General features: G+C 35.0%; 1 protein-coding gene and 1 long non-coding RNA gene across 2 annotated transcripts; one reads left to right on the forward strand and one right to left on the reverse strand.

The window, feature by feature from the left end:
• The first annotated feature begins 23,391 nt into the window (after positions 1–23,391).
• On the forward strand, positions 23,392–55,650 carry LOC128205151 (uncharacterized). Its single transcript, XM_052906603.1, has 5 exons — positions 23,392–23,600; positions 27,061–27,723; positions 38,165–38,329; positions 49,324–49,486; positions 50,719–55,650. The coding sequence occupies exons 1-5, from the start codon at positions 23,481–23,483 to the stop codon at positions 51,363–51,365; spliced, it is 1,758 nt and encodes a 585-aa protein (XP_052762563.1). The 5' UTR covers positions 23,392–23,480; the 3' UTR covers positions 51,366–55,650.
• A 457-nt stretch (positions 55,651–56,107) lies between these two features.
• On the reverse strand, positions 56,108–56,883 carry LOC128205152 (uncharacterized). The gene is made up of 3 exons (XR_008256182.1): positions 56,559–56,883; positions 56,242–56,433; positions 56,108–56,145 (listed from the first exon to the last, which is right to left on the reverse strand). It is a non-coding gene; the product is annotated as an uncharacterized LOC128205152 (long non-coding RNA).
• Positions 56,884–72,089: the final 15,206 nt, after the last annotated feature.

The following is a 72,089-nucleotide window of genomic DNA, read 5'->3' on the forward strand; positions in this document are numbered from 1 at the left end:
TTACGGAGTGAGATTGCTTTATGTGTAACGAAGTGATGATGCTTTGAATCTAAGGATTGTTATAATATCTGAATAAAATTAACAGAATAGGAATGAATAACGTGAAACGAAATAAAATAAAAATGAGTTTAACAGAATGAGTGAAGTATAACGGAATAGAGGATGTACGAATGGCAACAATATGTTGTTAAATAGAATGTTACGAAATAGGTCACACATACTACAAACACTATACATGAAACTGGTTTAAGGGTATTCGAACCTTTTTCTGCCACTACAGGATCGTCCTTTAGAGCATTCGTAACTGAAAGAGAAATAATAGCATTTATATGTTTTAGCATACATCATCGCGAATACTGTGGAAAATGGAACTGTTTTAATCAGTGAATTTAGGGACATTAGTGTTATTCTAACATTATCTTAAAGGTGCACTCTCACAGATTTACCGTTTTGACAACTTTTTTATTTTTTGTCTTGAAATTTTTTAGCCAATTTTGGTTAAGTGTCTGCAAAACAATGATATAAGATTGCTTACAAAAGATCAGATCGCAAATTTTCATATTTTCAGTCGAAAATAAATGTTTTATGGCATAAAGCGTTACTAACGGTTTAAGAAAAATGCATACAACATAAAAAAATACTTTAATATGAAAATCTGCGATCTGACTTTTGCCAGCAATCTTATATCACTGGTTTCTATGCATTTTGCATTTTTGCATAAATTGGTTCGTTCAATAACAAAAAATAAAAATTGTGTCGTCAATTTGTTAGAGTGCAGCTTTAAAATCTTATTTGAAACAAAAAATAATGTAAGAATTACATTGTAGTCCATAAATGGTCAGCTGAAAATCCAAATATTTGTAAATCTACTATCTTCGCGGTGCTCAATTCTAGTTTGCTCAGAATTGATCAACTGCGCTGCGACGAACATTGCATATTACTCAAAATGCGTTACATAAACAATACTGTAACCTAAATATGGAAGAGCTGTAAAAATAGAAGAATTGAAATACCAGAGAAGTAGACGAGAACAGCAACTAGAGCCAGTCCCAACAAGACGGCAATGGAGATGTAGATGCATTCCCGGCGGCGGGGGCGCTTCTGGTACGGCTGTAAGTCCTCGCTTGATCCTTCCGACGGCGTTTCTGATTTCACCTCCTTCAGGTTGGCTGTACATGTAAGGAACATATGAACATTATAAACTAAACACATAATTATATTACACATCAAACACATATAAAATGATACAGGTAAGATCCCATAGTATATACCGCACGTGTTATACGCCACCAACTTGACCTTTGATCCACTGAACTCAAAATTAATATGGTTTATCTGCGGTTTAAGACCAATCATACAGATATGCATTTCTGGAAAATATTAATAACTGATAACAAGATTGTAACCATGTGTTTAATAGCAGAAAGCGCAAAAATGTTAAATGATTGGTGAACGCTAAAAGTTTTACTGCGGTCTACTATAGACGCATAAGGTAGAAATACCATGTTTTATGCTCATTTCTTTTAAATTAAACTCGGTATCCATTGTTTTCAACATTTTGTTTTCGACATTTATTCATCTTTTTGGAATATTAAAACAATATTATTAAATGTGATAAATCTTATCTGGGAGTAAGATTGCATCTTGAATGTTTTAGCTATAAATTAAGTGTGACACAAATTTTTGATGAATAATGGAAATTCTAAACGCTTCCAGTTCATAATGGGAATGATAAGAAAAAAAAATAAGAAAAAGAAGTATTTAAAAATGAAATTATATGAATAAAATAAAATTAGTAAAAAAAGTATTTTAGAAAAATAAAGTTATTATATCATTGACCAGTGATATACTAAAGCTAAGGAAATAATAAGTAAGAAAATGGCTTAAGATGTTTTATGAATACCAGTCAAGGGCAAATATGAGAAAATAATTTTTAAGTAACAAGTTAAAAAGTATTTATGATTAAAAATGAGCATAAATGCTATTTGAAATAAAAGTTATGTGATTGTTAATTCAACAATTATCAAGAATACAAGGAATAAACCAACTTTACTGTATTGAGGACATTGTTAAAATGTTAGAAGTACAATAGGACCCCATTAGCACCTTTAGTAAATCTTTAATATTTTTAATTAATTATAAAAAAAAATATGTTTCCAAAATCGTATTAAAATTTCAAGATGGTTTAACTGCTAGCTAACAAATGATAGTAATATTCATATATTTATTAAATTCAATCACAAATTATCCTTAGTGCATGTTTAAAAGCCAAATCCAGGTATATTTTAGAAATGTAAACTTATCGAAATAAATGTCTATCAAAATGAATTCTATAAACCATTTTGACATTTTAACATCCAGTTTGATAAATAAAAAAATCAATTAACGCAAAAAACATGCAATTGAACCAACAGCATAGTCTAAAATTATGATCATGATATAGTTTGTATAACTCGTTAATTACTTAGTATATTGATTATTTCAATTGTCAATATATATACATTTTATATCATACTTGTAATATTTGTTCATGTACGTTTGTGTCTTGATGCCGATTTGCCAATAAAAACTTATAAACTTGTTGTTTTCAAATGTGAGTATGTATTAATCTTAGTATATCGTCAACTTACAAGGAAAATCCTCTATGATATTCTTCTTGGTTTACATTTAACATGGCCACAATATCATAAAAAAAACTTCTGACATTAGCATTTATAATGATCTTGGTTCCTCGCTTTTAAATTCATATTAACGTTGCAATCTTATGAACGTATTTAAATACAGTGGTATTTTAAGTTGCACTATCTTTAACCGCATAACACTATACGTCCTTTTTTGTAACCAAGGCGCATTAATTCCTTTAACAAGTTATATCCAAAAGTACACCTGTTTTCGATTAACAGAACTAAAGTCTGTAGTCCCGTGGTCTGCTACCTAAAATGACATATATTAAATGCATGTATGAGATCATGTCAACTTAATATTGATGCACGTTTGCCATATTATATATTTTGCAAATTGTACCACATGGGTCTATGACCTTCTGGGAAAAGATAAATAAACTTGTAAACTTGTAAACTTGTATATTAACTCTTTCTAAGAGTGCATTATTTTATGTAATACGTTCAACACATCATTGCTGACTATTCTTGAGAAATTTATTCTAAAAAAGATGTACTTTTGAAATGTTATTCCATGCTGTCTAGTCTTGCGAAATTTATTCTAAAAAAGATGTACTTTTGAAATATAATAAATTATACTCAATTAATAAATTATTCTCTAGATTGTTTTTTGTTGTTGAAATATTGATGAACGTTGTTTTTTTAACATAGTCTATGAGAAAATGCACTTTTAAAACGAGTAAAAAGATATACGATTTTGAGTCATTGTATGCTGTTATGTGTAAATAGGAGTTGAGATTGAGAATGGGTATGACTATTTTTATGAAAGAAGGGCCCGAGCCATGTTTCAATGAGATATCTTAGTCGTAAACATTTCGCTGCTTAAGCGTGCCCGGGAACTCCCCTAGAGTGACGGGCATAATCTATACAGTAAATGTTCTAACCATTGTTATATAGAAAAACAGTATTAAACTAGCATCAAAAAAGTGCATCATACGACCTTTTCAAAACGGGTCCAAGGGACTGTATATCTAATTCCAATACTAACATATTTACCAGGGGCGGTTCCAGGAACTGACGTTAGAGGGGGCGTAACTTAGGGGGTTTTGCATTGGGATTTGGGGTTACTCAGTTAAGAAAATTTTAACAATTTGTAGTCGGAAAAGATGCATTATGGGCGTATTCATTTTTTTCTCTCCTATAGTGACATAAAAAGGGAATTTGGGCGATTTTAGAGGGGGCGCGCGCCTGTGCGACCCCCTCTTAATCCGCTGGTGTACAAGATATACAATTACATATATTAAACATTAATCTAATCTGTGAACGCATTATATATGTGATTTATGAATATATGAATTTTAGCATTGATTTCTCGGAAATTCTGTTGCCACGATTTCACAGAATACAATTGAGCTGACAAACACGTTTTTTTGCCACCTATAGGATGATACATTTGCAAAAGAGGGATTGTTGTGAAATCACAACTTCTCTGCTGAATAGCAAACAATCCTTTAGTGTTTGCAGTACAATTTTAGCCAATCAGGGGCGCTAGATTTGTAAAGTGTTTAGTTTCTTATTTGTGAAGAATCTTTACTTATTGCTGAAGACTGTTGTTATGAAAAAGTCAATTGCTGTATCTGCGCATGCGCCTAGTGTTTGCATATGAAAAGGCGCAATGTCAGTGTAAACGCTGATTTAAATGACGTCACAATACCTTAGGGGGGGTGCAGTGATTGACGTCTTTTTGACGAGCGCACAGCATAATTTTGAAACTGATGCAATTTGGCAGAGGATAACAGTTTCTAAGTCGGTTAGAATGTATTAAGTAATGTCTTCCGGAATTAGAAACCACGGTCGCTTCGTTGCGCTCCGCTCCCTAAGGCTACTTTTCACGAAGAAATTATTTAATAAACTCTAATCTATACTAAGTTCCTCAGGACAATATGCTGGAAATACATAATATTCTTACACAACACATGTGGCGGACAAATTGAAAGAATGTGACTCTGCACTTTTTACAATTGAGCAGGCTAAGAACAGTGTGTGTTTACCACGTGATATATGAAGTCACAAATGCTACGTCGGAAGGTAACATCTTGCTTCGAATGAAGACTTAAAACAAAGATAAGTTTACTTTAGGAGCCACACCTTCGGTCTCATGCCAGAGTTTAATTTTTATAACACTTTCACAATCCTTTCACAAAACCGCCGCCTGATTGAGCACTGTCATAATACTATTTTGAAAACAGGTTTGTCGAAGTGTTTGAGAAAACAAATCACCTAATCAAACTTCGGTAATGAAACGAAGGCTGAGCTCTTTAAGGGGCATAAAATACTTTTGTTTCATTTATAAACGGTTCAGAATATTAAGTTATCTTTGTTTTAAGTATTCATTGAAGCAAAATGTTACCTTCCGACGTAGCATTTATGGCGTAATTTATCTCGTGCTATACTCACACTGTATTAAAGCACATACCTTCCGTTTTATCCATGCAACTTCACAACGGTGTACTGTTATAACTGTTGCAAGGAAGACTAACTCATATGTCACAGTCAATTGAAATTTCACCATGGTCTCAGTTTCAAATCTTCGAGTCAAAATATCAGCTTACTTGTTAACAAGGACAGAGGGTAAAAAATAATTGGCTTAAATAAGACGGAACAGCAGCACACAACGGCGCGATTGATTAAATATACATAAAACGAATTTATGACTGTAGAAATTATGGATTAATGGTCGGCGGAACCTGGTAACCCTTAGCTCCGCCCCTGAATTACTCAGGGTATTCTCTAATGTAACACATTACACTTCACAATAGGCTTTAAAGTTTAAAGACAGAGTTCATTTTTGTACCAACTCACGCGGCTTTCCCCCCTAGTTCATAATAAGTTAATAACCGTATTTAAGCAATTATGCGAATACATCAAAAGTGTTTTCAACAATTCCTTGTAGACATATATCGTATTTGAATTAACTACGTGTGATATTTTTCTAGTTGAAACCAAAGTTCATTTGAAATAATCACACTTAACTCGTTAAAGGTATATTTGGCCACGGACATATCTGTGATTTGGCTAATAACTTCCTTAAACAAAAAAATAATTACTTATAAAACAATATGAAATGATGGTAAGGGGAAACCGAGTCTTTGAAATATATAAATTCCATTCGAAACCAAATTATGTTTTCTTCTACAAATTAGCTAGTGACATTGTATGCCAATTATCATCGCGTTTGTTGTAAATTTTCTTTCAGCGTCTCATACGCGCGGTGTATTGTATTAAATACACTCATTATATCTTGTTTACGGCAAAACACATCATGGCGAAGACGGTTGCCATGGAACTTTCCGCGTCTCAGAACAAAAGTCTGGATTGGGCACTTCTGCTTATTCTTGCTTCGTTAAAGGAAATTATTTTTTTAATAGTTGAATTGGAGAAATAAAACGATATCGTTACATTTTAAAAGTAATTTCATTGTATATTAAGGTAATATGAAGAATTAAATAGCCGTCATGTGTTAGGAATGAAATAACTGGTTTCTATACATATAGTGTCATGTTTGAAATACTTTTAGGTTTAGTATCATCATCATCATCATCATCGTCGTCGTCGTCGTCGTCGTCGTCGTCGTCATCATGATCTTCATGATCATCATCATCATCATCATCATCATCATCATCATCATCATCATCATCTTAATCATCATCATCATCATCATCATCATCATCATCATCATCATCATCATCATCATCATCATCATCATCATCTTAATCATCATCATCATCATCATCATCATCATCATCATCATCTCCTAAACACCATTTACTTCAACAGACACATCATTAACGGAATGAAATCATCATCATCATCATCATCATCATCATCATCATCATCATCATCATCATCATCATCATCATCATCTTCAACAGCAAAAAAGCATCAAAATCATCGTCAACAAAAACAAATTCTACATAAACAACACAACCCAAAACACTGCGACTCACCTGTTCCGTTGGCTTCCGCCTCCTTTAGCTCTGCAGATGTCATATTCATCGTTGTTTGCTGCAAGAACACAGAATTATTAAATTAAGTTTTAATAATTGGTGGTGGTGTTGTTGTTATTGTTGTTGTAAGAATATGTTTTATTGTTTTTGTATAAGGCGAAGTTTTAAGAATATGTGTTGTTGTTGTTCTTTTTCTTTTTATTTTTATTTTTCTTCTTCTTCTTCTTCTTCTTCTTCTTCTTCTTCTTCTTCTTCTTCTTCTTCTTATTTTATTATGATATTTTTTTTTTATTTAGTTACTTTTATTATTACATTTTTAATATCAAGTTTATCACGTACTGAAAACGAATAAACTGTATGAAGCCATGGGTCTACGGTTTTTATGTGCGTGATTAAGAAAAAGAAGAACGAAAGTATATTTCGACTTATTCAACAAAGCATCTTGTCAAAAAATATACACAAGTAAACAAAATTTTCATGCAAGTGATCATCGTTACAAGGTAGCCAATATCAATAACAATTCAAGAAAAGCTTAAGAAATATGAAGGATGTTCATGTATAGCAATATTGTAAATAATAATAGATATAAAAGGTTTTATAGTTAGTTAATTTGATACATTATGGAAATGCAGATGGTTAGTGGTTACAACAGTGAATAAGCCTAGCAGACAGTTCAGTTTGTGAGTGAAATAAGCACATTCTGGACGCTATTTTAACAGTTTGTGTATACCACGTGATAAATTGCGTCATAAATGCTACGTCGGAAGGCAATATTTTGCTTCGAATGAAGACTTTAAACAAAGATAACTTCACTATTTATTCACCATTTTAAATGCAACTTAGCGCAGTCTACGCCGCTTACGGAGCCTCGCCTTCGGTCTTTTACCAGAGTTTGATTGAGAGTTTCGTTTCTTGAAACAATTCGACAAACCTTTTCGGCGGTCTGACGGAGCACTGTCAAAACATTTTGGACACAGGTTTGTCAAAGTGCTTGATAAAACTAATCACCATATCAAACTTCGGTAATAAAACGAATGCGGGGCTCTTAAAGCGGCATAGACTGCCCTTTGTTTCATTTTAAATGGTGTTGTAAAAGTTATCTTTGATTTAAGTCTTAGTTTTAAGCAAATGTTCCGACGTAGCATATATGACGCAATTTATCACGTGGTATACACACTTAAATGTATCACTGTACATCCAAAGAAACAAGTCTTGCGGTGGAACAAAAACTGGTCCTTGCTATAAATTCAAGTTAACAAATAATGAAGATTTAGTTATTTTATCCTTTAAATCATATATTTCTCGAATTTCGCGAGGAAGGGCGAACATGCAAAAATTCGCCACATGGCTGGGCGAAAATGCGCCAAGTTGATGGGCGAAAATGTTCCAAGTGAGGGGGGGGGGGGGCAATATAATGCCAAAATGCGCCAAGTTGCACGATCATGCGTCCCGCTCCTTGGTACATTTTCGCCCAACAATGTACGAGAAAACGAAACACGAAATGGAAAAAAGGTCAACCACCAAAGAAAGGGCATATTTTCCATACACAATTAAAGAATATAATATTAAACATTGTTCAGGTATCATGGCCGTTTACGGCTGTAAAAGGCTCAGAACTATGATTGGACTCCATTCATAAGCACAACAGTTATAGACATAACAGGCGACAAAACGAGTCAGAATAATATTGAAAAAAATATTAGTCATTATAAATGGTAACAAAGAGCGAAAACGGAAATAATAGTCAGCAGGGGTCCAAATTGACAGTACTGGGTGTTTCTATTATCATGGTGCGCAATAATGTGATATTTTCCTGACAAGTCTGTTAGCTTGACATATAATATTATATCTAAAACTAATGCTTTATTCGCACATTGGTGAAAAATCTGAGAGCACATATCGCATTTAGGTGTTAAATTAATACTGACACTTCTGTGGTCATTTGAATCAGATGTGTATCGAATAGTTTCATTAAAGATCTGAGCTGTCTGCTTTAATTCGCGTAGTAGCCAGGTTTAAATTTCAAAACAAAGTTGAAGCAATACAAAAAACATTGTGTATCCATCTGTAAAATTCCCACATTTAAAACAAAATCCACTACAATTCTTCAATGAAACAAGCCGCAAAATTGAAAAGTTGTGAATTAAAGTTGTTTACGTATTATTATTAAAGGAGCCTCTAGACCAACGTTTTTCGAAAATTTGCAAGTTCTTACTCAACTCAGTATGCTATTTAAATGACTTGTAAATTGTAAATATGTTGTTTTATTACTTAAAGTGAAACACTTATTCAAAATCAATACATGCACATGTAAATTAACATAAATATTGAGTGATACACCCTCAACTACTTACTAGATAATGCATCTATGGAAAATATTAACTACTATTAACAATAATATCACCGTGTATTTAATAGCTGAAAACGCAAAAATGTTAAATGATTGGTGAGTGCTAAAAGATTGGTCTCATTAGGTAGGAATACCGTGTTTTCAGCACATTTCTTTTAAATTAAACCCGGTATCATTCATAAGCATCATTGTTTACGACATTTGTTCATCCTTTTTGGTATATTAAAACAATTGTAATTTTTTTTTATATCTTACTTGGAAGTAATAGTGCATCTTAAAAGGGACTAGACACTAGATGATACAATTGAAAGAAAAAATAAAATTGTCAAAAACTAACATATCGTTCTGTAAAACGCAGTAAATCTTAATAAATTATTTATTTTAAAAATTGAATTTTTCAAATTCGAAAATTTACTGAGTCTGTCTAACACGTGAATCCCAGTTTATTTTTATTTTAAAAACAGCGTCGGTACAAGGGGACTCACTCACAACTTTTATGTCGGCAACTATTTTTTTTTATTATTATTTTAATTACGTTTATGAACAAACTTAACAGCAACTGACAGATGCTTATTTGAACAGAACAATGTTAATCAATGCCTAAAATTATTCAAAAAAAGTTCAATATCATAAGTAACACTTTCCGACAAATAAAGCATTAATATAATCATTAAATTAAAATCTTTAATTTGAATTAGTGATGAAATTTTATCATTGAAACAATCAATTTGTAAAATTTCTATACGGAATTATTTTTCTCATGCTAGGCAATATTAAATGAGTCCGTATAATTAAACTAAAAAACGGGGACAGTTCATAACGATTTAAATATATTATTGATAAAACCAAAAAATAATAAATTACCTGTGTTCGCTCCCTGAGCTCAAATGTCTGTTTGGACTTCTTCTCCTCTTCTGCTGCAATAAAAGTGACACCCGTATTTAAAATCAATTCATACACATACAGTTTGAGTGATATCCTTTAACTACTTGCTAAATAATAAGTTAACGGAAAATATCTGTTACTGATAACAATATTGTTACCGCGTATTAATAGCTGGAAACGCACAAAATACAAATGACTGGTGGGCTTATATAGAAGTTAGAAATACCGTGTTTTATGCACCCTTTTTTTAAATTAAACACAGTATGTTTTATAAGAACCACTGTTTTCGATAATAATTCACCCTTTTGGATAAATTTAAAAAAATGTATTAATTGTAGTACATGTAATTTGGGAGTAAGAGTGCATCTTTAAAACAAACTAATCTTTACAAACACATCCCGTGTTTCAAACAAAAAGCATTAAAAAAACGAAAAATTATTACAACTTTTTCGTTTGCTTCGAATTAAGTATTTAAATCCATCGGAGTAAACAAAATATGTAAGTCGTTTGAATTCTTAATTTCGTGTGCGCAAAACTATATACAGTTTGTTAATATATCGATATGAACAACAACAAAACAATTCAAGATATTCAACAATTCTATTTTTCCTGAAAGTAACAATGCACATATAATGAAAAAAATATTTACTACGCAGATAAGCAAATAAAAGAAATGAAAACTCACCAATATATAAATATCTCAAGAACAGCTGCTAACGAGTAATGAAACAAAATGCCACGCCCGCTCTTTTATATATCGACGGCGCGGACACTTCTGATTAAAAAATGGCGCTTATTGCTGTTGGCATCGAACGTGGTGTGAAATCATTCGATAACCTGGCAATGACGGGGAATTGTTTTCCCATCACCTGGTCAAGTTCTGTGACAATAGGAAACCAGTTTGGCTACTTCTCAATTCTGTGATGGTTATACATTAATGTTATACTTCATTAAAAAAAAATGACAGAAATGTGCCACGCTTTTGTTGAGAAGTCACTGAAAGCTGCTCCGGGTGTAACATGACGGGCAATGTACAGTACATCGTGAACCGTAGCTATAACCATGTTCACTTACGTAAACATTTAGTGACAATTAATTGGAAAATTATGAAAGTACTAAAAGTACTACAATGGGAGGTTGGAATATGCCACCGATTCTGTTGCATAGAAAGAAATATTAAAGTATGTTCATGGTACGGAGAATATTTACAGACCTTATAAAATGTTCCATTAGATATACCAATGAATTATTTTTTTACAAATAATAAATATCCCAGTTGCTAGAGATCTCCCTAAATGAATACCCAAATGTAAATGAAATGTTAAAAAGTCTGGTATGACTATTACAAAACGACCACAGATAGTTTATGGTACGAAACGTCCAAGTTTCGCATACGAATACATTCATCTGGCATTTGGTTATGCTATTAATCAAAATCAGTTGACAAAAATGTATATAACTATTGACCTGTAACATTCACTGCTATGAGTGACGGATCCATGGTCTAGTGCATGGCCATTAAACGCCAGCTCCACTTAACGGCGGTGCAAAAAAAATGAGCTGTCGACATATCCGTGGTGGAGCTGTGCCCCACCTCTAGTGCAACAGCGATTTGTGTATATTTCTTTTTTTAAGAAGTGTTTATTAGTGTTGTTGTGATCCGGCATAAGTACTATATATAACAGTTATATCACCAGAATGTTCTTACGGTCTGTGTAAGCCACAAAGTGTACTTGAATGCAAGCATATCTCAAATATGCACAAGTCCGATTCGGGAGAAACGCTCCTGGCACAACAGTTCGCACAATATTGAAACGAAATGCAGCCTGTAGAAGACGTGTTCTTACATGGTACCAATTCTACGATTTTCTAAATATGCCCGTTAAATAAAATTATGAAATAAAATATAAACCATACTCATGTGTGTTCATGTAAACATAGGGCACAGCTCCACTACGGAAGTGTCGACAGTTCATTCGCTTTGCACTACCACCGTTAAGTGGTGGAGCTGGCGTTTAGAGGCCGTGTAGCGGTTATATACTTGGCTGTCAATCTAGAGTCGATCCCAAAACATGTATTTTATAAAGGCTCTCGGTCGTCGTAAACCAGAGGGATAATTAGTGTCCGAATGGGTTGACATGTTAAAATGATTGTTTTAGGTTTAATTGTTGCTGGGAAACTCCAGCTCCAGTACAGCATTTTGAAAGGAATATCATTAAAGAGCCAAAAGTCTTAAGGGAATGGTGTTTCAGAAACGCGACTATCCGCCTGCCGCGTCAAATAAACATTCAAATATTAATACACCACCACCTGCGTATCAACGAACTACTTTCGTCAATGTTGGGGTCAAGTGCATGCACATGCGTATTTCAAACGCTACTTCAAGTATTTTTATGACAAAACATGGGGTGTTTTTTGTAGAATAGTTGTACTTGTAATTTTATGCGTTTAATTTAGGAACATAACTATAAACGTAAATATCGCATTTCATACGAAAACATTTTACTTCCCATGCAAAAGGCAGCTACGCATTAGTTTTGCAAAAATATATAATTTCCATGGTGTACATATCTCGGCATTCAACGCTGTCCGCCATTGTGGTAAGCAAAGAACTTTGAATGAATGAAAGTTATCTAAAACTTATTCATGAGCTGTGCGTTTACAACATAGTCCAAAATAAAATGTGATTTAGTGGGTACACACTTGACTGTCAATTAAGGGGTCGCAGGTTCGATAAAAAATACATATCGTCTTCCGAGAGGGGTGTTAAATGGGACAGTTCTATACAGTAGTGCACGTTAAAGAACCAGGGTAGCTCTAATCAAGGTTACATTCTGTCTGTGCACTATGCTCCAGAAACCTAAAATGACAAACAATCTTATCAGAGCACTTGCCGAAATAAGCTTTAGTTACACACCTGTAATATTTTGTAAGTCATTTTGTTTTCCTATGATGTTTTTCAATCGAAATATTTTCAACCTATCATTAATTATTTCGGAGCACTTATTCGAAAGTATATGATTTTATTTAAAAGTGTTTTTTTCTTTGAGATAATCATTCATACTAATAAATAGATATGATTTAAATTGGTAAACCGTTATGCGCTATTTTAATTGGGTGAAACACAGATGAGACAGCAACATGATTGTTGTGTTTATTATTTTAACTATGTAAATGCATGTATCATTGGCATCATTCTAGCTCGCATTGACAATTCTAGGCTTGTTTCGAGGAAATACTATATTTGCAGATTTTGGGACCATCTGGTGTCTATCCGCTTAAAAGATTAATAGACTGCATTGATAAGAATCAGCCGCCCGGTTAGCTCAGTTGGTTAGAGCGCCACTGAGTGTTGCGGTAGTCGGGTGTTCGCGCCCAAAATCGGTCACACTGTTCCCCTCAGAGTTTCTTTAGAACCCATGACACAGGGATTGACAGCCATCCAAATGTTGTACCAAATATTACCGGACATGTCCGTTTGTTAACTTTCAGATTGGGAAGTGCTTAAATGTACAAAACTGTTGGTATTGTTTACATCATTAGATACGATCAAAGATGGAATGGCTGCCTGAACCGACTAAGAAATTCAACGGTAAATACATCGTCAGTAGAAGACAGGATGGGGATAGACAAAATAACAAAGCTATGCCTAGTCAGTGCAATTTGCACAGGTGTATTTTTTCTATGGAGATTAAGAAATAGTTCCCAGAAATGAGGAACCAATTCCTGATCTGATATTGTGAGGCCGATAGGCAATAACTGTGTGGCAAATAGGAAAAACCTGAAGTCAGCACTGTGCTTCAGATAAAAAAGTGACATTTAATAAACTTGAAGGTTGTACTAATATTTCTTTCATGTAACATTAATTCAATGCGCAGTGTAAAAATGCTTATTTTCTCATGATTATATTAATTTAAAAGTGAATTTGGAAGGAGGAAATATTAGACTGTAATTTTCAAGTGATATTTAATAAACTTGAAGTTTGTATTAATATTTCTTTCATGTGACATTGATTTTTACGAAAATGCATGGAAAGAGTTTATATAAGACTGCTGACAAAAACTTAAAATGCAGATTTTTAAATTAAAGTTCAAAAATTGATTTTTTATCCATTTTTCTTAAACCGTTAGTAACAAAAAATAAAAGAGTTGTAAAAACGGTATATCTGTGAGGGTGCAGCTTTAATTTAAAATTGAAATTGGTAGGAGGGAATTTTAGACTGTAAATTCCAAGCTTATTGTCAGATCAACAACCATGTACATGACAAAATGAGCATGTGAACTTACCAGTATATAAAAGTGTGTCATCGACTGTATGTAGTGTAAGTTAACATAATAGACAACACAATTTTAAGCATTTAATTGTTTTCAAATATCAAATCATGTGTCTTAAGTTTGTTTACATTCTGACGCTAAAGATTTTGGTGTTTTTATCAACACAATGATAAATACAAGTAGTGTTAAAAGTGGAATGAATTGTCAGTTCTCTGGGGCTCTTTAGGCGGAATAGACTGCCCTATTGTTTCATTTAAAATAGTGTAGTAAAAGAAAAGTTATCTTTGTTTTAAGTCTTCATTTAAAGCAAAAGGTTGCCTTCCGACGTAGCATATATGACGTAATTTATCACGTGGTATACACACATGAACTTGTCCATGTAATTTTCTTATAATTCTTTATTAGTTATTACACTTATGCACATTCTTGATATTGTTTCAAATTGATGGTAAAGCGATCAAACCGCCATGCTGTGCGATATTCACACAATATCAAAATGATTATGAGCATTATTTGAATTGAAGAACTTTATATTATTGTTTTCTTATGGTGCCACGCATCATGCGTATTTATTTGCACATGTATCGTCAAAGATAGTGAACCAAGAAACAAATGTATCCTTTAAAAGTGATTATTTAATGGTATGTCAAATGCACATTTTACATATTGCCTTTGTTACGAAATAGAGTATGGCAATTCATAAGGAGTGTTACTAAGATACTGACCGCTGGAACCCTTCAACATATGTTGATATATGCTCAAATATTGTCTTTGGTATCCACTATTTTGAAAACGTTAGTAACTCGATTCGGCAAAATGCTTAAGAGTGATTAGTGGATTGGCATTATCATGTGATGCTACCAAAAATCAATAAAGGTTCAAATATCCTTCAGCGTTTGTATGAGTCTTTGTGAGCGAGTGGATATGGTACCAGTTACTAATTTGAATGTACTGTACCAGCGTAGGCTCGCACTCCACAACAACCAGATTTTCTATGTTTTTTGTATTGTTTCTGTATCAAAGGGTATAACTATTATGATATAAAAAAAACTCTGATGCGTTTCCTTGAAAAATAACTTTTGGTGCCAAGAGGTGAGCAAGTCCCTGTAAATCAAATATATTCTAAACCTCACATATTCATAAACCGATCTTCTATAATACAATGAAAAATACAAGGGCCAAGCCAACATTCGAAACTTCATAAATAATTCCTGTTACGGGGCACAAGGCAAGGGCGCGAACTATAAACACACACATATTAACATCACTTACAAAAATACCATCACCAAAACCAATTTTACATACATACATACATACATACATACATACATACATACATACATACATACATACATACATACATGCATGTATGTATGTATGTATGTATGTATGTATGTATGTATGTATGTATGTATGTATGTATGTATGTATGTATGTGTTTCTTTAGACCTTGCGGTCAAGGATAACCAGTGAAAGTGCAAGCACTTATTTCCAACGGGGTCCTCTGTTTTTGCTGAAGGACAGCACGCTGAAGAGACAGTGGTGGGATACAAGGAAGTCCGGGTGCGATACCCTAGCTCTTTTTCGAAGAGACCCCTTGGTTCTTTTACGTGCTCGGTGTAAAGCACCGATACACGGGGTACAACTTTCCTGGGTTAAACCAGTACTGAGCACACCACTTTTCCAAGCACTACCCTTTAAATGCCGAGCGCCAGGCAAGGGAGCTACTTGTACCAATTTTTAACGTCTTTTGGTATGACGCAACCAGGGATCGAACCCACGATCTCCCGCTCCGTAGGCGGACCTTAGCCACTAGGCCACGGAGACGCTTAGCATAACCATGACCTTACACTTGTCCTATCATTAATCACTTTTTATTAAAGATGCACTCTTACTCCCAAACAAGATTTACCACAATTAATACAATTGGTTTAATATACTAAAAAAAATGAATAAATGTCGAAAACAATTGTTCTGATGAAGGATACCGTGTTTAATTTGAAAGGTAGGTGCAGAAAACGCGGTATTTCTACCTTATTAGACGATAGTAGATCACAGTAAATCTTTTAGCACTCACCAATCATTTTATATTTTTATGTTAAAATACACGATTTCAATCTTGTTATTAGTAATTAATGTTTTCCATAAATGCATTATTTAGTAAGTAGTTAAAGGTGTATCTCTTAAATGTTATGTTTGTTTAACATTTGTATGTATTGATTTTGAATAAGAGTGTAACTTTAAATTAAAATATGTAAGCCTCAACAGAGCGACCATCAACTTGAACACAATGAAGAATAAGGAAAAAAGAGATAAATTAATTTCAAGTACTCAAAGACCGGATACCACTTTCACCTATAAACGAAGGATTCAAGCCGGAGCAACATTGGTAGCTCTTAAGAGGTACGTTAAAGTCATTCAAAGACAACAATCAGACATAGCTCGCCTTAATAAGGTTTAACAGTATGTCTTCAAAACACCATTTTCTTGCTGCAGATATGTGAACTCTGAAAGAAGAAGTAAACATCTGGAAGGCCGATTTAGCCATTGAAATTGCATATTTGAAGTTATACTGTCAGTTTGTATTGTTTATCGCATTTCAAAAACTGCCATTAACAACCCAAACAAAATTAGAGAATGATAACGTTAACTCAATTCAATTCAATTCAATACTTTATAAGCACAAACATTCAAGTTCATCGCCTTTACTCCTGGCGGTAACATTTATTTACATACATGAGAAGAGCATGATATTATATCAGACTGCCTTAAAGAGGTTAAAATTAAGAAACCTTGAACTAAGAATCTTAAAGGCTATTGGAAACTTGATATAATTAAAAATCAGGGGCGATATAATTTTGCTTATTATAATCACATTTATCCTATTTCACTTACTTTTAAACAAGTTCATCAAATGACTGTCTAGCTGTACTCTTGTGATGTTGTGTATATGTATATATATATATATACCGTAGAGTGTCTGTTGTATTGTGTGGATCTCGTACAGTATATATGTCGTCTTTTGACTTTGTAGGTCTCTCGTAGAGTGTCTGTTGTCATGTGACCTTGTGCGTCTCTCGTAGAGTGTCTGCTGTCTTGAGACGTTGTGTGTGTCTCGTAGAGTGTTTGTTGTCTTGAGACGTTGTGTGTCTCTCGTAGAGTGTTTGTTGTCTTGTGACGTTGTGTGTCTCGTAGGGTGTTTGTTGTCTTGAGACGTTGTGTGTCTCTCGTAGAGTGTTTGTTGTCTTGAGACGTTGTGTGTCTCTCGTAGGGTGTTTGTTGTCTTGAGACGTTGTGTGTCTCTCGTAGAGTGTTTGTTGTCTTGAGACGTTGTGTGTCTCTCGTAGAGTGTTTGTTGTCTTGAGACGTTGTGTGTCTCTCGTAGAGTGTTTGTTGTCTTGTGACGTTGTGTGTGTCTCGTAGAGTGTTTGTTGTCTTGAGACGTTGTGTGTCTCTCGTAGAGTGTTTGTTGTCTTGCGATTTTTTTTCAGGGTAATATTGCAATATATTTTATCGTGACCACGAAAAGTAAATATTAAATTCGTGGCAAACCAACCGTGAAATACAACTTTTGGCTTACTCTCGGTGAAATATAGTGCTATATAAACTTACACTGAAGCATAACCTGTGTCTTATGACAGTTTCATGGTCGAACTTGAAACTTACTTTTTCAGGGACCTTCAATAATGAATATATATATGGTTTATTTTTACGTAGGAAACTGAATACTTTGTTTGGATAAATGGTTAACGGTTTACTTACCGAAGGTCTTTATTTTTATCACCATTATTTTTTTAGGATATATGTGCCATTTGTTATGTTCCACGCAGTAACCGTGTTTCTAATCAGTAACCTATGACGACGACGACGTACGATAAAACCCTGTGTTTACAGGAGCCTATACGCGAGTACGCGGCTGAATCCACATGATTCTGAAAAAAAGAATATAAAATAAAAACGCCAAAGTTGCAGTGTGCGACTACATGACCCTAAAACTGTCCATTTTCCAGTTCTAAATAAAGCACCTCAGGATGCACCAGATTGCTCCATGGTTTTAAAAAAAATTCAAGGGGTCATGCCCCGGGCCCCCTAGCACAATTATGAATCCACATGAATATATGGTAGGCTACGCCCCTGGCTTACTCATCGAATAGTCGAGCACAACGTGTGTAAATAAGATATGGTGGAAAATGATTAGACTGGCCGAAATCGGTATGTTTGATAGCGTATACATGTACCTCCACCCCACCCCAAGCCACGTTTCAAATCTGTATTTTTTTGGGTGGACGGGGGGGGGGGCACGTTCTAGGTTCCCTCTAAGTGTGTTCCATCGTCAACGTCAAGTCCTGGAACAATCCTTGCAGCACATCACTATAATAGTGACTTTAACGGTCGTGAAAACTTGCAATAAAACATATTTTGTACAGAAATGTTTTGCAATTGAAATGTATTTATTTTTTCCATTTGTTAACAGGGCTTTTTATATCGTATTAAAATCATTGGCTAGAGCACCGCCAGGCCTGATTCCCAGTTTAAAAGTACCATGCACCTTTCAATGAGTTGACCCAGTGGGCGAAGGGCACACCCATGTAATTTTAGACAAACCGCATTAATTGTCTATGTAGCGTGCGAGACCAAACAAACAAACACCAGATAGCCGAGCTTTCTTGCGTAATGAAACATACACCAACAGATCCCTTCAGGTAAAAGCATGCTCGACCGTCAATGGGTCCACTGGTCTTTATATACACTACCTTCTATATTCTCACATAGCCCGGGCTTTGCTAATTTGCATATTACCAACCAAGTTTACATCCGGTATGAACGTACTTCCGTTTTATACGGGATATTATTATGAACGCACCTCGACCGCTGTAGACCTCCGCCGCCTACAGGGGACCGTTACACTTCAACCATCAGAAAAGCAGAGCTTTAAAGATTGTTGGAGTTCCAACTTACTATGCCTCACAGGACAGCTGAGCTTTCTAGCAAGTGCATAGAAGTAACATAACATAACATAACATAACATAACATAGTGTTTATTGTAATATAAGGCCACCAGCCCAGAATACATGTAACAAATTGTAGTATTTAGTACGTCAAATATGAACTATATTGGATATTTACAAAACATGTTTTATGTTGTTGCACAATTCAAAATAATGGTCATATACAAATATATGTAAACATATAAACACACACACACACACGCGCGCGCGCACACACACGCACACACACACACACACACACACATATATATAAATAGTTCTATTTCATGTATTAGTAGTTGTACAATAAATTATCTGTGTAAGATCAGTTCCTTTCTCAAATCGAATGCTTTATACACGAATTTAGTTAGCGAGAATATATCACTAATGGCATCAGTGCACATTATATTATTGAACAATTGAAAGCTTGAATGAGTGAGCCAGGTAGTCCGGAACAATTCACGTCGTAAACCATCGTAAGAAGGACAGACCAAAAGAAAGTGGTACTCGTCTTCTATTACATTGTAACCTGTACTCGAGCATAATGGACAGAATCGGATTTCCCGTGCAATATTCAAGTGTCTTCCTTTTCTATCATAAGCGTATGACCTGAGCATCTTAAGTTTGCAAAACATTTTTTCCAAGGATATGGTAGGTCTATTGACAAATAACGCTCTGGGTCAAGAAGAGTTTTATAGTGTTTATAATGTTCGGCTTTTGGTGACGACTCAATATTTGCATACAAGTTCTGTAGGGAACAGTCTTTCAACCTGTTCGTGAACATTTTCATGAATATGTTTGGCTGGCCAACATCTTGCGCTATCCAAATGTATCCAAAGCCGTGTTCAAATATGATATTTTTAATGTGTGTTGCCCAACAACTACGACCAGCATTATCCATATTCCAAAGCATAATGTAACACTGACGTGGATATCTATTACTTGTCATGTTCATAATTTTGATCCAATATCTAACACATTTCGGAAGATAAATTGTTAGCATTGGTAGTCTACCACACTCGCTCAAAGCAAAAAAGTTTGAAACTGTTCTATGTAGCCCACACAGTTTCTTACAGAAGTTATAATGCACTTTTTCTATGTTCTGGCAGTATTTGTATCCCCAAATTTCTGACGAGTAACATAAAATTGGCGTTACCATAGAGTCGAATAGTTTAAACGCATCTTTGATATGAAAATGACCAAAAAGATTTTGGTAGCGGAATATAACTGAAATTGCTTTCGTTGCTTGTTTTGAAAGATGATCGGTTGTCATAGTCCATCTTAATTTAGGCGTAAAAAATGAGCCGAGGTACTTATATGATGACACAACTTCAAGTTGTATTTCCCTGTACCACCATCTTTCATAATGCCGCAACGTGCCCCCGTTTCGGAAAACCATTACTTTTGATTTGTCCGTATTAATGTTCATACCTGTGCTGTCACAGAACCTATCGATAAGATTAATTTGAGCTTGTAGATTACGGGCTGTATCTGCGAAACTAGCAACATCATCCGCAAACATAAACGCATACAAATTTCCCGTCTCCTCCGTGACATATATTCCATTCGGTGAATTTTCTTTGAGTACGTTTATAAGATCATTCATCAACAGTGAAAATATTCCGGGCGACGAGATGCATCCTTGTTTGGTCCCTATTTCACAGGGGAAGTACTCAGTTAATCCACAAGAGAGTTTTATACACGATTCAAGTTGCCCATACATTGATTTAAAAATATCTATAAATTTTCCACGAATTCCCGATCTGTACATTGACTGCCATAGTGTATTGTGTAAGCAACCATCAAATGCTTTAAGAAAGTCGACGTAAAATACATAGAAACGACCGCCCTTTTTGGATAAGTATTTTTGTATCACCGATTGTAAATTAAAAATATTGTCAACCGTTGAGTATTTTTTTTCTAAAGCCTGCTTGCGACTCGTCAATTTCTTCATTGATTTCACACCAGCATGTCAGTCTCTTCGTCAAAATATTCACAAATATTTTACTGAGGCTGTTTGATAGTGTTATAGCTCTATAGTTATTACACTCCTTTTTTATCCTTTTTTGTGTATAGGGGTAACTATATTTCTACTCCATTCGGGCGGAAACACTCCACGGTCATAAATTGTGTTAAACAGATCTAATAGGTATGTTTCAACAATGTATATTGTGTATTTATACATGTTCATATTAATACCGTCTATTCCGGAGGCACAATTTCCCCGAAGGCTCTTTACACTATCACGTAGTTCAGACACTGTGATTTGACTAATTAAACAATCAGAGTTTCTCTCCCTTTCTAGTGGTGTCAAAATTGTACTATCAAGTGTGTCGTTAGAATGTCTCGCTGAAAAGAGATCTTTAAAATAGTTAAACCATATATCACCCGGAATTAGGTCCGTGTCATCTTTTGGCTTTGCCTGAGCAGTTTTTATTTTTTTCCAGAACAATTTCGGATTTGATCTACTTTCAATTAACTCGACCCGACGTTTGTTTTCAATAGATCGCTGTTTTAGCTTGGATGCATTTTTAAAGATTTGTTTTGCTTGTTTGTACATTGCTAAGTCATGTAGCGTGTTAGTTCATCTGTATGTTCTCAAATGTTTATATTTAATGCGCTTTAAGTCACTGCATTCGTTATCCCACCACTCTGGTTGGGAGTATGACCGGGGCGTATTACCAGTGCGTATTTCTTCATGCATTCACCAGCCCTCTCATATGCAATTGTAAACTCTGATAGTTTTTCAATAACATCATAAGTATTTACAGATTGCGCAAAATTCGTGAATTCATCCCTGAATTTTATTAAAAATGTCTGTTTCATCTCTTCGTTCCATATGCATTGATAAGCGCATTTTAAAGTGTCATGTGAAAGCGTCACTTCTTCATTCGTTTTGCATTTAATACAGCACGATACTGGAAAATGATCCGAAAAGTCTTGCGAGCCTACTTCAAAGCTCAAAACAGTTTCAAATATGGGGGTTGACACTAAAATGTAGTCAACAATACTGCTAACACTATTAGATGTACATGTAATCTCGCCGTGTTCATCCCCAAAGGTCCGGCAATTCATGATATGAACGTCATGTGTGCAACAAAGCTCTGCAAGCGCAACACCAAAATTATTCACGACGCAATCATTGCTTACTCTGGGAATACAAAATGCATCTGATGGGTAGTCGCTTCACCAAATATAAAGTTAACGTTATCGGACGGAATGAAATCGACCAAGTCCCCCATTCGTGCATTTAAATCACCCGCTATCAAATAGTGAGCCGTAGGAAAGTCAGATAGAATGGACGTTAATTTGTCGTTTAAAAGTTCGATGCCATTTACATTGGTAGTATCATATATAGGTGATCGTTCAGGTGAAACATAAGTGAAAATCAGAATAATCTCGTTTTGGAGATATGTTAAAGACTCTGACATATGCAGAATAACGCAATCCTCAAACGTTTCAAATATCCGTGTAAGATAACTAGTAACCCAATATGTTACGAAAACTGCGACACCACCTGATCCACGCCTATTGCAGCAGTTTCTAAATGTGTTACAACGCACAAAGCCATCAAGAAATCCATTAAACTCATCTTCTTGAGTTTGCCATGTTTCGTTGAAACTTATGATGTCATACCTTGAACAAAATTTTATAATCTCACAGGAGGTTAAATATTTCTTTAAGCCCTGTATATTTAGTGAAGTAATGTTAATAAGATTATTAGAACATCTATTTACATCAACATATTCTGGGCCTCGGCCTGATTCCTATTTCGCAACCAGGACTGGCTTTCTTTCAACAAAATCATATTCGTATTCTTGTTTGTCTACAACAAGTCTATCATATATAAAGTACGCTTTCTTGCCGTCCATTATACAGTCTTGTAAGAAGGAATACAGTCCGGTGCGAGCTTTAACGGTGTTTGCCGGTAAATCCTCAACTATTCGTCCATTTATCCAAGTGGAGACTATGAACGCACATCCGCCGCATACAGCGGACCGTTACAGTCTATATTCCACCCCTAAAGTTGAGGTTGTTTTCAAAATGTTTGGGGTTGAAGGTGTTGAAATTCAGGTATCAACAATATTTTGAGCACAAAAACGGCAAATTTAAATAGCATGTATTGATTTTGTTAAGCATATCGCCACCACTCACTATTAGTATAGTGTAGCCAAGATAGTAGTTTAAGCGGCCCAACTTTTCCGCGAAGATTAATATATGATGTAAGCGGCCCAATAAAAATGTAGATTAAAGACTTCTAAAACTTCCTGGTTGGACAGATATCAAAAGTGTCGACATTGTCATCCGATTTTCACGGATTATTTGTTGAAAATGAACAGTTTTCTACTTTAAAAATGGCTTCTGATGTTAGAGATATTCTTCGCATGTCCAAAATTAGACAAAACTGTTTACCTTTCAGAATACGAGCACATTTACATGGTTTATTGACGGTTTTCATTTTGACAGTGCATTTGGTAAGTGTTGAACAATAATATGAAATATGTATCTGTATTGAATGCTAAAAATATAAAATAAAGAAAACTGTTTTACAATATACAGTATACTTGACATAACACATGTATAGATCATAGTCTAAAATAATAGACGTGTTATACGGGATTCTTCCAATCCCTAACGTCTAAACGGGAATGTGCAAAAAACGGGGGTGTTTTAAAAATATTGAAATTGTTTTAAGTGAAGTATTTTATGGTTGAAATTGATCATAAAGAGTTATATTCATATTTTACCATGTAAGTGAAATGTTATTTTGCACTAAACAAGCATTTAATGCATTAAAACAAGTTGTTTACCTTTCCAATAAAACGAAAGTTGACTGACACAAAAACATTTATGCGAAGGGGAACAACTCGATACAATCGTAATAACTCGGCCTCCTCCGACAAAGCTTCGAGATAGACCTCGTTATACAATCGTAACAACTCGGCCATGGCCGAAATGTTCCGAGCGATTTAAAACTGTGCCCTGAAGCCTTGCAGGTGCCCTTCATGTATATATCGTTATGTTTTGACAGAATGAAATGAAAAAAAGCCGTCAAACTCATAATTATAAGTTGGATATTTAATTTTTTTTGTACGGAACTAATATAAAATAACATTATCTGGTAATATTTCTTGTTTTTATGATATTTTATAGACTCTATATGCTTTAACCCGGAATCCTGATCGGAACAACTACCCACTTTTGATACTAAACAATTTGTACGTGAAGGATTTGCCATATCAAAAATCTAAAAAAAAATCCGCCAACGTACAATTATTTGGACTAGTATAGATCATAACAATCAATACAATGTACATACACTGGGGAACTTTTGTAAAATTCCATTTTCAGTGATTTCTGTTGACTTTTGACTCAATTTCACCCAGGCGATTGACATTGATTATTTTAAATACCCACTACTTTTTATCAGATTTTTTCATATGCTTATATTGTTTAGACCATTTTTTTGCTTGCTTTCATATTTTTGGTGTACAAACATTGCTTATTTTCATAAAGTTAAAATTATAAAAAACACAATTTTTCACCAAGTTGAAAATTGTTACTAAGATGCTTAATGAATTCGGCCCCTTATCAGGATAAATCTTGATCCAGGGTGTTCTGTGTTAATCCAGGGTTTTAGAGCATTTTGTTCATTTCTAGGCAAAATTGGAATTTTAGTCAAAATGATTTTTTTTCCCAGTTTGAAATAGAAAACAAAATAGATCAACATCAATAATAGATTGAAATTTTTTTTTTGAATGCTCTCAAGGCGAATCATTTTTATTAATATCCAACTTTTAAATGGCCTGTTGGGACTACACTAGTACTAATCTGTATCATGGACAAAACCTTGAAATGAAATCTGCCAGATATCAGTGAAAGGATCTATATAAAGGAAGAAATAATTTATCCATATAAATTAAAGTCTGTAGCACGTATCAGAAATTACTGTCAGTTCTACCTTGGATTTATTATTTGTCTCAAGTTCTCTGTTAATTTCCATCAGCTCTGATATTAAATATATCATTCAACCACTCGTTTGTTCTTTTAAATTAGCAATAAATCTGTTTGTATTTGTTGAATGTTATGGAATAATTAAAATACCCCACCGGCCCAATGGAATAATTAAAATACCCCACCGGCCCAATGGAATAATTAAAATACCCCACCGGCCCAATGCAATAATTAAAATACCCCACCGGCCCAAAGCCTTGGCAACTAGATTAGGCCATCATTAAAAAAATGTAGGTTTGCGGTGCTCCGACCGACTCACTGAATTATTTTAATTATAAATATATATATATATATATTATTTTTTTTTCCCAATTTTGTTTCTTTGGGCCAATTAATTGTTTGGTCCTTTGATGCTCTACAGACCAACCATGTTGTACTGCCAATCTGCCAACCCTGCAAGGACTCTGGGAGACCCATTATTAAAAGACTTTCTAGAAAGAATTAAAGTGTATCCATGTATCTGAAAAATAATAAGATGGTTCTGTCGTTGAATTCTCAGTGCTGTTTTCTAAAATATGCACGTCCCTTACATCAGTCTGAGGGTCATATAGATTTGCCTTTGTCGTCTGTAAAAAAAAAAAAAAAAAAAATCCCTACCTACCTACCCACCCCAAAAATTGTGGGTAGGAGCACCGCAAACCAACATTTTTTTAATGATGGCCTTATCCAAAATATTTAAATGAGCAAAATTAAAAAAATGAGTGCTGAGAGATGGTGTTGGTAGAAAAATGGTCAAAAGCAAGGTAACTAAGTTGATGCAAGCTTGGCACTTAAATTGTTTAACTGATATAGGCTATATTCAGCAGATTCTGTTAAAAATTTCAAGCCAAAATTGATTAATTATTGGATACTTTTAAACTGATATAGTAGAAAACATGGGAGGGGTGCCGGTGTTGGAGTAGTCCATATAAACAGCTGTGTCAGAGTCTTTGATGATTTTTGATTTGGCGACTCTGCACGTCCATATTCCACTTGTTGTTTTCCTATCCAAGAATGACAGATCCCAGCACTAAGTAAATTAAGCGAAAAGATAACGGGCACCTGCTAGAGAGTGCTAAAGTGGCGATATTTTGTTGATTGAAGTCTTTCTGAATAAGGCTTTATTGAACAACTTTTAAGTTTAATAAAAGAAAGATATGTGTATAAAGTAATGTGTTTTTATTTAAGAGTGAATTGTTAAGTATGGTGGAGTTAAAGTTGAAGAATATATTTTACATTGGTATGGGTCAGTCGACTTGTGGTGTTTAGGGAATAAAACGTATAATCTAAATGTTAAACAAAGTTCCTTAAATGTGCATTATTGTGGTGGAGGTAAGAAGGTATCGTTTATGAATGTGTTTTCATTGGTAATTGAGAGCCACTTTGAGCAAGGTCCATGTGGCCAGCTGCCTGTCTGAATGAGCAACCTGAGATAAGCTACATTAACGTGAAGACTGCAATCTGTTTAAGTGGTATCAATTCCATGTAAGCATGGATGATTGAGTTCTTTATAGTCTGATTGGTAATACTGATTGTACTTAGATCAAATGAAGTTAAGATTGCAATTAAACACATGTTCTAGTTGTGAGAGTTTTAAAAAAAATCCCTATGCCTAACTAAAAATATGTTTGGTTAGCGTTACCCGACCCTACCTACAAAATTGGCGCTGATCCTACCTTTGTTTATATAATAATATATAAAGAAAATAATATTTTTTTTAAGTGCCTGTTTTAATATGTAGTTTAAACCCTTTAAAGCTATATACAGCAGACAACTTTTAACACCATTTTCCAATGATGACAATAACTCTTATATAAAGCCTAATAAAAAATAAAATAAAAAGAATAAAAAGCCTGCTTTGAAAAGGATGTATTCCTAACCAAACCTTAAAGGACTGTGAATTATATGTTTTTTGAAATGTCCCTTTTCTTCTTTTTTCAGGTCACCATTAATTCAGATACATTGACAGTCTGTGACGCCAACACCATCAACAAAACTGCTCCATGTTGTCTTTGTTTGTACAATGAAAGTTCCACTGAATGTAACAAAACGTGTCCAAGTGGGTTTTTCATAGCTAAGGGAACTGCGCATTTATGCCTTGAAAAAAATGATACAAATGTTACCTTAACACCACCACCATCTAACTCATCAGCAATAAATGAGGTTCCTCAGGAGCAAACACATGTGTACTGTATTCCAGATTGTCACGATAGCCAGTTTTATGTCAATGAAAGTTCTGTATGCAAAGATTGTGATAAAAAGTGCTTAACGTGCGCAGTGGAAAGTTCAAATTGTACATCATGTAAGTTTGAATTCAATAAAACCTGCTACACTGAATGTCCCATTGATACTAAAGTGTGTGAAAATAAAACTGAAGGGACAAATGTTTGTAAAACTTACTGTGTGAAGCAAAATGATGCTAGTAAAACAGCTATTATAGCAGCTGCAGTTGGAGGTGTAGCTGGTGTTGTTGTAATCATCATCATTGTAGTTGTTGCTGTGTGTTTATGCAGAAGACGTCAGGCAATGTGTTTTGGTCAGACAGAGCAGACCCTCCGTGGGAAATCTGGGAAAAAGCGTACAGCGATGAGCGGAATTTTAGAGGTAACTTATTGGCAGGCTTTTTTCTACTGAATGCATTTTAATTAGTACATGAGCCACAACCAGCAGAAATAGGCCTTCTCACAAATATGATGTAAGCAAGAATTATGATATGATAGTTTCATATAGCTGATAAAAGGGATGACAGCACAATCAGTCCGTCCTACTCAATAACTCAGAATATTATGGACAGATTTTAAAATAACCTGCCACATGTGTTCGACATACCAAGACAACGTGTCACGTGCAAGAAACGTGTCCCTACCTCTTAGGTCAAGGTCACACTTAGTGTTTATTCACAATGGCATGCTGCATATAAGGACATAGAGTATAGGTTGTCGTGTCCGGGCTGTAACTTTCCATTGTATGGACAGATTTTAAAATAACTTGCCACATGTGTTCGGCATACCAAGACGACGTGTCGGGTGCAAGATCTGTGTCCCTATTTTTTTTGTCACCTTCTGCGACTCACATTTAAAGCTCTAAGGTTGACCACAAAGGTCAAGGTTAGAGTTTAAAGGTTGAGATGATTCTTCCAAGTATTGTTCAACTCCATGTTGTTCTGTATTCCATGGAAGAGCATTTAGTCTAAAAGGCTCTTTCAAAGGGCTGGACATGTAGATATTTCTGCAGCTGTCCCTTTTTCTGCAGCACCCTGTCCCTTTTCTGTAGCACTCTGCTCTTTTTCTACAGCACTCTGCCCTTTTTCTACAGCACCCTGCCCCTTTCTGCAGAACTCTGCCCTGTTTTCTGCAGCTCCCTGTCCCTTTTCTACAGCACTCTGCCTCTTTTCTACAGAACTCTACAGAACCCTGCCCCTTTCTTCAGAACCCTGCCATGTTTTCTGCAGCTCCCTGTCCCTTTTCTACAACACTCTGCCCTTTTTCTACAGCACCCAGCCCCTTTCTACAGCACCCTGTCCCTTTTTCTACAGCAACCTATCCCTTTTCTACAGCGCTCTGCCCTTTTTCTACAGCACCTGGTCCTTTTTCTACAGCACTCTGCCCTTTTTCTACAGCACCCTGCCCCTTTTTCTACAGCACCCTATCCCTTTTCTACAGCGCTCTGCCCTTTTTCTACAGCACCTGGTCCTTTTTCTACAGCACTCTGCCCTTTTTCTACAGCACCCTGCCCTTTTTCTACAGCACTCTGCCCTTTTTCTACAGCACCCTGCCCCTTTCTGCAGCACCCTGTCCTTTTTCTACAGCACTCTGCCCTTTTTCTACAGCACTCTGCCCTTTTTCTACAGCACTCTGCCCTTTTTCTACAGCACCCTGCCCTTTTTCTACAGCACTCTGCTCTTTTTCTACAGCACTCTGCCCTTTTTCTACAGTACCCTGCCCCTTTCTGCAGAACTCTGCCCTGTTTTCTGCAGCTCCCTGTCCCTTTTCTACAGCACTCTGCCCCTTTTCTACAGAACTCTACAGAACCCTGCCCCTTTCTGCAGAACCCTGCCATGTTTTCTGCAGCTCCCTGTCCCTTTTCTACAACACTCTGCCCTTTTTCTACAGCACCCAGCCCCTTTCTACAGCACCCTGTCCCTTTTTCTACAGCAACCTATCCCTTTTCTACAGCGCTCTGCCCTTTTTCTACAGCACCTGGTCCTTTTTCTACAGCACTCTGCCCTTTTTCTACAACACCCTGTCCCTTTTTCTACAGCACCCTATCCCTTTTCTACAGCGCTCTGCCCTTTTTCTACAGCACCTGGTCCTTTTTCTACAGCACTCTGCCCTTTTTCTACAGCACCCTGCCCTTTTTCTACAGCACTCTGCCCTTTTTCTACAGCACCCTGCCCCTTTCTGGAGCACCCTGTCCTTTTTCTACAGCACTCTGCCCTATTTCTACAGCACTCTGCCCTTTTTCTACAGCACTCTGTCCTATTTCTACAGCACTCTGCCCTTTTTCTACAGCACTCTGCCCTATTTCTACAACACTCTGCCCTTTTTCTACAGCACCCTGTCCTTTTTCTACAGCACCTGGTCCTTTTTCTACAACACCCTGTCCCCTTTTCTACAACACCCTGTCCCTTTGTCTACAGCACCCTGTCCCTTTTTCTACAGCACCCTGCCCCTTTCTGCAGCACCCTGTCCTTTTTCTACAGCACTCTGCCCTTTTTCTAGAGCACTCTGCCCTTTTTCTACAGCACCCTGTCCTTTTTCTACAGCACCTGGTCCTTTTTCTACAACACCCTGTCCCCTTTTTACAACACCCTGTCCCCTTTTCTACAACACCCTGTCCCTGTTTCTACAACACCCTGTCCCCTTTTCTACAACACCCTGTCCCTTTTTCTACAGCACCCTGCCCTTTTCTACAGCTCCCTGCCCTTTTTCTACAGCACCCTGCCCTTTTCTACAGCTCCCTGCCCTTATTTAAAACTGTCTTAAACTCTAACTCACTTAAAAAGATCAAAACAGTGTAACAATCTACTTCAGGCTTATTTTAAATCAAATGGGTATTGGCTATGAAATTAAGCCAATATCAACAACATTGTCCTCTTCTTAAAGTAATCTTATCTTCCTTGACAGCTATTATATAAGATGTTTAATATGAAAGTGATGTATTGTGTGTACTTATCATGAGCAATTAGGAAGTAAAAAGATTGTTTACCAGGGTCGTACTTGAAGCACTTTGAAGTGGACGTGTGTAGGGACTTAAAGCTCTAGGTCAGATGAGTCACGCGCATGAAAGCCCCCTTTTTATTTCTTTTTTCTGTATGTTTTATAAAAAAGCATTATTACATAGATCTCACTGAGGTGAAATCAAATATATAATTATTGAATACTTTTGTTTAAAAATGAAAACAAATGATCGTCAAAAAAATGATTTTTTGACAATTTTTTTTATGTCAAAATGGAAAAGTTTAAGAATGCAATTTTGTTATGTTTCACATACGGATGATAAAATCCGACCCTCGGGCACGCTGCATACTCATTATACTCGGTGAGCCTTGTTACTGGCTTACGTGCGTTCCTCAGGTTGGATTTTGTACTCCAAACCAGAAACACATGATTGAAATTATTATTTCAGCACTTTGATATTTGCTAGAATTGCCTTATATCTGGTGCGCATGAATATTAGAGTATGCCTGGCTATGGTTACACCCCTGCTTACAGATATACATGATGATACTGTGATTCACTCAAGCCTTCAACATTACTTCACTGTATATGATATATTTATACTTGATATCATAGTTGCAAGCAGGTGTATGTAGATTGGTTTACATTTGGCTGGGTCCAATTTTCCTAAACACCTTAAGCATTACAGTCTTAATTTACTAGGTTTCTTATTTCGTTAGCCTAATTAATAACATAAACTTAACAATTAAAATAATAAAAAATTGATCACATGACTTTATTGCGGTATATGCTTTCGGGTGGTTTAAAGAGATTTATCAGTAAAATTAAAATGATATTTCAGTGTACAGTCGTGAAATATTTCACTTTGTGAACACCAAAAGTGAATATTTCACTTGTGGCTATGCTACTCGTAAAATATAGATTTACTCAGTGAAATGTATTGCGATTTTTCACTGGAACAAAGGTTTATCCTCCATTATAACTTTTAAATTAATTTCTTGAAATTATTTAAAAGGAGAAAATTCACATTTATTAAAGTCCTTTATAAGGACTTATGGCCCAATCATTGCAATTTTTTGAAACATCTTAAGCCCCTTATAACAGGATTAATCTTATTAAGCTTATTATTTTGTTTTGGTTATGTAATATTTACGTTCTTAAGATTTCTTGGGCTTGAAAAGGAAATTATATAATTAATGGTTATCGCAATAATAAACTAATTTCTGTTTAATCATGACTCAGAGTAAGAACTTAATGATATCAGCTACTTAAGCTGGTTACGCATAGGAATTTTCAAGAAATTTGGGCTCAATTTGTAATGTACATAGAGTGGGACGTTCTTCCTACTTAAGTAAACAAATGACTAATGTTTATTGACGATTAAAACAATAAATAAAAAAGCCTTCTTGATTTTATATTATAAAGTTTGACAAACCAAGATGTTTCAATTTAGGAAAGTTAATCGCAACTGTTGAAATTATGTCCTTAGGACAAACAAAGCATATCGATAAATTTTCATGCCTCACTTCAAAATGCCGAAGCTGCATTTTTGACTGTTTCGGAATTTTTACATCACTAAAATCATAAAGGCTGGCCGCATCTTACAGCAAAATGCCAAGTAAATAATCAAATGAGAAAATGGTGTTGAATCATGTGATCAAAATGTTGAGCAATGATTGGACATCTCACAGAGAAGCAAAAATGCCGAAATTTCAGAAATTGTAACTACAAAAATTGTAACTTCAGCATTTTGTAAAAAAAATGTGTGATCAAATTGCCAAGATTTAAAATAATAAAATATTGCTACTCAGAAAACATGGGATTTTGTAGCTTTGACATTTTTGAATGTGAGGCCATCAATACATTTTAAACCAATGATAGGCACTAGACTTAATCATTTAGAATTTCATTATTCGCACATGTTTAAAGGTTGGCCTTCTGCCTCTCATTGGAAACAGTCACTTGCTTTGTCAGATTACGCATTGACAATCTATTATCCAATGAGGTTGTATTCTTAGTCAGTAAGATGACCTGAAGTAATATCTTAATGATTAAGAAAGGCCCGTTCGCTACACTCACTCCACCCATTCTTAATCATTAAGAATTTACTTCATGTCATTAAACTATTGCAAACACCCGTAGGAAAAAATTCACAACACCTGATGAACACAAAGATGAAGGAAATTAAATGGTATAAAATATGATATCATTCAGAATAGTGAATTTTGGTAAAAATTTATTAAGCGTCTTGGATTTGTGAGTGGGTTTCAATTTCCGCCTCATTTTAGGTAGAGAAAAAAATGTTGTGTTAAAAGCTGCATTCTCACAGATTGACCATTTTGACAACTTTTTAAAATTTTGTTTTATTATAATGTCTGGAAACCTTATTTAGTGATATAAGACTGCTGACAAAAGATCAGATATCAACATTATTTTTTGAACCAGTCTTATATCACTGGAGCCCAGACATTTCTGCAATAATTGGCTAATTCCGTGACAAAAAATTAAAAAGTTAACTTAACGATCAATCTGTTACTCAGAGATGGTTTTATAACCAGACTTTGTCAAGATAGGAATGCTTGATATAATAATAATATTGAGATCAAAGGTGCTTTTTGATCATTGAATGAGTCCTCATGATATATTTCCACTTCCTCATTCAAATGATGACTTGTTGTTGCAAATTTCAAGTGTTATCATGAAGTGGGGAAATAATTTATCTGACCTTGTTGACTTCATGTGATAATTAGTTTGATTCATATCATTCATGGTATGTATATATAGCCATCTTATCTGCGAACATACCATGAAAATTTGAATATGTCGTAAGATCAAGATTTTCAATTAAATATTTAGGGATTGTCAAAAATCAAATTGGGACATTCACTTGAAAAATCAAAATACTAAGCTATACTTAAGCCCTTAGCAAAAAGAAATACAGTTTATTAATCTGGCCATTTTTGGACGGGACTGCCAAAGCAGTGCCATTCATAGGCACCTGCTACATTTCGACAGGCATGCATCATTTGGTCCCCGGCTTCATACCTCAAACAGAAGCGTTCAGGAACCAGTGTTTAATTGGGGGGGGGGGGTCATTTTTCCAATTTCATTCTGAAAATGTAAAAAAACACTTACTATTACTATTTTTTGTCAGTTGTATGATAAGGTGTGAAAAACTCGCATTGCCTTTTGTTCTATTTTTGGTAACATACCAATACTACAAATTGATACGATAGAGGTCTTGTTTTTTTCACACATTTACGCGAACTTTATTCTTTTCTGTAGGTGTTGACATTTTGAGAACAAACCCGTACAATATAAGGTCTATGCATAACATAACATTATTCTCGACAGGTTATCGTTTACGATATACTGTCAAAAAGAAATCTTACATATTTTCATAAAAGGCACCTTTCAGTGCTATCCAGAAACAAATGGTCACAATCAGTTCTTTTAAGTGCCTTTTCTAACATAAAACAAATTAAAATGAAACACATTTTACATTATCATTGTATGGTTTTAAAGACAACCATCGCCATTTTCACGAAAATAATATTTTTTGTCACTGTCAACAAACATGGTGGCCAAAATTGACAGACTTTTTTGACATATTTTCTATGCGTCCTTTAACCCAAAACATAGATTAAACGTTTTTTTCTCAGATTTTTCACGGATTTTTTTGTCTGCATCTAATACCCCCTATCGTCTTATACCCAGTCATTTATGGTAACATGTTAAAAATATTCAATAAAATGGAACTGTTTAAGTCCAGCTTTGATGGGAGCCTTTATAGAAACTAAAGTCAGGTGGTAATAAGCTGATATAATGTCTCCTCCCTCAAGGGGGGGACATATTGTTTTTACCCTGTCCATCAGTCTGTATGTTTGTTTTTGCTTAATAAGTATAGAATGCTTGGACCTAAGAACTTTATACTTGGTATGCAGGCTGGTCATGAATATTACATGACCTCTATTGATTTTGGGATGAGTAGGTTGAAGGTCAAGATAGTGGTGAACTTAAGGTGAAAAAACAGTTCTGCTAAAAAAAACTAGAGAATGCTTGCAACCAAAATCTTCCTACTTGGTATGCCAGTTGGTCATGTCTACTTGATGACCCCTATTGGTCTTGGGATCAGTAGGTCAAAGGTCAAGGTCACAGTGACATTGAATTGTAAAAACAGTTTCCGCTCAATAACTAAAGAATGCTATCACCGAGAATCTTCGTACTTGGTATGCCAGTTGGCCATGAATAGTTGATGACCTCTATTGATTTTGGGATCAGGAGGGCGAAGGTCAAGGTTGCGGTGACCTTGAGGTGAAATATAGTTTCCGCTCAATAACCAAAGAATGCTTGCACCAAGGAACTTATTTGGTATATTAGTGGGTCATAATTAGTAGATGACTCCTATTGAATTTGAGTCAGTAGGTCTGTATGTCAAGGTCACAGTGACCTTTAGGTGAAATAATGGACTTTCATACTTAGTATGCAGGTTGGTCATGACTGCTAGATGACACCTATGATGTTCGTCTCAAGTCCAAAAGCACAAATTTCATCCCCATCTTTGATTATTAATGACCAGTACGACCACACAATGAGGGAGTCGAGTACGTTTTTAAAAAAGCAATCTCTAGTTTTAAAGATAATTAAAGTATTGCTGGTCAGTCCAGGAATGTCTTGGTTAGTCACACGAAAGACAACCTACCTTAAATAAAATTGCTAAAAACGCACCATTTCGAACTAGAAATTGTAAAAAAAAAATGTTTTCTTGGGTGAACCCTCAACCCCACTACCCCCCCCCCCCCCCCCTCGCCAACATTTTACACAATCCAAATTTTGATTTTGAGGAGCAGCGATTGTCAAAAGTCTGTTCCCCTAATTATAAGTCACGCCCCCTCTAACACTAAATCCTTGACCAGCCTCTGTTAACACAGTAATTATCAATTGAACCCAATCAAGCAATAAGTTCACAATAATGAGAATTCTTGCCACTGACATATGTCTGAACTTCATATATAATCATGTATAATTTCATTTCGCAAAAGTAATAAATTGGCATGATTTATAATAATTGGGACTATTTTATGAGAAGGCTGTACCGTGAATGTTTTATCAAGAAATAATTACTTTTATTACTTAAGAATGATCGCGTCTTGACCCTGTACTATTCTATATAATTGTAACATTCTTTAGAATTGATTGGTGTAATACGCATGCATTTTATATATATATATATATATATATATATATATATATATATATATATTTTACATGCTTAAAAAACTTATATTATAATTATTTAATTCAAAATTGTAGAAAAAATACACTTAAAGTATAAAAAGAAACCTGACTTTAGTGGGGACCAAACCCACCCCAGTGTTGTCAAGAAAAAAAGATAAAACTGATACCAGTACCAATCGCCCACAAGGACTCATAATAAGCTGATGGATTTTTTAACCTTTTTTGAATACATTGGCAGTATCAGGCGATAATGTCAATCACCCAGTCATGAAACAGCCTTTTGTTGAATCCTGTTCCGTATTTAAAGGTTTTTAAAAACTGTGTTCAAGATCAATATTTGAGCATATATGATCATTTGTTGAAGGGTTCCTGAGTTGGCGCGCCAGTACCTTAGTTTTAACTCTCGTATTAATTTGCCACATTTTATTTCGTTATTAGTAAAAAATCGGTAAAAAGTGCTTTTTCCAAACCATCAAATAGCCCCTTTTAAAAGCAACTTACAGTATTGCTTTAAGGCCTAAAAAAAAATACATTTGGTTCGGGTTATCCGACCCTACCTACGGAATAGGCGCCGACCCTACCGTTTTTATAGTCAGTTTGGAAAAAAAATGAAAAACTAAAAAAAAAAAAAAAAAAAAAAAATATTTCGTTTTTTTTTTAATTGCTTTTTAATATTAAGTTTAAACCTTAAATGCTTGTACAGAAGATAGCTTTAACACCATTATCCAATGATGAAAATTATATTCTTATATAAAACCTAATAAAAAAAAAAATAATAAAAAAAAGCCTACCTACCCTACCTATTTTTTTTAAGGATGTAACCCTAACCAAACAATTTTTTTTTAGGCCTAACTAAAAAACGTTAATAAAACTGATTACTTTGATATGTAATTACTATACAAATGATATAAGCTTGTTCATTTTTAGAGAGTATAATCATCAAGGTATTAATTATGGGAGCCTTTCAATGGCCATATTACTGATTTTTAAAATTAAACTCATATGAATATTTTGATTTCTTAGCATAAAATTATTAATTATGTAAGCTTGTTCGATATGAGAGAGAAAAAAATATCAAGGTATCTACTATCGACTAGCCTTCGTGTGATTGTCGTCATCAGTGAGCAAAAACATCAACTAAGGTATGGCCATAACTGTTAGAGGAACTAACCTGGAAGTTTGATTTCTTTCCCTAAAATTGCATAAGCTTGTACAGTTTTTAAGAGAGAAAAAAACAATCAACTGAAAGACTAAAATTATAAGGGGTTTAAATCTCTGGTTTGGAGCCAACTGGGTGGCATGAAAAACATGTGGGAAAACTTGAATATTTCCTGGTAGCATGAACTGTTGAACAGAGCTCCATCCAGAATTGGAAAAGGGCTGAGTGCTGAAAGGTTTTGATGCAGATTGAATGAGCCTTGATGGGGCACTAATGCAAGGGCCATTATGTCCAATTCTTATTTTGTGCCTGTTGTAACTACTTTCAATACTAATAGTTTGTTATGAATACCTTAGCTGTTATCTTTTCATTAGTGTTAAAATTATGTATATTTATTATTTTTATACTTAGTTCTAAAATATTGACTGTCAAACAAAAGGGCACAGCAGGGTGTAGATAGTAAAAAGGCAGCAGGGTGCCAGAAAGGGCAATGGGGTGCTCACCCTGCTATTTAGGCCTAGCTAGAGCACTGATTAATACCTATCATTTGGAACTCCTCGGCCATTTTTATCGAAAACAACCCCGGATGTATTTGGACGGTTTAGATACTCAGAAATTTGTATGTTTAAGTCCACTGCCAGTCTTCGTCGTAACTGGGTTGCCCGAAGCCCGGGACAAGTAAATACTGTTTCGGACAAGTCAAAATTCCCAGGTCGTATATTTAGGTATGAATTGGTGACATCACTGCATTCCACATGCTCAGCATTTGTAGTATTCATTTAATAAGCATCTAAGCTCTTGCCCGATGCTTAGACGCTTATTAATTAAATAATAAATTTATTAGCTTCTAAGCGTCTGCCCAACACATGGAAGCTTATTAATGAAATACTTCTCTCGTTTGTGGTTTGGTTACTAAATGATGAATTTTAAGTATTTTAATGATTCTGATGAGGATGAGGATGGTGGTTATGATGATGACATAGAGATGACTTAAGACCTTGTTTTCAATTTGCTGTAATCCTTGAGGGAATAAATGAACACTAATATTTGATTTTTGTTGCGTTTTTTTTTTTATTATTATTTTGGGCAAGTAAAACTGTTTTGGGGCAATTGGTTTTCTTCAATTACTTGCCCGAAAGGACAAGTGCTGAAAAAAATTAAGGCGAAGACTGCACTGCAAGTAGATGTCGTAGTAATTTAATTTTTCAGTTAAAGTTAATGACTTAACTCTTGGGAATCTTAATTATGTTTGCAATAATACACTTCACTGGCAATCAATTAAACTTAGATCAACAAATATAAGCTAAAGCTACTACATTTAATTAATGATATAATTCAAAATTTTACTAACAACTTCAACTGATGTACCGGCATACATCAAAGGTTGTTTTCGATTAAAATGGCCGAGGAGTTCTGAATGTATAACCTATAAGAGAAAATAGTCTGAAATAAAATTTTGTTTGAGCAGAACAAGAACACAAACGGCTCTGGAACAACAACACAGGCAACACAAAAACCCTCGAGCTACGAGAACACGTCTCAGACACTGCCGCGTGTAGAACAGATACAGCAGCAACATGACGCCGTTACACGATATACGAAGGACCCTACTTTTGTTATTGATGATCCAGCGGTGAGTTGCAATACTATATTACATTATTATTGGACAAAAAACAGATCATAATACATCATGATATTTCATCATCCTATTATTTGTTTAGTTTAAACATATTTATTTTACGAGTGTAAATCAAGTTATTATATTTATCACTCTCGTTGGCACGATTAAACGCGAGAGTGTGGTCTTGTGTTGTGGGGGAAACCAGAGCAAACCCACTTGTTGCTTGGTGACCACAAACAAAACTCACAAACCCCCCCCCCATGCCGGGAATCAAACCCAGGTTTTGTTTGAAAATTAAAGTAGATAGTTATGGTACCGTAATTAATCTAATTTCTATTGTTATTATAATCATTATTATTTAAACAAGACACATTTGAATTAAAAAAGGCATGATTCTCCTTCAGGTGACCCCATTTTTTATCTTTTACATAGATTGCACAATCATGTATGTGCTTCTTTAGATAAAATGCAATGCATGAGTATAATACTTAAAAGTTATTCAGTCCGTATTTAATAATGTCTTGAGTCAGACTTTCAGACATTGGCTGAGAAAACGGAATTCTTACTTGGTTCAAGATATCCATAATATAAATGATTTTGACAAATAAAATTAGTGTCTGAATGTAGAACAGATTACTTTTAACAGATACAGCTTTTTTACCATCTTTTCTCCTGTAATAGCATTTTTAAAAGTTATAAAATTTGCTTTTTTGAGCCCCGAGTAAGTAAGTCTCAAACTGACAGACTCCTCAGTCCAAGTTTAGACTCAGACTCAGAAAAGCTTTTTTATTCAGGAACAAAAAAATATATTTATTCCATTTCTTTTACATTTTTTTTGTAAATAATAGTAAAACATTAATAATATATTTCAGCTAATTTAACCATCAATGCTTTGATAGAAGAAAAATCACAATGAAATGAACTTTTGCCATATTGAGTTTTGAGTCTGAACACAGACTTGAGACTGTTCGTAATTACTGCCCCAGGGGTCACAATTACGAAAAGTTTCAAGTCTAAGTTCAGACTCAAGTGGAAAAACTGCAAGTCTTTATTTCATTGTAATTTTCCTTATAATAGTGGAGTACTGATGATGAAATTTGCTGCATTGTATAACTATTTCAAATTGAATATATATTTACATATATTTTTGTTAAACGAATTGAAAAAATATGATTCTTTGTAATTAATTAGAAGTCCTTATATGAGTCTAGACTGTCAGAGTCTAGTCTCAGACTTGAGACTGTTTGTAAACATGAACCCAAGCCCCAATACCACTCAAACTCAATCTCAACTCATTTTACCATATAAAATCAAAATTTATTCGAAAGAAATATATGTTTTTACACATTTTTTAAACCGCATTTTATCATTGAATATGTTGGTTGAAACCTTTGGTCTAGATTCCATTGGAAAAATATTCTACAGCCAAAAATGTACTTGAGTTCAATTCATTGCCTTTTAACATTAATTACTACTCAAGTTTATTTTTTGCTCTAGAATGAGTTTTCTTTAAAATATTGTCAAAATCTTTCAATGACACATTCTAAGAGAAAATATGTTTTCAAAAAGTATAAAAACATGCATGATTTTGAATAATATGATGCTTGTATGTGGTAAAATGAGATTGAGATTTGACTTAGATATTTTCGTAATCATGAACCCAGACATTAGTGAATACGGGGCCATGCTTCAGTAAACTTGAAGTGTTCCTTAAAGTACAACACTAAACTGCAATATTGCATCATACTTATAGCTCACTTTCAAAAACACGCTTTCAGATGAGATATTTTTTATTGAATTGCTATATACAAACAAGGCCACCAATCTCCAGTTTAACACTCCTGTGGGCTGTTTGAAGGATATAAGATGTAGCTTCAATTAGCTCTTCTCTGTATATACGTTGTAAAATCGCAAAACATCCACAAAAAAATCCACAACCTTGGGATCATTTTCAGTTTTGGCTAAAGTTTAGTTGACAGAAATATGTAGCAAAATAATGAAACTATGGCACTAAGATCATTTTCATTTAAGATCTTTACTGAACCTAGATAGATCAACAGACAGATGGATGGACAGACAGACGGATGGACAGACAGACAGACAGAGGGACAGACAGACAGACGGACGGAGGGACAGATAGATAGACAGACAGCGACAGACAGACAGACAGGCGGAGGGACAGATAGACAGACAGACAGACAGACAGACAGACGGAGGAACAGACAGACGGAGGGACAGACAGACGGAGGGACAGACAGACAGAATGACATACAGACAGACAGACAGATGGCTGGACAGACAGAAGGAGGGACAGAAAGAATGAAAGAAAGAAAGAAAGAAAGAAAGAAAGAAAGAAAGAAAGAAAGAAAGAAAGAAAGAAAGAAAGAAAGAAAGAAAGAAAGAAAGAAAGAAAGAAAGAAAGAAAGACAGACAGACAGACAGATAGACAAGACAAAACAGATGGAGAGATCAGCGTATGTACAAACATATAACATTATTTAGACAAACATATATATATTATATAATGATCATCCATATATTTTTACAAATATCTCAAATGGTGCTTGAAACGAATGGGAACATTATATCAAATATACCAGGATATAAAGAAAATAATAACTAGCATAATACAGTGTTACATAATGCACATACAACAAGCACATCACCATACTTAATTTGAATATCATTACGGCAAATGTCAAACATAATTATTCCTTGATACTGAATATTATATTTATTCTAAGCAACATTTTAAGCAGTGAGCAATTGTTATAGGACAACGCAGTTCACCAGTGTGTGTGTTGGTGTTTGGACACTCTTGTCAAGAGCACAACTTGCTAAGTCTTTCAGGTATTGACTTCAAACTTCATACACAGATATTCTCATTGAGGAGAATTGCAGTACACAGGAACCATAACGCTGGGTGCAGTATTTCTTAGTAGCTATTGCCCTTTCTTAATTTTAATACTATTTTTTGTCCGGAACATAACTTAAAATGCCTTTGATGTATTGACTTCAAATTTATATTCAGTAGATCTCAGAGGTGAAGTACAGTATACAGGAACCATAACTTTGGGTGCAGTATTTTTTTGAGTATTGCCATTAATGTCACCTTTCCTACATTTTATTGTCAAAAGGATATTTTACTCAAAACATCTTTTGTGGTATTGACTTCAAACTTCATATACAGATAGATCTCATTGAGGAGAAGTGCATTACACAGGAACCATAACTTTGGGTGTAGTGTTTTTTAGTTATTTCCCTTTGTTTATTTTCAAACTTACTTCTTGTCCAAAAAATAACTTGAAAACCTTTGAGGCATTGACTTCAAACTTTATGTTCAGATAGATCTCATTGAAGAGAATTGCAGTATACAGGAACCATAACTTTGGGTGTAGTGTTTTTAGCTCACCTGTCACGTAGTGACAAGGTGAGCTTTTGTGATCACTCTTCGTCCGTCGTCCGTCCGTCCGTCCGTTCACAATTGCTTGTGAACACAATAGAGGTCACAATTTTGACCTGATCTTTATGAAACTTGGTCAGACTGATCATCTCTATAAAATCTAGGTCAAGTTCGATGTTGGGTCATCTGGGGTCAAAAACTAGGTCACTAGGTCAATTAGTAGAAAAACCTTGTGAACACAATAGAGGTCACAATTTTAGCCTAATCTCAATGCAACTTGGTCAGAATGGTCATCTCTATAAAATCTAGGTCAAGTTCGATATTGGGTCATCCGCGGTCAATAATTAGGTCACTAGGTCAATTAGTAGAAAAACCTTGTGAACACAATAGAGGTCACAATTTTAGCCTAATCTCAATGCAACTTGGTCAGAATGATCATCTCTTTAAAATGTAGGTCAAGTTCGATATTGGGTCATCCGCGGTCAACAACTAGGTCACTAGGTCAATTAGTACAAAAACCTTGTGAACACAATAGAGGTCACAATTTTAGCCTAATCTCAATGCAAGTTGGTCAGAATAATCATCTCTATAAAATCTAGGTCAAGTTCGATATTGGGTCATCCGCAGTCAATAACTAGGTCACTAGGTCAATTATTAGAAAAACCTTGTGAACACAACAGAGGTCACAATTTTGACCTAATCTTTATGAAACTTGGTCAGACTGATCATCTCTATGAAATCTAGGTCAAATTCGATATTGGGTCATCTGGGGTCAAAAACTAGGTCACTAGGTCAATTAGTAGAAAAACCTTGTGAACACAATAGAGGTCACAATTTTAGCCTAATCTCAATGCAAATTGGTCAGAATGATCATCGCTGTAAAATGTAGGTCAAGTTTGATATTGGGTCATTCACGGTCAATAACTAGGTCACTAGGTCAATTAGTACAAAAACCTTGTGAACACAATAGAGGTCACAATTTTAGCCTAATCTCAATGCAACTTGGTCAGAATGATCATCTCTATAAAATCTAGGTCAAGTTCGATATTGGGTCATCCGCGGTCAATAACTAGGTCACTAGGTCAATTAGTACAAAAACCTTGTGAACACAATAGAGGTCACAATTTTAGGCTAATCTTAATGCAACTTGGTCAGAATGATCATCTCTATAAAATCTGGGTCAAGTTCGATATTGGGTCATACGCAGTCAATAACTAGGTCACTAGGTCAATTATTAGAAAAACCTTGTGAACACAATAGAGGTCACAATTTTAGCCTTATCTTAATGAAACTTGGTCAGAATGATCATCTTAACATAAGCTAGGTCAAGTTCCATATTGGGTCAACCCAGGTCAATAATTAGGTCACTAGGTCAATTAGTAGAAAAACCTTGTGAACACAATAGAGGTCACAATTTTAGCCTAATCTCAATGCAACTTGGTCAGAATGATCATCTCTATAAAATGTAGGTCAAGTTCGATATTGGGTCATTCGCGGTCAACAACTAGGTCACTAGGTCAATTAGTACAAAAACCTTGTGAACACAATAGAGGTCACAATTTTAGCCTAATCTCAATGCAAGTTGGTCAGAATAATCATCTCTATAAAATCTAGGTCAAGTTCGATATTGGGTCATCCGCAGTCAATAACTAGGTCACTATGTCAATTATTAGAAAAACCTTGTGAACACAACAGAGGTCACAATTTTGACCTAATCTTTATGAAACTTGGTCAGACTGATCATCTCTATGAAATCTAGGCCAAGTTCGATATTGGGTCATCTGGGGTCAAAAACTAGGTCAGTAGGCCAATTAGTAGAAATACCTTGTGAACACATTAGAGGTCACAATTTTAGCCTAATCTCAATGCAACTTGGTCAGAATGATCATCTCTATAAAATCTAGGTCAAGTTCGATATTGGGTCATCCGCGGTCAATAACTAGGTCACTAGGTCAATTAGTAGAAAAACCTTGTGAACACAATAGAGGTCACAATTTTGGCCTAATCTCAATGCAACTTGGTCAGAATGATCATCGCTATAAAATGTAGGTCAAGTTTGATATTGGGTCATTCACGGTCAATAACTAGGTCACTAGGTCAATTAGTACAAAAACCTTGTGAACACAATAGAGGTCACAATTTTAGCCTAATCTCAATGCAACTTGGTCAGAATGATCATCTTTATAAAATCTAGGTCAAGTTCGATATTGGGTCATCTGCGGTCAATAACTAGGTCACTAGGTCAATTAGTACAAAAACCTTGTGAACACAATAGAGGTCACAATTTTAGGCTAATCTTAATGCAACTTGGTCAGAATGATCATCTCTATAAAATCTGGGTCAAGTTCGATATTGGGTCATACGCAGTCAATAACTAGGTCACTAGGTCAATTATTAGAAAAACCTTGTGAACAAAATAGAGGTCACAATTTTAGCCTTATCTTAATGAAACTTGGTCAGAATGATCATCTTAACATAAGCTAGGTCAAGTTCCATATTGGGTCAACCCAGGTCAAAAACTAGGTCACTAGGTCAATTAGTAGAAAAACCTTGTGAACACAATAGAGGTCACAATTTTAGGCTTAACTCAATTCAACTTGGTCAGAATGATCATCTCTAGAAAAATATAGGTCAAGTTCGATATTGGGTCATTCGCGGTCAATAACTAGGTCACTAGGTCAATTAGTATAAAAACCTTGTGAACACAATAGAGGTCACAACTTAAGCCTAATCTAAATGTAACTTGGTCAGAATGATCATCTCTATAAAATCTAGGTCAAGTTCGATATTGGGTCATTTACCGTCAATGAACTAAAAATAGAAAAACCTTAAATGACTTCTCCTCATAAACCAATGATCAGATTTTGATGAAACTTGACAGAAATGTTCCTTGGGCAGTTCTTAACCAAAATTCCCCAAATGGTTCCAGTCCGCTGCACAACATGGCGGCCAGAAGTAAAATAGCAAAATCTTTAAACGACATTTCTGAAACAGATAGGCAGATTTTAACAAAAACTTGACAGAAATGTTGCTGGGGTGGTCCTTGACCGAAATTGCCTAAATGTTTCTGGTCCACTGCATAACATGGCGGCGCAGCTAAAAATAGAAAAAGTTTTAAACGACATCTTTTTAGAAATCGATGATCAGATTTTGATTAGACTTAACATAAATGTTCCTTGGGTGGTCCTTATCCAAAATCTATCAAATGGGTCCATTCCGCTGCACAACATGGCCGCCAAGACTAAAAAATGGAAAAACCTTTAAACAACTTCATCAAAAACCAATAATCTTATCTCAGTAAACTTGACAGAAATGTTCCTTTGGTGGTCCTTGTTAACTCAAATTGCCCAAACCGTTCTGGTCCGCTGCACAACATGGCCATCAGAGCTAAAAATAGAAAAATCTTTAAATGACTTTTCTTCAGAAACCGATGATTGTATTTCTATTTAACTTGGCGAAAATGTTTGTTAGGTGGCCTTTGCTTGAGCCTGTAGGCCAGTGCAGCACAGGCACTGATGTGCCTCTTGTTTGCAAAAATCTTAAAAATATGTCACCAATTTGCTACTATTCAATATAATTTCATGTTCTCATTTGCAATTGGCTGACTACTATTGAACGTTTCACATTTGTACTCAACAGTATGTGCAGTCTACACAAATAATAGTGTACATATTTGTACATTTTTGTTAGCCTATCTGTCTGTCATAGTTACCTTGGCACAAGAATACTATTACTGACACATTTAAAACATTCAAAAACCAAAGAACTTAGAGCTCAGTTGTTTCCTGGAAAAAGTAAAAATGTTGTCACCAACTACATTGTGTCTGCATTGATGTTATCATTGTCATTATTGATGTAGTTCCCATTCACTTACAATTGTGACCATCACCTTCATGTTACCTTGACGTTAAAAGTCCAGTGTTAGAACTGTTAATGCCCTCAGTATTTGCAGCTAATACCAATCCCTATTCAACAAAACATTTCTTCATATCATTCCCTTGAACCCATCTTTTCCATCATACTTTTCAAGGTTTGTTCCCACAACTTTTTGATGCATTCTGTTGATTTTGAAGATGTTTGTTTTTATAGAAAATTTGGCACAAGTAAATGTTTAATAAACACATTAATAAAACCCTTTGAAGATGTTGTTTGTATTTTGTTTGCTCATTAATATACTATGACAACTTCCATTCATTCATGATTGTTAACAACAAAGTAAACTTGTCGCCTGGTGGCATCCATTAATTACTAACAATTAAGGAAGAACCAGTAACTCAAAATATTGATGCATTGCAATCCTGAAAGTCCCAATAGTATGGATCGATGGCAGGTAAGCGATACAGGGCCACCATGGCCCTATGGTTAGCTCACCTGTCACGCAGTGACATAATGAGCTTTTGTGACCGCTTGATGTACGTCGTTCGTCAACATTTTGCTTCGAACAACATCTCCTTAACCCCTTGGCCAATCATGATGAAACTTGGCAGGGATGTTCCTTGCATGAAGCTCTACCAAAGTTGTTCAAAGACATGGATTCCATGCGAAACTCTGGTTGCCATGGTAACCGATAAGAAAAACTTAAAAAAAATTCTCCTCCAAAACCACAAGGCCTAGAGATTTGATATGTAGCATCACCTAATGGACCTCTACCAAGATTGTTCAAATTATGCCCCTGGGGTCAAAAATGACCCCGCCCCGGGTCACGTGGTTTACATAGACTTAGATATGGAAAACTTAACAAATCTTCTCCAAAACTAGAAGTCCTAGGGCTTTGATATTTGGCATGTATAATTACTTTATGGACATCTACCAAGATTGTTCTAATTATGCCTCTGGAGTGATAAGAGGCCCTGCCCGGGGGTCGCAAGTTTTACATAGGCTTATTTAGTGAAAACTTAAAATCTTGTCTAAAACCACAAGGCCTAGGCATTTGATATATGGTATGTAGCTTTACCTTGTGGTTCTCTACCGAGATTATTCAAATTATGCCCCTGAAGTGATAAGAGGCCCCACCTAGGGGGTCACAAGTTTTACATAGGCTTATATAAGGAAAGTGTTTAAAAATCTTCTTGTCTGAAAATGCAAGGCCTACGCATTCAATATTTGGTATGTATCATAACCAAGTGGTCCTCTACCAAGATTGTTCAATTTATGCCCCTGGGGAGAAGAGGCCTATCCTGGGGGGAGTCACAAGTTTTGCATAGGCTTATATAGAACAAAAAACTTCTTGTCTAAACCAACAAGACATTGGCATTTTATATGTGGCATAACCTAGTGGCCCGCTACCAAGATTGTTCAATTTGTGCACCTGTGGTGAAAAGAGGCCTCACCCTGGGTGTCACAAGTTTTACATAGGCTTATATAGGAAAAAACTTTAAAATTTTCTTGTCTGAAGCCACAAGGACTAGGTCTTAAATATTTGGTTTGAAGCATTGCCTACTGATAGGGTCATGTGGGGTAAAAAACTAGGTCAGTGGGACAAATAAAAGAGTGGCCTCTAGGGGCCATACTTTTCATTGGATCTTTATGATAATAGGTCAGAATGTTCACTTTATTTAGCAAAGCTACAGGTGAGCGATACAGGGCCATCATGGCCCTCTTGTTTTAGTATTTCCATTTGTCAACTTTCATACTTTTTGTCAGGAGATTAACTCAAAATATCTTTGTGGTATTGACTTCGAACTTCATACACAGATACTCTCACACAGGAGAATTGCAGTACATGGGAACCATAACCCTGGATGCAGTATTTCTTTAGTTTTTGCCCTTTTTTAATTTTAATACTATTTTTTTGTCCGGAACATAACTTAAAATGCCTTTGAGGTATTGACTTCAAATTTATATTCAGTAGATCTCAGAGGTGAAGTACAGTATACAGGAACCATAACTTTGGGTGCAGTATTTTTTTGAGTATTGCCATTTGTCACCTTTCATACTTTTTATTGTCAAAAGAATATTTTACTCAAAACATCTTTTGTGGTATTGACTTCAAACTTCATATACAGATATATCTCATTGAGGAGAAGTGCATTACACAGGAACCATAACTTTGGGTGTAGTGTTATTTCCCTTTTTTAATTTTCAAACTTACTTCTTGTCCAAAAAATAACTTGAAAAGCCTTTGAAGTATTGACTTCAAACTTCTTATTCAGATGGATTTCATAGAGGAGAATGACAGTGCACAGGAACCGTAACTCTTGGTGCAGTACTTTTTTGAGTATTGCCATTTGTTGCTATTTTCATTCTTATTTTTTGTTGGGAGAATAACTCAAAATGTCTTTGAGGTATTGACTTCAAACTTCATATACAGATAGATCTCACTGAGAGGAAATGCAGTGCTTAAAAACCATAACTCTGGAAGCAGTACGCTTGGAGTTATTGCCCATTGTAGTTTTTCAATGTTATTCTTTGTCGTAGTGCGAAGTTGAAACAGTTCCTAATTTGGCAGGGGTAATGGCAGTCTGACTGATCTAATGCTACACTAAATATAATACTGTAATACATTTCTAACTCAGTGTGCTACACAAACTTTATTAATATACTGCACTTTTTAGAAAGCCCCGAAACAATGCAAATCACTGTTTTTACAACAAAGACACCATTCACTCATACATTTATACAGTATGTTACACATTTAGATGTTTTGCAGTTAATCTTATATTATATGCGGTGTATTACACTTTTAGTTGTATTACACTAAGTGCTATTTTATATGTGTGTATTTCACTTATACGGTAGTTGTATAAATCTAAATACTATTTGATATGCAGTGTATAACTGTGTATTACAGTTTTAGATGTTTTACACTTAAAGTTAATGTTATTATTCTAAATGCAGTGTATTAGACTTAGTTGTATTACACTAAATGTTATTCTTTATAAATGCATTGTATTACACTTTAAGTTGTTTGACTCAAAATGTTATAATTATATACGCAGTGTATTAAAATTACTTATATTACTCTAAACATTATTGTATGACGTACACCTTTTAATGTTTTACAGTTATATTATCTATTCATTGCATTACTCTTTTAGCTGTTTTACACTAAATGTTATTCTGTAATCAGTGCATTACACTTTTAATGATGTTACACTAAATGTTATTCTTTATGCACCAGTCAATCGTAACCACGGCCTCCCCAGGTCCAGGGGTATACCAGGGATAGCCGGGGAAATGGGCCGTGTTTTTACCTTCCAGGTGGCCCCACAGTGCCGGATAAATGCGGTCAGGTTTTGTCTTCCCGCAAAATATAGCGGGGAATGGGCCTTACTTAAAATCCCTTGGGTGCGGGGGCATTTGGCGGGTGTTTCATGAGCAGTTTGTTCCCGCAGAGTGGGACTTTGCCCGGGCTTGGCTTGACCAAAAGTCAAAGTCCCCACTATTAATTGGACCTGGGGGGGCCGTGGTTACAATTGACCGGTTCATTATTTCCTTAACATTTGTTTTTCAACAAGAATGTAGGAGAGTCTCCCCAATGGCAACCTGTTTACCCACATTATTATGGAAGCCATTTTTTCACTCATTTACACAAATTGAAATACAATTCCAGCCAGTGTAATACACCATATCATTTATACTGTTTTGTTCCTTTCCCTCTCAGATAACACAAGAGAGCCCCCCAGATGTCCCAGACGACCTATATGCCAACAAGGAGGCCATCGTTAGGACCAGGTGGGAGGAGGAAGATCAGAAAACTCTCGCTGTGCTGGGAACCGCACCTCCACCCCCACAGGTCAAGGCGCCAGCAAATAAACTTCAGAAAGGTATGTACATGTTCCGGCATAAACATAAACTTTTTTGTGGCAATAGAAAACAACTTAAAGAATGGTCTTCCTCAAAAAAAATATTGTAATTTGATTTTCAATAAACAGTCAAACTTGTTGGCTCAAACTCATCTTTAAATGAGCAATTCTGCTTGGCTCAAATTTCTTGAGGCTCGTGGTATCTGCCAGTCCATGGGAGTTCGAGTCAAAAGGGTTCAAATGTACATGCGAAGCCCAAGGCTATTTTGTAAAAAAAATTAAAAAATATTTCTTTAAAGGTGCAAATAAAAAATTATTTTAATTTAATGCATTTTCAAGTTTTACTCATTTGACTTAAACGATAGAACAAAAAAGCGTATGATTTAGGTTCAGATTAAAAATTATTAGTCTTTATAAATGTTTTTTATTTTAATAATAGCTACATGGCCACAAATTCCCCAGTTAGAAAATGCCAAAATATTGCTTACCGGTATATCTTTTTGTCATAAGCATTTTTGTGTTTTGATTATTTAAGTCAAATGAGTCAAACGAAATAATGCATTAAAATGAAAAAAAAACTCAGTATTTTTTACAGATTGAGAAGAAAGCTCCATCACAACAGCATTATTATTATGAGTGGCATTTGCAAGAAATAATGCCATTTATATGAAATGGTCTGTCTTTAGAAAGTATATTTGGAAATTTTTTTAAAGAAAAATGCCTTTCTACCTTACCGAATAATATTTGGGCTTTTAACCTTAACAAACATATTTTTTCATCCTTATTTGAAGCAAATTCAGAACTCACATGGTATTTGAAGCTGCACTCTCACAGATTGAACGTTTTGATAATTGTTTTATTTTTTGTCTCGAAACAAGCCAATTTTTGCGAAAATCCATGGAAACTAATGATACAAGACTGCTGACAAAAAATTAGGTCGCATATTTTTATAATTAAATGATGTTTTATGCATTTTTCTTAAACCATTTGTAATGGTTTAAGCCGTAAAACATTAATTTTCGAATGGAAATATGAAAATCTATGATCTGACTTTTTGTCAACAATCATATATCATTGGTTTGCATATATTTACGCAAATATATGCTCGTTCCAGGACAAAAAATAAAAAAAATGTAAAAATGGTCAATCTGTGAGATTGCAGCTTTAAGAAACTATATATGACTTTACTTATGCCCCTTGGAAATTAGTCAATGCACCTTTTGCCTTGGTTAATCCTTACAAACTATTTACAGGGAAGAAAAAGCCAGTTCCAGATGGTCCTGTGGATGACTACATCGACATGTCAGGGACAGAAGGCAAGGAAGAAGCTGAAGAAGGACAAGAGGAGACAACTGATGTAGACTTTGGTACGGTCGAAGAACCATATGAAAATTATCAGGTTGGAAAGTCAACTGAAAAACTGTATGAGAATTGGAAACAAGACAGTGGAACCAAAGCGAAGAAATCTGGAGCTTCTAAGGGATGTAAATCAGTAATTGGCACAAAGGGAGGTAAAAAACTGCCAATTGGAACAAAGGGAAGTAAGCCTCAAAAAAGTTCAAAGGGAACTAATTTGGAAGTTGAAAAGAAGGGAGATAAGCCAAAAGTTGTTCCTAAGCCTAAGGTAGTTGATTCAGAAAGTGGAAGTAAGAAAGGTAATATGGAAGTTGAAAATAAGGGAGATAAGCCAGAAGTTGTTCCTAAGCCTAAGGCAGTTAATTCAGAAATTGGAAGTAAGGGAGGTAATATGGAAGTTGAAACGAAGGGAGATAAATCAGGGAGCACTGAGAGTGATGAAGAAGCCCTTGATGATTATGAGAACACTAAAGAAATGAAGAAAGTTACCAAAGACTATGTGAATGCTACTGCTTTCAAGAAAACCAAACCGAAGAAAGCGTAGCATCTTTTATAACATTACACCACACCAATTTGATATTTCTTTTGACGGATGTACCACAACAATTTTTCAGAAAATGCAAACAAATACACAATCATCTTAATATAATTATTACATCGCTGACAATTCTAGGAAGACTTAAAGTGGAATATTAAATGAATACTCTGTGATTAAAATTACACTTAGAAGGGAGATGATGTTAAAATTATTAAGGATTATAATTCATAATATTGTATGAAAAAAAAAATTGTCTTCCCTGTTTCTGTTTTTAAATGAAATTGGAAACTTGTATTTTTATTTATTATTATTATTATCAAATTATTATTACAATAATTATTTTTATTGTTATAAAGATTTACACTGATGTTTACAAACATTAACCAAAAGAAAGCATTGTGATAAATATCCATCATTCCTTAACAGTTATTTTAAAGATAATAAGATGCATGATAAAATTAAAATTGTTTTGGTGTAATCGTTTAATAATATTGAATGCCACAATGTATAATTGTAATGATTATATGTACATTTATGTTATTGATGTATTTGTTATGAACAATAGCTTAAGGTTTCTTGATTTTTTTATGATGGAGATAAGTGCCTTACAAAAATAGTGCTCAATTAAAATGAGAAATGCAGAAGAAAAAAAAGATTTTTTATAAGACAGGTCTTTTGAAAGCTGTTTAGTTTCATTTAAAATTTCAAGTGCATGAACAGTAAACCAATTTGTGTATTTTCTTACTAAATCATTGAAATGGGTAATTAAGCAATGATAAATAATATTAAAAAAACTGGCGAAAAATTATGGCCTCCAAACTGAGGCTAAAGAAAAAACATGGGAACTTTCATGAGTTTGTCGGATATGCCAAGAAAAATAATGATCAATTGTCGACTAATGTGATTCAAATTTCTATACTGTATGCAAATGAGATTAGTACTTCAAGATTTTGACACATTGAACAATTGTGGCTTTAAATTTATAAATGTGGTCCAAAACACTGCATGAATTACAAAATGGATCAAAATATCTATACTCCTTCAATCGACTGCACACATCAAGGACTATGATTTGGTGCATACTTTTACCTATCACGTGGAACTAGCTACTGAACAGGCGGGTCTTATTTACCTCATAAAGCATTTCTGCATGAACATATAACATTGGTTTCAGTTAAACCAGCTATGTAAATAGTAGCTTTAAATAATGCTTGCCAGGATGGTGTAGTAAAAAGGAAACTCTTGGAACAGTTGAAACTGTACAAATTTACTGTCACTTTTGTGCAAAATGGCATTGCGATGTTACTTTAATTCTGACCTGCAAGCAAGTTCTTTTTTGCATACTGTAGAATTGTAGAAGCTGTTGTAATTGTTCACAACTATTTATTTTGTAAGGCAACATTTATGCTGGATAATACAATTTTGTAGCAGTAGATTGTCTGAAAGAACTGATTTATGTAGATTTAGTCATTTTTGTGATATTTTTAGCTTGTCTGTGTTTCATAGGGTGTCACCTTAAGCGTTGTTGTGCATTGGCCATTGGCCATTACTCAAAAACCATTCAAGATATTTAGATGAAACTTGGTACATAATTTATGCTAACAAAGACAATATCTAGTAACTGGCTGTTATAATGTTGAGTTACGCCCAACCTGGGAACCCCTGTTTGCTAGTCTGAGGCACTTTACCAACTGAACTAAACCATGACTGGATTAAACTCACATTTTTATGACCTCTTATGCTAGACTGTGCTTTGGCCTTCATCCCCTGTGCACAAGAATTCATCTACAAATCCCAAAATCAGACCATTTATAACCATTGTAGGCAAGTCAGGCTCTCTACCAACTGAGCTTACCATGACTGGATAACTCACACACTCTTAAACCATTGCCAGTCAGTGCCATAATCGTTGTCCATTCTGTGCTAGAATTCATCCTCAAATTACCAATCAGACCATTTATAACCATTGTAGGCAAGTCAGGCTCCAACTGAGCTTACCATGACTGGATAATTTACAATAATCTTTGACCTGTGCTAGGCAGTGCCATAACCGTTGTCCGCTCTGCGCTAGAATTCATCCCCAAATTACAAAACCAGCTATTTATAACCATTATAGGCAAGTTAGGCACTCTACCAACAAAGCTTACCATGACTGGATAATTTACAATACTCTTTAACCTGTGGAAGGCACTCACTGATTGCCATGGCCGTTGTCTGCTCTGTGTTAGAATTCATTCACAAATTACCAAACCAAACAATTTATAACCATTGTAGGCCTCCACAATCTTGCCACAGTACAACTCTTAAAAACTAAGTGGTACTACTCACAGTCACATGTTGGATGCAAATTGCCCTTTGAATTGTGTAAATAGTGACACTTTTAAAAACAACAATATTTAAGTGCTAAATTGAGACTTATATTATTGCTTATATTAGATTAGTGAGTTTTGATACTATATTTATGATTTTATTTTAGTGTTTTTGTACTTATGAATGGGGTCAAGTTTTGACCCCACTTTAGTCAAAGAAAAATACTGCTGTTGGTAAAATTGTACATAATGAAGGTAATAATCAACATTATATGTTTAATATTTCATTTTATATTGAAGCTTCGCATAATTGTTTAATCAAGAAGTAAAGATGGTTTTTTGTTTGACTGATTGAACATACATTTACTTTGATGAGTAATTCCCTATAGGACAATCACTATTAGGATTAGTTGCTCTTTTTTTCTTTTTCTTTTAATGAAAGTCCAGGGGTGGTATTCATAAAACATCTTAAGCCATTTCTTAAATAAATTTCCTAACAAATTTGAAGCCATATTAAACAAAATATAGAAATGTTTTTAACATACAAGGTTTTATATGTATTAAAATCAATGTCAATTTAGTATTTCAGACAGTATTAGGTTATTATATAATGTGACAAACATGATATTTAACTTAAAAAACCGACTTAGGTTAGGAAATGACTGAAGATGTTTTGTGATACTGGCCAATGTCTTGATAGCCTTAGTATACCTGTTGGAATCAGTTGAGTCATTGATGTTGTTGTTGTTGTTGTTGTTGTTGTTGTTGTTGTGTATAAAACCTTAATGATTACCATATCTCAAAAACCGTTAAAGTGATTCTCGTATTTAAAATCAATACATACACATGTATAACAAACATAAATATTGAGCAATAATCCTTTAACTACTTAGTAAATAATGCAGTGATGGAAAATTTTAATTACTGATAACAAGATTGTAACTGTGTTATTAATAGCTGAAAATGCACTGATATTAAATGACTGGTGAGTCCTAAAAGATTTACAGTGATTAAATATTGTCTCATAAGGTAGAGACACCAGGTTTTTTCAAATAATGCACAGTAGCCTTCATGAGAACCATTGTTTTCGATATGTATTCATCCTTTTCAGTAAATTAAAATAATAGTTTTAATTGTGGTACTGCTCATTTGGGAGTGAGAATTCATCTTTAAACCTATCAAAATAGCATGATCATGTCAGAGATAATACACATATATATGGTACAGCTTTTATAACTTTTGCCTTAAAAGTTGTTGAATAATACTTCTTGTTTGACTTGAAAAGTCAGATGAGCGTGCTGGCATTCGATCTGCAGTGCTCTTGTTTATGCATAACTATAGATATAATCTTCTAAAAGGTGCTATATATATATATATATATATATATATATATATGTAAAATTGCTCAATATCTGTTAAAAAAATCTTACTAAAAAGTTTAGTGTCTAGCAGTTTATTTTTAACAAAACTGACTCATGCTTATTTTTACATTCCTATTTTTGACTGTCAAGGTCATTGCAGGCTTTGTATACATGTTATTATGAAAATGTTATCCTTACTTTTTCTGTCATTTAATTAAAACAAAAGAGTTCTCTGTGTGTAAGGTATTGAATACAATGCTTGTTATGTGAAACTTAAATAGTATTACTTTGCACATATTTTTTTTATTAAGACAATAAATTTTAGATGTAAATTTCCAGGAATTCAGTAGGACTTGCTAAATGAATAGATAAATAAATACCAATACCAAAGATATATAGTAAAAACCATCACAGTGTCTCTAAACTTAATTATTGCAGGCCTTTACCTTTTATTTATTACTTCAATTTATTACAGGGAGCAGCTGCTGTAGTATTGCTAATTTAACATATCGAGGGCCTACATCACAAAACATACTTTACTTATATAGAGCGCGAGAAAGACTTAACTCCTTTCATATAGCTGAGGGACAGACTTAAAACCTTCTATATATAGAGAGAGACAGACTAAACTCCATCTGTATAGAGCAAGACAGACTGAACTCCATCTGTTTAGTGCAATACAATCTTAACTCCTTCTATAAAGCTGAGAGACAGACTTAACACCTTCTATACAGCCAGAGTGACAGACTTAATACCTTCTATACAGCCAGGGAGACAGACTTAACACCTTCTATACAGCCAGAGGGACAGACTTAACACCTTCTATACAGCCAGAGAGACAGACTTAACACCTTCTATACAGCCAGAGAGACAGACTTAACACCTTCTATACAGCCAGAGTGACAGACTTAACACCTATACAGCCAGAGAGACAGACTTAACACCTTCTATACAGCCAGAGAGACAGACTTAGCACCTTCTATACAGCCAGAGGGACAGCCAGAGAGACAGACTTAACACCTTCTATACAGCCAGAGAGACAGACTTAGCACCTTCTATACAGCCAGAGAGACAGACTTAACACCTTCTATACAGCCAGAGCGACAGACTTAACACCTTCTATACAGCCAGAGAGACAGACTTAGCATCTTCTATACAGCCAGAGAGACAGACTTAACACCTTCTATACAGCCAGAGAGACAGACTTAGCACCTTCTATACAGCCAGAGAGACAGACTTAACACCTTCTATACAGCCAGAGAGACAGACTTAACACCTTCTATACAGCCAGAGAGACAGACTTAACACCTTCTATACAGCCAGAGAGACAGACTTAACACCTTCTATACAGCCAGAGAGACAGACTTAACACCTTCTATACAGCCAGAGAGACAGACTTAACACCTTCTATACAGCCAGAGGGACAGACTTAACACCTATACAGCCAGAGAGACAGACTTAACACCTTCTATACAGCCAGAGGGACAGACTTAACACCTTCTATACAGCCAGAGGGACAGACTTAACACCTATACAGCCAGAGAGACAGACTTAACACCTTCTATACAGCCAGAGGGACAGACTTAACACCTATACAGCCAGAGAGACAGACTTAACACCTTCTATACAGCCAGAGGGACAGACTTAACACCTTCTATACAGCCAGAGGGACAGACTTAACACCTATACAGCCAGAGGGACAGACTTAACACCTTCTATACAGCCAGAGAGACAGACTTAACACCTATACAGCCAGAGAGACAGACTTAACACCTTCTATACAGCCAGAGGGACAGACTTAACACCTTCTATACAGCCAGAGGGACAGACTTAACACCTTCTATACAGCCAGAGAGACAGACTTAACACCTTCTATACAGCCAGAGAGACAGACTTAACACCTTCTATACAGCCAGAGAGACAGACTTAACACCTTCTATACAGCCAGAGGGACAGACTTAACACCTTCTATACAGCCAGAGGGACAGACTTAACACCTTCTATACAGCCAGAGAGACAGACTTAACACCGTCTATACAGCCAGAGAGACAGACTTAACACCTTCTATACAGCCAGAGAGACAGACTTAACACCTTCTATACAGCCAGAGAGACAGACTAAACACCTTCTATACAGCCAGAGAGACAGACTTAGCACCTTCTATACAGCCAGAGAGACAGACTTAACACCTTCTATACAGCCAGAGAGACAGACTTAACACCTTCTATACAGCCAGAGGGACAGACTTAACACCTTCTATACAGCCAGAGGGACAGCCAGAGGGACAGACTTAACACCTTCTATACAGCCAGAGCGACAGACTTAACACCTTCTATACAGCCAGAGAGACAGACTTAACACCTTCTATACAGCCAGAGAGACAGACTTAACACCTTCTATACAGCCAGAGAGACAGACTTAACACCTTCTATACAGCCAGAGAGACAGACTTAACACCTTCTATACAGCCAGAGAGACAGACTTAACACCTTCTATACAGCCAGAAAGACAGACTTAACACCTTCTATACAGCCAGAGCGACAGACTTAACACCTTCTATACAGCCAGAGAGACAGACTTAACACCTTCTATACAGCCAGAGAGACAGACTTAACACCTTCTATACAGCCAGAGGGACAGACTTAACACCTTCTATACAGCCAGAGAGACAGACTTAACACCTTCTATACAGCCAGAGAGACAGACTTAGCACCTTCTATACAGCCAGAGAGACAGACTTAACACCTATACAGCCAGAGAGACAGACTTAACACCTTCTATACAGCCAGAGAGACAGACTTAACACCTTCTATACAGCCAGAGAGACAGACTTAACACCTTCTATACAGCCAGAGAGACAGACTTAACACCTTCTATACAGCCAGAGAGACAGACTTAACACCGTCTATACAGCCAGAGAGACAGACTTAACACCTTCTATACAGCCAGAGAGACAGACTTAACACCTTCTATACAGCCAGAGAGACAGACTTAACACCTTCTATACAGCCAGAGAGACAGACTTAACACCTTCTATACAGCCAGAGAGACAGACTTAACACCTTCTATACAGCCAGAGAGACAGACTTAACACCTTCTATACAGCCAGAGAGACAGACTTAACACCTTCTATACAGCCAGAGAGACAGACTTAACACCTTCTATACAGCCAGAGAGACAGACTTAGCACCTTCTATACAGCCAGAGAGACAGACTTAACACCTTCTATACAGCCAGAGAGACAGACTTAACACCTTCTATACAGCCAGAGCGACAGACTTAACACCTTCTATACAGCCAGAGGGACAGACTTAACACCTTCTATACAGCCAGAGGGACAGACTTAACACCTTCTATACAGCCAGAGAGACAGACTTAACACCTTCTATACAGCCAGAGAGACAGACTTAACACCTTCTATACAGCCAGAGCGACAGACTTAACACCTTCTATACAGCCAGAGAGACAGACTTACTGTTTATTTTAAATGTTTTTAATAAAGTCAATATTTCCATCCAATTGTTATGAAATTTTGTCAGAATACTTGGTGAAAAAAAGGTTACTATCTGAAATCTTAGGTTTGCAAAATTACAACTTTTAATCAAAATTCACTTTAATGTGGTGTTGCTGCATTGGCATCTTGTTTGATAACTATTATGATACAGACTTGTAGCTTGCAAAGGTTAAACAATGAAACATTACCAGACAATCCATACCCCCCACCACCCACCTGCCCTGTCAAAGAAATGAGGTTAAATTGAGCCTTAGTGCCATTTATGGCATTGACAATGTCTGAATGCAATGACTCAAAAACTGATGTTTAAGTGATATTTTAGCAAATATATTTTAACCGCTGTGGTTCGTTAACACCAGGTGTAAGGTATTATATTTCACTTGTCAGTATATATTACTTGTGTTTCTGGTAAATAAGGTTACCATGGAGATTTTATTAAACGAGTTTTCTTGGCTAAGTGTATATGAGAACCAGTCTTACTTCTGGACTGAAACACTATACCTTACTCTACGCATTATTACTGATATTTGATAGTAATGACAACTTATATTCACTGGTGGCTTCGCTGATATCTTCCATGGCCATTAGGAAACAGAAGTTTACTGTAATTGAGTCTGATATGGTTATATCCCAAGATAATGGCTACTAATAAGAATATTATATTGCAAAGAATTATGTTCATAATGTTATACTGTTTTTACATCTGATACTTGTGTTTTTATTCTGTTATTATTCTAATAAGATTCTTATCACCCATGAATTGATTTTTTTTATTGAATCAGTATGTTTAAATGTTTTTAAGATATATGAAAGAGAATTCTATTATTTTACAGGGGTTCTTAAGTTAAGGATAAATCCTGAAATTGAGGTTGAGAGATTTTAAATTAAACTATTGTGCGGATGTAAAGAGCATTTTTTACTTGGAAATATTCACCAATAACAGAATACATCCCTTGAAATGATTATAAAGGACTAAAAAATATTTTTAAAAGTGTCCTAAGACCCTTGACCCTGCTTTAGGCCTGAATCCCTCATACTCCAACAGAGACCTTGGGCCATGATTACGAACAGTCTCAAGTTCAAGTCTAGACTCAGACTCCTGGGGCTATGATTACAAACAGTCTCAAGTCCAAGTCTAGACTCAGACTCATGGGGCCATGATTACGAACAGTCTCAAGTTCAAGTCTAGACTCAGACTCCTGGGGCCATGAGTACAAACTGTCTCAAGTCCAAGTCTAGACTCAGACTCATGGGGCCATGATTATGAACAGTCTCAAGTCCAAGTCTAGACTCAGACTCCAGGGGCCATGATTACGAACAGTCTCAAGTCCAAGTCTAGACTCAGACTCCAGGGGCCATGATTATGAACAGTCTCAAGTCCAAGTCTAGACTCAGACTCCAGGGGCCATGATTACGAACAGTCTAAAGTCCAAGTCTAGACTCAGACTCCTGGGGCCATGATTACGAACAGTCTCAAGTCCAAGTCTAGACTCAGACTCCAGGGGCCATTATTACGAACAGTCTCAAGTCCAAGTCTAGACTCAGACTCCAGGGGCCATGATTACGAACAGTCTCAAGTCCAAGTCTAGACTCAGACTTAGAAAAGCATTTTAATGTTAAACAAACAAAAAATCATATTTATTCCATTTCTTTTACAAAAATGTATGTTCATAATAGTAAAACATTCAAATAGTAATATCGATATTTCAGCAAATTTTTCCATCAGTGATCTGATTGAAGGAAACGTACAATAAATGAAGTTTTGACATAATGAGTCTTAAATCTGAACTCAGACTGTTCATAATCACTGCCCCTCAGGCTATTTACATAACAGGGTGAAATAAACAGCTGTTTCCTTGATTTGTTTAGCAAAATAGATTTTTTTATAGCAAATAGATTTTTATAACATTAAAAATATCAAATATGTGTATGTTTTATACTTGCATATATATATATACCTATAACTATATTGCTTTTATATGTTTAAACTTTATTTTGTGTTAGTATATATTATTTTTGTATGTTTCTGTACTTTTTATGTATGACTATTTATGAAGTCAAACATTAGCTGTTTTGTTTTTAGATTTTGGTTTTAAATTCTGCTTTCCTGGTTATTAAAAATGAAAATGATTTTTGCATCAATGCTTTCAATTCAGTCATATGTAAGGATAACTCACTATAGTATGTAACACTATTAGCCATAAAACATCAATTTTTGAACATAAATATTAAAAACTGTGATCTAATCTTTTATAAGCAATCCTTCATTACTGCTTTTCAGACATTCACCCCTAATTTGGCTTATTCCAAGACAAAAAAATACAAAGTAGTCAAAAAGGTCAATCTGTGAGAGTGCAGCTCTAAGCAAAAAGTCATGTTATTATGGTAAGCCATTGGCTGGAATGTTGTCGTCTGCATCCTAATACTAACTGGAAACCTATAAAACTTTCAAAATATTCAAATGAAACTTGATACACATGTCAAAGACAATAAGCACAATTACGGTAAGTCCCATAACTCTTGACTTAACTATAGAGTTATGCCCATTTCAGACTGATAATCAACTCAGAAGCAACAGTGTTTGCTCCTTGGTACTCTTATTTTACATGTATTTCCTTAATATGACTGGATTTGTGCTCCAAAGACAGAAAACAGCAATTTGGAAATATATTTAAATGGAGTGAATTGAAATATAAAAATATATCAGATTTTTTTCGGAAATTCAACTGTGGCAAAAAACACTGTATGCGACATTTGATATATCGTGACAAGAGTGTAAAACTGCAGTAAATGATTTTATAAATTGAGGTAGTTACTACAATTTTGCAAGTACCCCTAGATGCACATGTATAAAGCTTTGTATTATAATCTTAATGGGCATTTCATTTTGATCAAAGATATATTACAAATTTGCAATTGGGAACGAACATGTATGTTTTATCATTTGGTGATTTGGTGTTTGCTACTTAAGCCTGGTTAAGTTTGTTCTAGTAGGACTGTTACATGTGATATTTTATAGACATTCTAGTTATTTTTTATATCTAAACAGATAAATTTATTTAGAAACATATAAGTTTATTTTATATGTATTATTTATATTTTGTGATCTAGTGTAAAAAGACATGTATTGTGAATCAAATTTCTAACAGTAACACATGTTTTGTTCTGCTTAACCTAGTTTCTCTTACAGTGTAAACTTTCTTTCATTTTTGAGGGAGTCAATTTTTTGGTATTTAATAATTTAAAACACAAAAAGATCCAACGTAAGAAATACTGACTTAAATAAAAAAATTTGGCTAAGTGCATTTTCCTGGCTTCTACTAGTTATAACCCCCTTTTACCAAATGAAGTAGGGGCAATATTGGAATCAAATGAGTTTTCACGTCCTTCTGTTCCTTTTTTGTCCGGTTCATATCTTTCTCATTCATGGTTTTGATTTGAAAATTATTTGGCAGAAGTGACCACCATTGCATGAGAATGTGTCATGCACAAGACAGGTGTCCCTACCTTCAAGGTCAAGGTCACAGCTGTCTTCTGAACTTAGTATGTTTTGCTATATAAGCCTTACTGATGATAGTTTGTTTCACATAACAATACATGTACCAATATATGCCAATGTTCCTCATGTCTCTACATTATTGCCAATTCTGTGGCATGTTTACCTTCATTAAAACATGTTCCACTGGGGTTTCTTAATCTGTTCTGTCTAGGTAGTATTTCCAACACTTTGGCATGCATGGGTATTAATCACATTCTGTGATAAATGTAGTTTGTTTTTGTTTTTTATTATTAGAATTATGTGGTGTGGTCTAAATAAATAATGAATGTTTGCTTTTTGTTGCTAACAGCTGATGCTTTAGATAATGTATGTTTGATTAGTCATTGTTTGTTTTACATCTGCAATTAAGAAATCCATTTTGATATCCATTTAGTTTTTATTTATGACATAACCGTTTCCTTACTTACCTACTGTACTATAAACAGAACAATATGCTTTTTCATGACATTTATGTATTGTATTTGTATTTGTTTGTTAATAATATGTACACATTTATAACAACATGGAATGTGTGAACATTCAAAGATCATAAGTGTTTCCACATACTCTGAATTTCCTCTGATTTGCATTGGTTTTTGCTCTTCTACTATAAATTAATTTGACTTTTGCTCCTTTGCCATTGATTTATATTGGCTGTCTCAGTTTGGCCACAGATGTACAAGCCCTTTACTCCTTGGTCATAGAATCGTGTTGACCTTCACTAGTTAGTCATGGATTTATGTTGGCCTCCACTCCTTAGTCATAGAATCATGTTGACCTTCACTAGTTAGTCATAGATTTATGTTGACCTTCACTCCTTAGTCATGGATTTATGTTGGCCTCCACTCCTTAGTCATAGATTTATGTTGACCTTCACTCCTTAGTCATAGATTTATGTTGGCCTTTACTCCTTTGTCATAGATTTATGTTGGTCTTCACTCCTTACTCATAGATTTATGTTGGTCTTTACTCCTTAGTCATATATTTATGTTGGTATTCACTCCTTACTCATAGATTTAAGTTGACCTTCACTCCTAAGTCATAGATTTATGTCAGTTTTCACTCCTTACTCATAGATTTATGTTGGTATTCACTCTTTACTCATAGATTTATGTTGGCCTTCACTCCTTACTCATAGATTTATGTTGACCTTCACTCCTTAGTCATAGATTTATGTTGGCCTTTACTCCTTAGTCATAGATTTATGTTGGCCTTCCCTCTTTACTGATAAATTTAAGTTGGCCTTCACTCCTTAGTCATAGATTTTTGTTTGCCTTCAGTCCATGGTCAAAGATTTATGCTTGCCTTCACTCCTTGGTCATGGATTCAAGTTGACCTTTGCTCCAGTCATAGATTAGGGTTGGCCTTCACTCATTGGTCATAGATTTATGTTGGCATTCACTCCTAAGTCATAGATTTATGTTGGCCTTCACTCATTGGTCATAGATTTATGTTGACTTTCACTCCTTGGTCATAGATTAATGTTGGCCTTTACTCCTTAGTCATAGATTTATGTTGACTTTCACTCCTTGGTCATAGATTTATGTTGGCCTTTACTCCTTAGTCATAGATTTATGTTGGTCTTCACTCCTTAGTCATAGATTTATGTTGACTTTCACTCCTTGGTCATAGATTTATGTTGGCCTTTACTCCTTAGTCATAGATTTATGTTGGCCTTTACTCCTTAGTCATAGATTTATGTTGGCCTTCACTCATTGGTCATAGATTTATGTTGACATTCACTCCTTGGTCATAGATTTATGTTGGCCTTTACTCCTTAGTCATAGATTTATGTTGACTTTCACTACTTGGTCATAGATTTATGTTTGCTTCACTCATTGGTCATAGATTTATGTTGACATTCACTCCTTGGTCATAGATTTATGTTGGCCTTTACTCCTTAGTCATAGATTTATGTTGACCTTTACTACTTGGTCATAGATTTATGTTGGCCTTTACTCCTTAGTCATAGATTTATGTTGACTTTCACTCCTTGGTCATAGATTTATGTTGGCCTTTACTCCTTAGTCATAGATTTATGTTGGCCTTTACTCCTTAGTTATAGATTTATGTTGGCCTTTACTACTTGGTCAAAGATTTAAATTGGCCTCCACTTCTTAGTCATAGATTTAAGTTGGCCTTCACTCATTGTCCATATATGTATGTTTGCTTTGGCTCAATTGTCATCGATTTATGTTGACCTTTGCTCCACGGCCATAGATTAGGGTTACCTTCGCTCAGTGGCCATATATGTATGTTTGCCTTGCTCCTTGGTCAGGGATTTAAGTTGACCTTTGCTCCATGGCCATAGATTAGGATTGACCTGTGCTCATTTGACATATATATATTTGTTGGCATTCGCTCTTTGGACAATAAGTTAAGCTGGCCTTTCCTCCCTGGCCATAGATTTACGTTGGCTTCAACTTGGCAGTCATTCAGTTCTTTCGGCTTTTTCTCGGGGGCAATATATTTTCTTTGGTCATAGCTCCATTATATTATTTGTCAGTCTTCCAGTTGGTTTTGCTTATAAAACATAATTTAGAAACAGTTTCACATTTATATTTTAAATATATAAACACAAAGAAAGCAACAGGAAAATTCAATTTGTGGAAAAACATATGGTCCATGACAGGATATATGAAGTACAACTGGATTTATAAAATATAGCTGGAGTTACTAAATATGGCGAGATTTGATACGCCTTCATTCATGAAATGCGGCCATATTTTTCTAATACGACATATTATTTATTTATGGTTGGATGTGTGGTAAAATGCATTTAGATTCCTTTGTGCCATATTTTTTTTCAAATTGTATATTTGATTGAAGTGTTGTATGTACATGTAAATGCTTAAAAATAAATGTAATGATATACAAACAACACAGTATTTGTTATGTTAACAAAGGGCCAGAAGGGCATGGACTCTGTCCTTAGAAATTGATTGTATCTTTATTGCGTTTATGCTGTATGAGCGCAGTAGCCCTAGCTCAATTGGGCAAACTACCAAGAAGCATAACCACGCTTCATTGCTCCTGTGCCCTACTGCGTTCATACAGCATAAACGTAAGAATATGGGACCAATCCTTAAATAGCAATTTCAGTCCCAAAACAATACAAGGTTTTTTATATACAAATATCATTCATAAGATTTTTTACAAAATTAGCTCCTAATTTATCTGTTATTATATAATCCAGCAGATCGTATTTAATAGGACAATGGAGAATATGAGCTGAACCCCCAGACACCATCTATGATCTTGTTTAATAAGACAATGGACACTAATGGTTGAAATATGGGTGGTATTAAATAACTTAAGGTGTTGACATGTTGCGACCAAACTTAGGATTGTGTTTGGGGCCCTGAGAGTCATGGTCATGGTCAAGGTCATTATAACTGAAAATAGAAAAATGGTTAGTACTGATTAAATTTAGTTAGGGTTGACATAATGTTACCAATCTTGGTATATAGGAAGAGTTTATGGAGACATTTCATGGGGTTGCGTTTGGGGTCCCTTAGGTCAAGGTCACTGTTAAACCATCAGGACAAATTCAAATGCATGGGAGCTTCACACGGAGCTTCCAAGGGTGACTTTTTCTGAAAACAACTGGTGACTGTATAATGCAAATCCGTTGCTTATATTTTGCCTTTCGATTCAATATTGAAGTGCTTTCAGTGCTTTGATTTTATTTCAAGAGTTTCGTATCAGTTCTCCCGCTTTGTAGTAATTAGGACATGGATAGTTGTGGAATGTTTTGAAAATGTTCTCTCTAGAGTAGTATTTGCGTTTTATAAATGCAGTATTCTTGCGATGTTGAAGACAAAACGAAATACTGCGGAAAAATATCGGGCAAATAATGAAAGTCGAAATGGCATGTCTAGTGGCAAAATTATCTGGACTGGCAGTGCCGTCGCCAGACTTAAAAAACACCGAGGCAGAACGGCCTGGGGGAGTCCGGGGTCATGCCCCCCCCCCCAGAAACTTTATTTTGCAAGAAGCGATTTCCTGCATTCTGGAGTATCTTTGGTAAAATTAAATGCATAAAAATGTTACATATAAATATAACATTTCAACATTTTTAGTGCTATAACTTTTGATACAGTTGAAGTTTATTCTACACGGTTTACAGTAATTTAGACAAAACAAATGACTGTCACAATCATATGAAGCCTTGTTACCAATAGAATTTGTAGAGTTTATTCTATTATAACTAATATTCAGTTCTTTCTTCAAATATAGACAGTCCGTCTCGATGGTTTGTGTACATTGAGGCCAATGAAAAAAGTTAAAGAGTTATTTTTAGAGCTATAGAAAGTGTAGCTACGGCACTGCCTGGCAAACTGGATGATCCTTTGCATCGGCTAAAAGGGTCGGACACTGCGCTTCTTTTATTAACGCAAGCATAGTCTGATTCTGCATCACACACAAAATGCATTAAACTTCGAAAAAAAACTTTGGTGAATAAATAGAATAATAATAATTTTGCCCGCAACTCTGTTGCAACTCTGTTGTTGTGTATGAAGTTCGTGCGTCTTGTTTTTACAACGATTGGCTCATAATGATAGAGGGATGAATGTGATGACAATACAATAAACACGCGTCATATGTCATTTAGGTACATATCGTCGGGTACTATTAAAGTCCCTAATAATTTTACAATATTTGGCTATTAGACATGTGAGATATGCAATTTCAATCATTTGCGGTAAATTTAAATGCCTTTGCCAGTAAAGGATTTAAGGAATCGGTCCCCACTGTCTTGTCTTCTGTGCAACATTGCTGAAATCGCTAATCAATGACCGCCTTTCCATAGTTATATTTAGTAGAGGTCAATCCCAGAACGAAACTGCTCGTCCTACTGAATGACCTTCCATAAGAGCATAACGCCATTAAATTTGACCAGCAATCTATCAAACATTGTTTACTAATATAAAGGCAGTAGAATTGAAATAATGTGGATGTTTTTATTTGTTCATAATCTTTTGCTTTTTTCTTTTTAAAAATTGGGAAATTCAGAGGCTCATTTATGGAAAATCAGGGTCCGCTGCTCGTACTGGCTACGACGAAGTAGGGTTAAAATGTCCCGGCTATTACTTTAGCGAATAATATAATAACTTACTATAATTTCTAAAATATGTATTTTAGTAATCGAATATTCGAATATTCGATCAAAAGAATTACCGAATATTTGAATATCAGTTTTGCCATTCGTTTGCATCCCTACTAAAAACACAGTTTCAAGTCACGCAATTTTCTACTTTCACTTTGTAAACAAGCAATCGTTTAGCTTATACATTCAATAGTTTTTTATCAATACCTCTAGAAACATAGGTTAAACATAGGTCAAATTATCCTCCGGATACACCAAAACCCCTTCGAAAACTTCCCTCACTTAAAATTCGAAAAACACAAAACACGTTGGACCCCCTGTGCATACGGCGCTGAGTTATGTAACTTCTACTGGTCGATTGACCCGGACTAATTGAGTTTCTAATTTTTAGCAGCCCTTATTGCAACAAACTATCAACATCAAAATGGCTGACTTCCTGTTTTGCATTGAAAACACATCCCTGCAACTAGCCATTTTGATTGTACTTCAAAGGAACATTCAATGGGTGACCATTTACAAAAGTGCAACAAGCCGTCTCGAATGACCTTCATGAACAACAAAAATGGCTGAATGTCGTCTCAAGGGACCTTCAACAACAGCAAAAGTCGGCGCTTACTGTCGCCTCGTACGACCAACAACAAAAATGGCCATCTTTTTATTTTATATTTAAACATCTTTCTGATATATACTTTTCTCTCTAGCTGTATGTATACATGATGCAGCAAAATTAGCTACCTGCTTAAACTTCAATAGATTCTGAGCATCGTTTCCACAGGATAATTGTTTGATTCTAAAATTTAAAAAAAAGCGGTGTGAAAATTCCAAATGGTTAAGGTCTTATAGTTAACCTAGACACGAGAAGCATGGTGGGGCGAAGGGAATATTGCTGCATTGTGTACATATAGGTCATTATATAGAACATGACTATAATATAATTTAATAGTCAACTCTTTTTAATAAACATTCTGTAGAAAAAGCTGTTCATTACCTTAACCGTTCTAGTGTTTCATTGTCCGCACAAGTTATATTATTATTTATTATTATTATTATTATTTATTATTTATTATTATTATTATTATTATTATTATTATTATTATTATTATTATTATTATTATTATTACTATTATTATTACTATTATTATTAATATTGGCGATTGGTGGCATCTCTTGATTAGTTTTGTGTGAGTGAAATCACTACCAGCTGCTTACATTGCAGGAGTGTCACATGTCACCCGGTCTTTTCAACTCCTTGGACTAAGGACTTGGGTGAGTACATGTATCCTTTTGACATATTAATTTTAGTGAATTGCTCTGTGATAATTAGGGTTAGGATTGCTGTTCATTGTCTGTCAATCCTTTTATTCATGATGGTAAAGTTTTTTTTCCATATTATATTGTCCCATTTTAACGATTAAGTTGGACGACATGTTAAGTCAAGGCCCACAACACAATACATGGTCTTTGTAATTGTATGTACACGGCTGCGAAACAGTGGCTCCAGCTCTTTTAGGAGCTTTGTATACAAAAGAGCCAATGACATTTCCGAGCTAGAGCAAAAGAACGGATATCATCATAAAACGTAAGTATGACTCGTCATTTTATCTAATATCACAATTATGATAGCTTATTTGAGAAATCGGGGAATGCAGTGCCAGATACACATGTTTAATCTTCACACGTATTTCGGTAATAAGTGGTCGGGGGGGGGGGGGGGGGGGGGTTAGAATAAATTGGAGTACATGTTCACCATGAGATCATTCAAAACCCATTTATGCAGGTCAAGGTCATTGGTCAAAATACAACACATTTTTTTTACATAGGGACCGACCGTCTTACCTATGAGTGTATCATATACTTACATTCTTGGTTGTTATGCGATAGTTTAAAAACCAAATAAGCTCGTTGGAGGGGTTACACTAGGATTATTTGAATGTGTTGATAAAACCTTGCATCTCTTACTTTGTCTAGTTTGTATTCAATATTCTAGATTTAATGGTAGTTTACCGTACGTTTTTGTTGAGATGGCTTCTTGATTTGAAATATTTTCATCTTCACTAAGCTCCATAACTCTAGTTAATATCATTTGAAAGTTAAGCCCCTACATTATCTGAAAAAGTCATTCAAGCATTTTGTCATAGGCCATAACTCAAAACTGTTTCAAGACCGTAACATAATTTTAAAGCTTGTTTCATGTGTTTTTATTGTTCAAATACACAAAAATACAAAAAGACTGTCACCTCCCAAGTCTAAACAAAAATGCAACATCTTAAATCTTGATTGTAAAATATTAATTTTAAGATACTCATTGAAACCTGGTACAAACTCTTCAGGTGACAATAAGACCTTGTGACGCAAGGCCAATAAATATAGCTTTAATGATTGTCAATTTATGCAACTTTGTGACTTAAAAACACCGCTGAATTGTAAAAAATATAAGTAGGAAGTTTTTTTAATTAGTCACTCTTAACTCTGCCAACATGCAATTTCTAAAAACGGCGTTTATGTGTCTAATAGGTATATTGTATGGAGTATAACAAACTGTGTAGGAGAAGTTCAAGCTCTGAGACAGAGTTCTTTTATTATTTGAGAGGCAATCTTCAATCAATGGATAGTTCTTATAAGGACTGTTGGTTTTGCGCTCGTTTCTGTGGGAATTTGCGAGCAGTTTTCGCCTCCATATAATCAATTGTTGTGTACCTCACAGCCAAATATAGATGATTATCGCAACGGTTATCCACAACAAATACTGATACATTAAGGTATTCCACCCAAAAACAGATAGAAATTAGAGCTACATTTTTTATGTTATTTCATGGATGCATAATTATCATTTTACATGATGTATGTAAGTTCCAAAGAATTTGCCAATGCATTTTTTTTAAGAAAATGTTACTTGTGTAACGGTCCGCTGTATGCGGCAGATGTGCGTTCATAGTCTCCACTTCTGTAATTACAGTATAGGGTATTTTTGAATTTTGTCAAATCTCGTTTTATGTTTATGGCAATGTATTATTTTGGTGATATACATGTTCAAGTATGTATAAAATATAATTTTGGGTAGTTGAAGTTATTTATTGTGACTTTAATGAGCCTTTGTCATCAAGCCACTGTGTTGTAAACTTGGAGATTTTCATTAACAGCACACGTTTAAACACGTGCTTATAACTGTCATTTGCTGCATAAAACACATTTAATTGATTTGGTTCATTATTTGTTAAAGGCAGTTATAATATATTAACAGAATAATGATCGTAAGTTATACAGTGAGACAGGTTTTAACACTGTATACTGCGACCTCTGTAAATAATATACTAGAGTATGTACGTAACAAGGCAATTGAAAAAATGAATAAAGGGTTTATATTTCGTGGGATCTTGAATTCGTGGATCACCCAACCCACGAAAACCACGAACATTAATGCCCCACGAACATTAATGATTTCACAGTATTACTATCTCTGTTGCTATATATGATAATAGTTGAAGCCCGAAATTATAAATATTCTGGCAAATGCTTCGGTATTTACAAAATTGTACCGTTTTAATATAAACACACGATACTTCGAAAACAGTAGAGTCATTGATCTGTTAAATGAATTGTGATAGCTTGAATTTCACCCTTTAATTTATACTTTATTCAGAGATTAAAATATTGTCGAGAGATTATATCTCAAGCATGCAGATTATGACCCGATGGGTTTACTGTATGTACATTACAGTACCCTTTTTAAGAACTTTGACTTTTCTTAGTCAACAGAAAGAACATTACGTACTTAAGTTTGCAATAAAGACCAACTATTATCTTATTTCACAGTAAGTGCATCTTGCATTTTTTTACGAGTACATCCACATTTTTTTTGCATTTTTCACCCATGACATTTCTATCGTCCTGAAATTCCAATTAAGAACCAGACGCTACGGAGTATATTTACTATTTGTCGGAATATGAAGACCACGGTAGATAGCCTGTGCTTGCGGCTCTTTCATGGTGTCTTGTCGCCCCTAGCAGTCATGTCTGTATATGTCCAGAATGAGAATTATGGGCAAAAATAAGAAATGTTTGGCATGATCCACATCATTTAACTCTTGATTGTAACTTGAAGGTAAATAGAATTCAAGTAACAGGTGAGGCGGTATTTTAATTGCCTGCTTATCGTTGAATCTAGAAATGTCCAAAAGCTGTTAGTACAATATTATATATTGTATGTATTCACTATTGTCATTACGGTATACGTGACCTGTTCTTGTTTTATTTCAGATCGCCTTCATTGCTGATAAATAACAGTGAAAGGAACAGGAACAGGGTCTTATATATGAACGCGGTCAGTTTTCGCAATAGGTGCAAAACTATAGGAAAATCATATTTTTTTGTGATTTCTTATGGTATGACTAGATTTTCTAAAGTCTGCTTTCAACATAGCTACCTTATGCAGCAATTTCCATTTCTACTTAGGGGTCATGTTAAACATTTATGAATTAATACAAGTTAACTATTTTATTATATAGTTGTTTTGTATTTTAAATTTATAGTTATATCTTATCATTTTATTTTCATGTAAATTAACATGGTCAGGGTCACATGTTCATCTGGTTGTCAAAGGTTGCCAAAAGTCTAATTTCAATGAAATGTACTTGTTTTTATTGTATTCATCCATATTTATTGCATTCATATACCTTTACTTGTACAAAAAGACTTCTACTGTACTTATATTCTGATGTGTTTTCAGTAGCTTTTAAGAAATAATTTGCCGAACCCTCAGAACTCTGTTAAAATTAACAACATGTTTAATGTCATCATTGTTAACTTTCAAATATTAACCACTCTGAAAGATTGAAGAATGCTTGTGATCTGCGGTATTTTATATAAGATTTGAGACAATGTTTTCAGTCGTACTTGTT

Source organism: Mya arenaria, chromosome 10, assembly GCF_026914265.1.
Source record: "Mya arenaria isolate MELC-2E11 chromosome 10, ASM2691426v1".
In the NCBI taxonomy this organism is placed as follows: domain Eukaryota; kingdom Metazoa; phylum Mollusca; class Bivalvia; order Myida; family Myidae; genus Mya; species Mya arenaria.

Coding starts and splice junctions, on each gene's coding strand:
- LOC128205151 (XM_052906603.1), top strand. CDS start 23,481: ATGGCTTCTGATGTTAGAGATATTCTTCGCATGTCCAAAATTAGACAA. Junction 23,601..27,060: donor TCATTTTGACAGTGCATTTG/GTAAGTGTTGAA, acceptor TTCTTTTTTCAG/GTCACCATTAATTCAGATAC. Junction 27,724..38,164: donor CGATGAGCGGAATTTTAGAG/GTAACTTATTGG, acceptor TTGTTTGAGCAG/AACAAGAACACAAACGGCTC.